The sequence below is a fragment of the Molothrus ater genome, chromosome 19 (genome assembly GCF_012460135.2).
Source record: "Molothrus ater isolate BHLD 08-10-18 breed brown headed cowbird chromosome 19, BPBGC_Mater_1.1, whole genome shotgun sequence".
Taxonomy (NCBI): domain Eukaryota; kingdom Metazoa; phylum Chordata; class Aves; order Passeriformes; family Icteridae; genus Molothrus; species Molothrus ater.
In genome coordinates this window covers 4752191-4820231 of record NC_050496.2, presented here as the reverse complement: position 1 = coordinate 4820231, position 68041 = coordinate 4752191, and the positions used below count along the sequence as shown (strand labels likewise).

The following is a 68041-nucleotide window of genomic DNA, read 5'->3' as shown; positions in this document are numbered from 1 at the left end:
AGGCTGAGGCAAGAGCTTTAAGAGCCTTTCTAAACTTCAGACAATGCTGTATCTCATTTCTGTAGGCACCTACTTAATCCCCATCTCAACTCCTGGGGGCTTCTGGCTTTCAGGCACAATAATAATTTATTCATAGGTAATGACTGAAGTGAGGTGTTTTATCAAATATGAGCTTTCTATTTGCTGTGGTACAAGCCATATTCCATATGCCAAGGCTGAGGATTTTACCTGAGGTGTTCTAAATCAAATCCTTTTACAGCCCACTCAAGTTTCTTTTTACTCATCTCCTTTGTTAAGGAGATGTACACAGGGCCTCTCTTTACAGCACCCAGAGAACAGACTCGATGGCTTGACAGACAGACAGAGTCTGTAATCCCAATGCTGAATCCAGAGCAGAGAAGTGCTTACCTCCAAAATCTCACCTAAATGTCCTAAAACTACATTTTAAACACAGAGGTACCTCAGCAATGAGAAGGTCTGAAGATGTGTTAATACCCAGTGCAGTGATCCCTCCTTGGGGACTCACCTGGTCTCTTGATGGGCTTTTTGGTGGGGGTGTCCTTCCTTTTGTTCTGAATGGCAGGGGAATATGGCACCCCTGAGGAAGAGCTGTTCTTACGGAAATGGTCCTTCAGGCCCTTGATGGAGCGGTCGAGCTGCACAGAGCGGATCTGGAAGTAAACTGTCATGAAATCTGAGGAGACAAGGTAAAAATGAGATTATAAGCACACAGGGAACACTATATGGTAAAGCAGACACTTTGTGCCCCTGCGGGGAGTTACAAGCATTGGTGTGGGACCCCAAGTCAGCATCCTTCCCTCGCAGAGCATCCCCTATTTCCTTCAAAAACTTAATTCTCCCTTCCCCTGCAATCCTCATTCCAGCCCTCCCACCACACACAACATTAATTCCACCACTATCAAGTGATGGAACTGACAGGAGATATTTGTGCAAGGCATTGTCAATTCAAGTGCTCTGTTTCCAGCATGAGAGACTTCACACACTTTTCAGGATTCAGGGCACTCAGGAATTTAATAAGATGATTGTCATTTGAAAGCAGAATGCAAACTGACTAATAAAATATTCTCTGTATGCATGAGTTGCCTTTGATCATGGAAAAATTCTTAAGAAGCTTTTAAGGATGTTCATCACACTTGGTAGGCACAGTAATCCCCCCCTCAGGAGTGAATCAGTGAGGTGGGGGGTGATTCTTGGAGCTGCATGAATGTGAAAGTTCACATTTCCTGTACAAGTCTACAAAGTCACTCAATCCTGAAGGAGAAGTTAATAAAAGGACTATAAAGCTCTAGGCAGTTCTTGATGCTGCAGAACAGGAAAGGGGACATGTACAGACTGAAGAAAGTCTGTGCTGCTTTCCGTCTTGCCCTTGGTAATGTTTCATACAAAGAGTTCTGGTCATAAATATTTCCCAAATGGGAATAAATGCCCAATGTCTTGCACATTTATAAAACGTGAGCACTGGATAGCTGCAGCTTCATCTCAAGGCATTACAGGTGCAAGTGCAGTGGATTTTTGCTACAGGACAGACTTTGCATTAACATAATTTGTGCTTTGTTTACACAGCTCATTCTGTTCAACCCACAAACCATCACTTCAGTCTCACTACAAAAAAAAAAAGCAGGATCTTCAGGTGCTGGAAAGACTCAAGTACTCAGCTGAAAGGTGCCACTAAGGCATCACTCATCCTGCCAGTGCTGCCAGGTGGCCACAGGGACCAAGGGGCAGCAGCACCCACCTTGGTTCCTGCCGTTCTCCACCAGCCAACCCGAGATGCGAATGGTGTCGTGCAGGACGCTCTCCGGGAGGTGCTCCAGGGACATCTCCTCCTGCGTGTCCATCTCCTCATCCCCACTGATCAGGTCCAGGATCAGGATGGGTGGCACTGGCTTGGTGTGTCGTGTCATCAAGCTGCGGAATTCCGACTCCAGGGATTCCTTGCCCCTCTCAAAGAGGGATTTCTGGCACAAAACAGCAGGACAGAAGCAACAGGACTTCTGTAATCAGTCGCTCAGGAGTATTTTTGCATGAGAACGTCCTTCCTAACCACTGCCAAGTACTGCAGGCTTCAAACTCCAACCACACCTGTACCTCAGAGACTTTTAAAGTGATTTAAATTTAAGAAATGCTTGGGAGTTGTTCAAGTGGGATTTAAACAGATCACCCATTCTGCTCTAGCAGCTGAAGGACTGACAAGAGCTGCTCAGGAGGAGTTTCAATCAACTCCTCCTCCACAGGTGCAAGAGCTGCTTTCAGAGTCCTCCTGGCACAACAGAGAGAGAGCAAAATGCCAGGAGGAGAAATTCTGCCCAGAAGCCAAAGCAATCATTCCTTCCCCAGGCAGCAAACCCACAGCCTCTCCCAGCAGGGGACAAGCAGCAGGGCTGTGTGTGCCCCCTCTCATCCACAGCTTCCAGGTCCATCACCCACCACACGGTTCAGCTCCGGGCTGTCGGGGTTGTTGTCCTGGAAGTACTCCACTGCCTTCTGGATTTTGTCCATGCAATTCAAGTATTCCTCCAACCTCCCCGTGGGGCTAAAAATAAAACCAGAAATGAAAAGTAGTGTCCCAAGAAGCAAACAAACACAATAACAAGAAAGCACCAAACCAGACTCAGGATAGCAATAACAAGGGAAATCTCAATTCCCTTTTCTTCAGCTAGGAGGAGATCATGGAATTCCCTTCTGCCTGCACTCAGTGCCACAGCAGGATACCCAACCCACAAAGCAAATGCAGAAGTACTGATGATGGAGCAGCACACAACTCTCAGCCTTGCTTTCCTCTCCCAGACAGGCCCTGATGGGAAGGCAGAGGGAACTGCACATCCCATCTCAGACAAGAGTTATCCAACACCCTCCCAGACCAGGAGGCTCCAGAACAGCTCTGGTACATCCTGGATGCAGTGACAACCTCAATGGGCAGGGAAAACCTTTGGGAAAAGGGCAGAGGAAAACAGAGAAGCCACCAGTGTTCATGGAGATTGCAATGGGAGCATCTCTGCAAGACCTGGAAGAGATCCCAATGCAGAGTCGGAGCTGTCTTTGCCTGTGGAAATGGCTGAATGTCAAGTCAGGGTGGACTGGGGATGAGGGAAGAGTGTGGGAAGGGTACCAAGCATACCAAGGGTGTGTGGAGTCAGCTCCCCCACCTCTATCTCAAAAATCCAACAGGATGAAGCTCCCAGCAGGATTTATCTGCTCAACTCACCCCTCCTTGATGATCTTCTCTGTGTCCTTGGCCACATGGTAGTAACTGATGACGTGATCCAAGCAGGACAGGGTCTTCTCCACGTTCTCCTGCAGGCGCTGCAGGTTCTCTGTCTGCTTGTGGACAGGGATGATGGAGTTCTCCAGCTTCATCAAACGGCTCTCAAAGGAGGAGAGGATTGAAACCTACACACCCAGAGAGAAACCAACAGCTGAGGACTTCCTTCCTATGGAGAGGGTAGGACTTGGAGCAGGGAAGTCATGGATCTTCAGAGCCTAGCTTTTATTTTTGGGCTCTGCTATGGATTTGCCATGGCTCCTTAGCAGCTGTTTCCATCCCTCTATGTCCTGACTTTTATTAACAATCACAAAAAAGATCACCTGCCATAGAGGGATGGGCCAATCCCAAATGAAATGATTGCAAAGAGTGAAGATAATGTTCCAAGACAGCAAAAAAGACAAGCAAAATTCTATTCACCAACAGAAAATAGATCCACAGGAACTGCCTGGAGGTGCCCCATGTAAAAAGAGCAGCAAAAGCACAAACCAGCAGCCCCTTTGCTCCACACTGAGACCCAAATAGGAGCTGCACAAGGACCAGTCAAGTGAGAACCTTCTTTTCTATCAGACATTTGGGTTTTAAAGAGGATTGTGATAGTGCTTCTGACAGCTGGGAAACCACAGCAAACTCGTAAAAGACTGCCTCAGAGTCACCTTTTCCAGGCCAAAAGGTAATTCCTAGGAGATTCACTCCTATGTCTTGTTTTCCACACTTCTCTGGTGGTGCCTCTATGACTTTTTTAAAGCACTGAGACCAAGACTGGACAGAGTATATAAGCTGAGGGCTTATGAGCCATTACAACACAATGATTACTTTTTTACCTTTACACAGAACACTTGCAAAATAAAACTCCAAACAAAACTTGAATTATGAAGCAACAATATGATGCTGTTGCACAAACTAATCTGAGGTCTCATAATACCTTTTCCCTAAGAGAGAGGACTGACTGTAGCAGAGATGATGCCAACAGCTCAGCTGAGCCCTCAGCAGACCAGGAGAGAAGCTCAGTATTGAAGCATTTCTCAGGTTTCCCCTTTGCCCAGTCACTGAAACCAAAGTGGTTCATTGCTCCACATCCCTCAGATGGGCACAATGACAGCCCTGAAAACTAATAAACCTAAAAATCTAAGAAAAAGTAAAGCCAAGCCCAACATCAGGACCTCCCTACCATGTTCTTGGTGAGCTGGTCACTCTTCTCGAGGCTCTCTTTGATAAAGGACAGAGTTTCTTCTTCCTGTGAGCAAGATGGAAGAAAAAGACTCTTAAATTCTGAACACTAAGGTTTACGTCACTAAACAGTACACATAGGTTTTGACCAATCTTGTAAACTCTGCTGCAAGCCATGTTTGGTCTGATGCTGATTCTGTGGCCACACTTTAACATTGTCACCTCTTAACAGAAATCCGGGCAAGTAACCCAATGTGGGGACACATCCTGTAATGAGTCAGGGGGTTTATGAATTCATTGTTTACCTTCAATGCCATGAGCATCAGCACAAAATAAAATTAACACCTTTCCCACTGAGCACAACGACTCAGCACACATTTCCCTGCCACAGCACAACACAGGTATTGCACTGGCACCTCCCAAATCCACCGGGAACTCAAGAGTCCGATGCAAAGCAGCCACCGAGGGCTGGTTTTAAGGCATTAAAGCCCACAGATGGGGGGAACAGCAGCCCCCATGGGCTGGCTTTGAGTGCCCAAAGGCCCCAGGCAGAGGGGGAACTGCAGCCTGTCAGGGGTCAGGGCTGCTCTCACAGGCTGCACCTGCCGGGAGAGCCCCCGGATCCTCCCAAGAACGGAGAGGGGAACCCAGGCCCAAAGCGGGGGGCAGAGATGGCCCGACCCTGCAAACCAGGCCTCGGAGGAGCACCTGGGGGTAGTCCCAAGCCACGAGGGGGATGACGAGAGCCTTGAGGGGTCCCGGGACGCCCCAGGCCCGGTGAGGAGCTCCAGACACAGCCCCGTCTGCCCGGCAACGCCAGGGGGCTGCGGGCCCGGGCCCAGCCCCAGGCCCCGGCAGCGCCCGCAGAGTGTCCCGGGCCCAGTCCCACCTGCTTGAGCTTGTCCTCGATCTCCCTCCTGCGGGCCGACACCTCCTCGCTCGGGATCATCGCGCCGAGCCGCTCCGCCGCTCGCTCCCACCGCGCCCGGCCGGTCACTGCCGCGCCGCCATGATGGGCGCGGCGGGGCGCACCGGGCATGCGCAGAGCGCGCCGCCGCCATCTTGAGAGTGGCGCCGTTCAAGAAGGGCCCGAAGGTGGCAGGGGTTACAGCGCATGCGCAGTGCGCTGTCAGCGGCCATGTTGGGAGTGGCGGGAGGGCTGCGCCGCCATCTTGGGAGTGGCGCGATGGGTGACAGAACCACGGGATCAATTATTTAGGATTCCGAAATCATCGAGTCCAGCCCGTGCCCCAACACCCCCTTGGCAAGCAGACCATGGCACCGAGTGCCACGTCCAGTCCTAAACATCTCCAGGGCCAGTGACTCCACCACCTCCCTGGGCAGCCCGTTCCACTGTCTAATCACAATTTTTGTGAGGAAATTCCTCTTCATCTCCAACCTGAAGCTCCTCTGGCACAGATTGAAACTACGTCCTCTCGTCCTGAGCGTGGCACTGTTGCGTAAAATTTTTTTAAGAGAGAATGTTCTTTGATGTTTGATCTTTGTGTACTTTCAAGGCTAATCAACAATAAAGGAGATTTAATCCGTGAAACACGTAACAGCCAACAAGTTCTAAGTGATGTCCAGCTGTTAGAAAAACAAATTACATATTGGTAGAATTGCCTTGTTAAGGTTTAGGGTTTGACATTTTAAAATTATCTCAGGGGTAGGTTAACAAAGCTTGGGAAGAAGGATGTAGCACTGATAGAGGGCATAAAGAATGCAGAATTTACAGACCATGAGGACATTTGGCAGAACCCCTCAGATAAGGAAGGAACTTATAAAACCAACTCAGCAACTGGGCTGAATCAGCTCTGAGTAACTGTAATTCCAGCAGGGGCAATTCAAGAAACCCACCAACCCAAAAGAAGAAAAAGACTGAGCACGTGGACTAATTAGCATGGCTAGTGAGAGAATAATTCCCCAATAGAAGATAGAATAATAATTAATAAGAGAACTATGTAACTTGTAGCAAATTAACACAAATTCCTTTGTTTTCTAAAATGTATAAACAGTAAAAGATTTGGATAGTTGTCATGGCTTGATTTGTGGAATCCCAGTGAGCACCCAGAGTTGTGCAGCTCTGGAATAAATAATCAATGTCTCTCTTGAGTGTGTCATAATTGGCTTACTGCACTGGGGGTAACAAATCTGAATTTGTGCACAACAGATGTGGAGAAGGAGTCCAGGACTTTGAGCTCAGGGAAGTGAAATTATAAAAAGTGAGTTTGAATTATGTCAGCCCAACCACGTCCTTCATAATTTCTAGGGAGAAAGGTTATCCCATGGGGGAGCTGCTCCCTCACACAGCACAGGGAGATGGCCAAGGATGTCACACAATCTGTGTCCTCCTAAACCACCCCAAGCCCAGAGCAGGGAGTGGTTCTGCAGTCCCTGCAGGTTCTCCAGGCACAGTTCCTGCTGTCCTGCTCCTCTCCAAGGCTCCTGCCACCGTCAGGGACTGGGGTGTGCCCATCCATCTTCCCCCTGTCAAACCTCCCCAGGCTCAAGAGAAAAGCTCTTTTTTTATTCAACAATGGATTTCACAACCCACCCTGTCCTGCTGCCCCTGGATGTGCCCAAGCTCTGGCTCTGTTTTTATCCTGTGTTTTGTGGGGATACCTGATAAAGGGGATTTGAGGGTATAAGAGTGAAGATCCCTGTCCAGGCTCAGCACCCAGCACCCTTTGTGCTTCCCCACACTGGGCTGGTGTGATTGGCAAAGATCTCTCTCCCAGAACAGCAGATCCACATCTTTCTTTACAGCATTCCATGCTCTTTTTGCCAGCACTCACCCCTTCATTCAAAGCGCAGCCAGAGCCAGAGGGAACCTCCCTTGAGGAGCAGTTGTGTGTGTTCTGCCCAGTAATGTTGTTATTTCCTGAAAACCCACCAAAAAGGCTCCCTCACCCTTTATGGAGTGACAGTACCTCAGAGCAAAGCGGAATAGATGCACCCACCTCACATGCCAGCTGTGTGGGGTGATAAGGAGTGAATAAATATACAGAAATAAATGCACAGCATTGTGTAAAAACTGCTGGACCCTGTGCAGCACCACATCCAAGAGGAAGCAACAGAAAGGTAAAAAAAAAAAAAAAAAAGAATGTCTGGTCAAACGGAAAGAGTCCAAAGAGTCCAAGGGGTTGTTTTAGATAAAAGGAAAAATAAAGGGTAGAAATGCAGCAGTTTGTGCTGATCCCTCAGGTTTTAGCTTTTATATTTTCCAGATTCTATTCTGCTTTAATGTGTAAGTCTAGACTTCATATTAGGGGATGGTGAGCTCTCTTCACAGAGCAGGGAGACAAAACAATTCCTTCTCCAGCTGGGGACCAAGGACAGACCCAAATCTCAGGCCCAAGAGCATGAACAATGTGGGCTAAAGAGAGAAAACAAGAATGACTTCATGGGCTAAAGCTGTAATTGGACCAAAACAAGATTAATGCAGCCAGGAGCCTCAGAGAGGGCTTTGCATTTGATGTGGGAGAGGAGAGAGACCAGAGTTCGGAGAAGTCAAGATTAACTCCAATATGCAAATCGAGCAGAACTGATAAAAGTGAGAGATCCCCTAACCAGTCAGGCATTTTGTGACCATTTTGGTTCATCTTGGGTGCAGCCCTGGCTGGGCTCTGGTGCTGACTAAGGTGGATCTTAATAAATCCCTATTTATCCTTTAGCTCTGTCCAGCCTCTGTTCTAGGCCAGTTTCACAAGGCATCAGAGCGTGTTCTGAAGAAGGCAAAGCACACGGGTGTGTCGGTGCTGCCGATCCCGCAGGTCGGGCTGGCTGTTCCCCAGCAGGATGCGGAGCGGCGGCTCCAGGACAATGCCGGGACCATCCCGGCACAATCGCGCTCGGTTCCCGCTCGGTTCCCGCTCGGTTCCCGCTCGGTTCCCGCCGGCGCGGTGCCCCGCGGTTCCGCGCTGCGTGCCCGGGACACGGCCCCGGCCGGGCAGGAATGCTGAGTCACCTCCTGCTTCCCCCGCAAAGCCGCTGCTCTCCCGCCGGAGAAGGGATTTGCATTATCAGCACGGGCACAGAAGGTGGGAAATGCAGCCAGCTTTGTAGAAAATACGAAAGACTTCACTATTACAGATTTCCCCAAAGAGCAGCTATTCATAAAGAAATTGAGAGCCACAAAAAGCTATTTTTTTTTCTTGTAAAGAAGTCTCCATAACATTAACAAGAAGGACATCTCTGCCTAAGTGAACTAAAAATACTATTTTAGAAGCGATAAACTGACTAAAATTTTAAGTTTTATTCATTTGCATTATCAGTAAAAAAATAGATATATATACTTCTATTGTATAGAAGTATATATATCTATTTATATATACTTCTATATAGATTGTATCTATCTATAGCTATTATCTATATCTATTGTAGAGAGAGGTACTCTAAAAGTTTTGCTCTAATTCTTATTACTCTTTCTTTTAGTTACTATTAATAAATTTTTCTTTATACTCTTTTAAAGTTTTAAACCTGCTTTACCTTTCTCCGAATCCCACCTCACAACAGAAAATTAGTACATTGGTGATTAACCAACACTAAACCCACCACACTCAATGCTACATTACCCCAAAAAATCTCAAAATTAACAAAACCTCAAATTAGCAAACCAAAATCACTACAGTGCCTAACTAAGGGTCGCATTCTCAGTGCAGTGGTAATGAGAGAGTTAATGAGTCCCTTTTAGTGCATTCGCTACACAAAACTGGTTCCAGTGCTCCGAATTCCAGGATCCCGGCTGGGATCGGAGCCCGGCGCCCCCGGGGTGTGGAGGCTGCGGGGTTCGAGCAACGGCCCCGCTCTGTTGTTCAGCAACGCGAGCTTGCACCACCACAGGCATGAGGAAGTGGCACCTGCTGGCGGGGACGTGACAGTCCTTCTGTCCGAGGACAAGGTGTTCAGGGCGTTGGCCACCCAAAATGCCACTGGAAAGAAAAGGGAGCCTGATTAGCAGGGGGGGAAACTGAGGCAGAGAGGGGTTTTGCTTTGCCTGCTCAGGGTTTGGCAGTGAATTGCTGGATAGACCCAGATGTCCCCCACATTCCTGTTTCTACTGCTTGCCTTTGTGGTGGCAAAGGTCATTGCACAAAAGTGTGATCTTGACAAGATTTGGAGAAATTCAATTAACAGCAGCTCTTAAAGCAGGGACTTCCTGTCCCCTGCATTGTGCCTTGGTACTGCTCATCCCAGGAACAGTTCCTGCATTAAAATATAGTGCCATTTTATAAATAATAAACTATTTTATTGCAAAAAAAAATTAATTATGCCTGCTCTTGCTTCCAGCTGGCAGGGTTAATCCTGCTCCTGCAAGAGAGGACAGTGAGGAGGGGATGCTGGGGATGCAACAGGGCAGCAGCATTCCCAAGCCACAGGAGCTGCCTGAGGATGCAGTGAGGGCAAAACAAGATTAATGCAGCCAGGAGCCTCAGAGAGGGCTTTGCATTTGATGTGGGAGAGGAGAGAGATCAGAGTATGGAGGAGTCAGGATTAACATAAATTTACAAACCTTCCATTCTGGGCTGCAGGGCTGTCCTGGACTGTGCTCCCCATGGTGGGACCCAGCAGTGCCCAGGCTGCAGGAACACTTGGGAACACAGTCACTGGTGTTCCCTCCTCCCCAGACACAGCCTGTTCTGTCTCCCCTCAGGTCAGCTGAACACAAAAAGTGATCAATCTTCAGCCAAATTCATCTTCAGACATAAAACCAATATCTCTGAGCTTCCTGACAAGCCCCCAGGTGTCCCTTCCAGGAGGGGTTATAAGCAGGGAGCCCCTGAGGGAGGGAGTGAGTGTGCACAGGCAGGGTATGGGGTGTGCACAGGCAGGGTATGGGATGGGCACAGGCAGGCTATGGGATGGGCACAGGCAGGGTATGGGGTGTGCACAGGCAGGCTATGGGGTGTGCACAGGCAGGCTATGGGATGAGCACAGGCAGGCTATGGGATGGGCACAGGCAGACTATGGGATGGGCACAGGCAGGCTATGGGATGGGCACAGGCAGGCTATGGGATGGGCACAGGCAGGGTATGGGGTGTGCACAGGCAGGGTATGGGATGGGCACAGGCAGGCTATGGGATGGGCACAGGCAGGGTATGGGATGGGCACAGGCAGGGTATGGGTATGGGATGGGCACAGGCAGACTATGGGATGGGCACAGGCAGGCTATGGGATGGGCACAGGCAGGCTATGGGATGGGCACAGGCAGGCTATGGGATGGGCACAGGCAGGCTATGGGATGGGCACAGGCAGGGTATGGGATGGGCACAGGCAGGGTATGGGGTGTGCACCCAGGCACATTCCCTTGGCTGTTACATGCCCATGAACTTGAAGGGATGAGACGGGAACCAAATCCAGCACAGGACTTTGCCTCCCTGGTAACGCCTGAGCCCTTCTGACTTTGCTTTGATCCTGACCTGGGTCCAGAGCTCTGCAATGTGCCACAGGGATATGCACTGCCATGTGCCACAGGGATGTGCACTGCCATGTGCCACAGGGATGTGCACTGCTCCTGGAAAACCAGGTCCACTTGAGCTTCAGCAGCTTCCCAGGTATTTCTGTGTGGCCCTGAGCAGGGCCATGCCAGTGCTGCTGCTCCAGGGAAGGATGTGGCACAGCTAGAATTGCCCTGAAACAGAGCCTGGCAGGGAAATCCCTCAAGAGCCCTCCCTGCTCCCTGCAGAAAGAGCTCAAGGCAATCAGCCCCTCCAGAAGCCCCTCAAGCTTTCAACTATCACAGACCCAAGCTGTGCTCTCCTTCCCTCTGGCTTTATTTGCAGAGGGAATTAAGGTCCTGCTGGGAAAACCTCCCCTGTGCTCTGATAACTGCCTGCAGAGCCAGCTCTAAATGGCTTTTTGTAAATGAAAGCCCAGGATTAACGAGGTTCCCCTCGTCACTGTTTACTTAGTGCTCTGCCAGAGTGAGGGGAGCAGCATAGAGACCCCCTGCTCTGGGCAAGCTCCTCGGGCCACCAAGGACCTGGCACATACTGGGGACTAGCAAGGTGCCACCCAGCACCTGGCAGGGCCTCCCTGGAGCAGGAGGTTCCCAGAGGGGTTTGGGATGGTGGGATGTGTGTGCACGTAGCAGGAGCCTTGGTCTGGGCACAGGGCATCTCCAGGGCACTGTGTTTTGTGAGCTGGGGGCCAGCCTGAGGGATGATGCTCATTTTCTTCCTATGCCACGTTGCTGGGGAAGGAAGGGGGGTGTTTGCCATGCGGGTTGGTGCTGGGCACACATCCCCCACGTGACAGGAACGGGGAGGCTGTGCTGGGCTGCAGCTGGCCCCATCCCCTCGGCAGAAATCCACTCAGGGATGGCAAAGAGCTGCCACTGAGGCCGTGGGGTCTGCTGAGGGGTGCAGGTCCAATGAGCCCCGTGCAGAGGGGACTCTTCAGTCATCCCTGCCTGCCTGAAGCAGGACAAGGGGGTCCTGCCTCTGTCTGCTGCACTCCCAGGGACTGGAGCCACCACAGCCGCCCTGCACAGCTCCGACCTTTGGATGTTTGCACATTCCTGCCTGTTAATGTGTCTCGTAACCAAAAGCTGCCAGGATGGAGCATTACTCCCCCCAGCACTTGCCAGGCTGCTCCCTCCCATTCCCCAGCTGAGAATTGGCACTGACCCCATAGTGGGAGGGAGCATGGGCTCCCCAGAGGAGCAAAACCTGATGCCTCTGGTAGGAGTGAAGACACCAGTGAGCCCCAAATGCTCCTAAGGCTCCTGGGGCAGGCAGCAATCACCTCTCCCAGCCAGGCATGGGGAAAAGGAGCAACATTTCAGAGCAGAGCCGTGCTTCCCTCGGCTGCCAGGCTGGCACAGTGCCCACCAGCACAGTGCCAGGCCAAATTCTTTGCAATTTCTGGGTCAACACCCGCCTCTCGTAATGCCCTGAGCCCTCCTGCTGCCTGTGCCAGCCTCCAGCCCAGTGGTCCCTGTGCACAGGACAGGAGCATCCCAAAGGATCCAATCCTGACTGCTGCTCATCCTGGCTGGCCCCATCTGTAAGCCCTGAATATTTGTCCCTCATTGCTCTGAATTGGGCCATTCCCCAAACACTTGGCTCTGCCCACAGCAGCACCCACAGGAGAGCTGTGTCCAGGCAGTGCACAGCCTGCAGCCTGCCCCTGTTTCCACCCTTTTTGAGGGGTGTAAGACCCATCCCAAGGAGTCAGGCACCAAAGGAGTGTGTTTGCTTTGGATTTCTAAAGCCATTTTCTCACTGTCATGATGGCAGTGAAAAAACCCCCACAATCTCAAGACATGGGACGGTCCTAACACTCCAAACCTGGAAATAAATCACCTGGAAAACAGCCTTTGTAAAGAAATCCCCGTGGCCCCGGTGCTTGTTTGCAAACCGGCCAAGTTTCGACCTTGGCATGACGTGGCTCCCCAAAGGAGGAGGCGATGCTGGCACGGCTCCAGCAGCTCAGCCCCTCCACTGGGGGCTGGCTGTGTCCCCCCATGCCCACAGGGACCCCTCTGCACGGCATCAGCCGGGCTGGAGGAGCAGGAGCCCTGCAGGGCTGCAGCCCCCTATCCGGGCATGCATCAGGGGGGCGGTGGGGCTGAGGATGAGGAGGAGGAGGAAGGGGCAGCCGAGTGCGTCCGTGTGCCGGCTCTTACGCAGCGGCTGTTGCATTGTGGCCGGCGGCACTCCCCCCCTCCCCTGTGCGGGGCAAGCCCTGGCCTGCCGGGACATTGTGCCAGCCGGGAACAGCCACTGGCAACGGGCACTGACCCGTCCCGGGGCTCCCTGGGGGCACAGAGGGACATGGGCACCCGAGGGGATTCTGCTGGATGTGCTCCTCCTGCCAGAGGGTGCAGAGCCCCACACACCGCACAAGGGCAGGGCTGAAATAGCTGCAGACCTTCCGAGACAATCAGGTTCTGAGCCGCATCAGCCCTGCCTCAGTTTCCCCATCAGGGCACTGCGAGCGATCCGGGCTGTGTGAGTGCTGCAGGTGCAAGGTCACTGCTGGAAGAGCAGGGCAGGGGCTTTGCCCCCTCTCTGTTCTCAAAGCCAGCTCACCCAGCACCCTGCAGCCCCCACAGAGGTGCTCACATCCAGCCTGATCCCTCCCAGCCATGGGGCTCAGCACAGCCTGTCTGCAATTTGCTGGGGCACCTCCAGCCCATCAGGTATAAAACACTACAGAAATCAGCATCACAGAGCAAGGAGTCCCTGAGCTGTCCCCAAGCCCTGCCGTGTGTAGTGCCAGGCTGCCCCAATGCCATCCCCATCCCATCCCCACCAGGGAGCTGCTGTCCCAAGTAGATCTCCCTGTCCGAGTGTGGTTCCCAAGGGGTTTCCCATCCATGTGAAGTCCCGGGTGCATGTTTGGGAACATGGTTTTTCCCAAACTTTGGAGGTTCATTCATTGCTATGCAAGGCGAGTCCATTCCCTACCCTCCTCCATCCTGTTCCCCCTTCTCCCCCCTCACCACTCACACCATCCCAGCCCAGGATGTTAAAATGGGCTGAATTTTTTCACGATGAGAGGGGAAAAAATTTTTAGAAATCTGAGGATGAAGAGAGAACCCATGAGCTGTGACCTCCTCCAAATTCAAGGCACCAAATCCACACAAGGAAAACAAAAGGCAGCGAGATTAGCATTTCCAAACAGAGCAGAGATGGCCCCAATCTTTGAGCTGTTTATTCTAGGGTTGATTTTCAATATTTAGGATGATTAGCAAGTGAAAGCCGGCTGTTGCCAGAATGGCTCCATGCCAGCCCCACACTCAATGGAGGGAAAAGAAAGACACGGCAAGAAAGGGAGAGAAAAGAAGGGCTTATGTGTATATTTTTTCTCCCTCTGTGAACGGGAGATTGGTTTGAGGTGTCAATGTTTGCCCATCAGGGATGGATGATGGATGAGGGGACGGCTGGAGAAATAGCAGAAATAAATAATAAAGGAATCATTGCCATGTGCTTAATAACCAGCTGGGGAAGGACCTCACTAGGACAGCGAGCCGAGCTTGCAGAGAGTTTTTGGAGCTGGGTTCTTCCCAGACCCCCTTTGCTGGCTGCTGGTGGATGCCCCAAAATGCAGCCAGCTCTGGAGTGCTCTGGTTCATTGCTTGCAGCAGGGGGACACTCCCAGCACGGGGTCCCCTGTTGGGGAAGATGAAACAGGAAAGCCTTATAAATATGATTGCCTGACAAAAGATTTTGAGAATATAGAAACTATAAGCAAGATTGAAATGAAAGCAAGCTTTGAGATCCCTCAGTTACTGAACAACAGGAAAACAATGGTGTGGCCAGCTGAAGGTAATCCCCTTTTGATGGAACAACACCCTCTGCTTGCAGACAGCTCCAAGGCTCAGAGCAGACCCTGCTGCTTGGCAGAAGGGGCCCAAAGAGGAGTTTTTAGGGTTTAAAATATAACACAGTATGGTAATGTGGTGATTCTTATAGGCTGTATGTAAATGCTATAGCATTTGTATATTGTACTAGATTGGTTAGTGAGAATTAGAATATTCAACACAGAAGAAGATTTATTGTATTGTAAGGAGAGCCTCACTCTCTTATCCTTTTACTCTCTTACCCTCTAAGAACTCTCTTACCCTCTCATCCTCTCTCCCCCTCTCTTCTCTCGGGCCTGCTCTGAGCTGTGGCTGGCAGCTCCCAGCAGGGCCCTGCACCCAGGCCCTTTGCAATAAACCCCAAGTTCCAGACCTGGCTGCAGAGATCTCTCGTCTCCATCCATCCCCACCATCCTACCCCCGATGCTCCGACAGTCCCAGCCCATCCCCGCCCCTGTGCCGGGCGAATCGCGGGGCTGGAGCAGCCCCAGCCCCGGCTCAGCCCCGCTGCCACCGGCAAGCCCGGGCAGGTCCCGGCTGCCGGGTCCCGACCTCGCTGCTGGCACCGAGCACAGCCGCGCTTTGTGCCCCGCGCCCCTGCGAGGCGATGCCACCACCCGGAGCACCCCCGGCTCCTGCACCTCCTGGCTGCCGCTCGGAAAAACACCACCCCCTCCGAGCTATCTCACCCAAAGAAAGGAAAATTCACGTCCAAGTCGGTTTGGTTGCTTTCAGCTGCTGAACAAAACGGGGTTGTTTCAGGCCTCGCCTGGTGCCTCCTTTATATTCACCCTTTCTCACTTTAAACCCCTCGGCTGGCTCTGGCAGGCTGGAATATTTTTTCCTGGCAAGGTTGTTTTTTTAAGTCCCTTGGCAGGGTGGGGATACTGGAGGCTTCTCTTTTGCAGGGGGTTTGAAAACAGTACTACGTGTTTGTGCCTGGCAAAACAAACTGAAGAAGTGGTCTGAGGGGCAGGGAAGTGCCAGCTTTTTACATCTCTGAAGTGCCACCAGTTCTGGGGGGGGAAGAAGGGAGCAGCTCTTCCAACAAGGAGCTGAGAGGAGCAGAAGCCAGGACAAGGAATTCCTTAATGCCTTCTGGTATTCATGGCCCCCAATACCCCAAAGCTGAAAGGAAAGCCCAGATCTGCCTCTAAATTCTGCCCACCCCCAGACACATCAAAGCTGCTCCCCAGGGATAGCCCCACCTTTTCCCAAGGTCAGCATCCTGCCTTCCCAGCACAAACCACACACAGACCAAGGCAAGGGTCTGTCCTGAGCCCAGGCCTTATTTTGGGTTGAGATTGGGAGCAGCTGTAGCAGCTCTGGGACTGCCTGCTGCTGGGGTGCCTGGTGCTGAGGGATCCAGCAGATCCCTGGGGAGCTGAGAGGGTGTTCCTCATGTGCTCCCCAGGAGAAGGGGGCTGTGTCCTCAGGGCAAGAGGGTTGGGACATGCAGGAGTGGGTGCCCCAAAGCTGGAGCAGCCCCAGACAGGCTCTGGAGGGGGATCTCTGTGCAGCTCCTCTCCCCACCCTGCACCCAAAAGGGCTCTGAAGCCACTTGGGCATCCTGGAGCATCTACAGGGCCAGGTGGAGACACAGCACAAGCAGAGGGACCTGCCAGCCCCAGGAGCTCCCTGCAGGGCCAGGGAAGGTTATTCCCAGGGTTGGAGCAGCTCCCAGGGCTCAGGACACCAGGCACAGCCAACCTTGTGTCACACAGGTGGTGTGTAAGCATTGTCTCACTGAGGTTGGTTTGTGCCTCAGTTTCCCCACAGGGAATTTGCACAGTTGTGCAAGTTGGTGAGAGCTCCTGTGTGCTGGGGCTGGGTTTACAAACAGGGCTGGGCTGGGGAAAGGAAACAAGGAGGCAAAAGGGGTTTTTTCTTCTCCATTTTTTTCTTTATTATTATTTTTTTTAAATTTGTAAATAACTTTGCATGAAAAAAAGTTAAATTGCACAAGTATCTCTGTAGTTCTCCAACATAATCCCCAAAGCAGGAAAACAGAAGAAAAACAGCAAGTAAAAAGAAACACTGTCAATACAAACAACTACACAGACCCCAAAGCCCCTCCTAAGTGCTTTTGCAACCAAAACAGAATCTAAATACAATCTTCAATTTCTTTTGCCAAGTCTAAGACACACCACTAAAATTCCAGTTTCTACTTGCTCCTACCTAAAGGCTGCTCTACCTCTCACAGCCTACAGCAAAGCAGAGTCAAAGAATCTGGTTCTTGAGAGCTTCAAGTCAAGTTTCAGCAGTGTTTGGCTCTGCTCCCAAAGTATTTCCAAGTTACCTTGCACCGACCCCACCACGCTCTCGCTGCACACCAAGCCAAAGGGCCCAAAGCTCCTCTTTGTGTGGATCCCAAGGTCTCCCCTGGCTGGATGGGACTTCATTCCCACTGCTGTCCCCTGTTGCATGCAGAGTCTTTGGCCTGAGCTCCTGGATGGAGCCTGGATGTGGATTTCTCTCCTCCTCAGCCCCAGCTGGGAGCGTTCAGTGGCTCCATCACCATCAGCTGAGGACCAGCCATGGGGTTATTCTTGCACTCAGAGCCTGATGGAAGAGCTGGAGAAGTGAAGAGCAACAGTCTTGGACCAAAAAAGCAGAGAGGGGCTATGTCAGTGGGTGAGAGAGAGGGTCCATGGTGCTCCAGACCCTTTGGCAACTGCAGCAGGGGTTTTGGGTACAGAAAATACAAAAACTGGTTTTGGGAGCATCCCCGTCCCTGCTGCTCCTCTCCTGCCAGGGCCAGTTCCTGGATTCTTCACAAAACCTGGTGGTGCAGGAGTCCTCCCTTGTGTGGTCTTGTTTTACAGAACAGTGAACACAAAACCTTTAAACAGTGAAAATATAAAACAACTCTCAAACTGCATTTCCAGTCTTCCCCTCCCCCCTTAAGAAATTCTAGTGCTAAAAAATATAGATTTCTTTGAATATATAATATATAATAGATTATATAAAAACATCTAAAGAGGCACACTTGCTGAGTTTATAAACCTTTTCTTCTTCCCTAGGCACAAATCAGCTGGGATGTTGAACTTGGAGAATCCAGAAGGGACCTGTATTTTCTTACCAGCTAATTATCACACTGTACCTACCAACTGCACTGAGACAGAAAAAGGAAAGACAGAGAAACAAAGAGGTGTGGAAATTGCACTTTAGTCTATCAAATCCTAAGCCACCAGGAATCTCGTGTCTTAGATGGGATTTCACAGGTAATTTTAGCCCTGATGGAAAAGAACCCATCATAATTCACATTTCTTTTTTTTAAAGTAAAATGTAAAAAAATAAGTAGTGTTGACTTTCTTCTCTTGAGAAAACTAGAGACTTCTGAGGTGTCCTTTGGAGACACAGCAGGCAGTTCCTGGGGTGGTAGGTTCTTCTCCCTGGTGTTTCTGGGAATAACCTTACAATGAAGCTGGTAAAAGTCACCTCTAGGTGGGCATCTCTAGGAAATCTTGTCCCTTGTAAGTCCCAGCTCGGGGAGAGCATCCTACAAAAGCCTTACAAGAGGCGTGCCAGGCTGCTCAGGTTGATGACATCTGCCAGCAAAGAGGCATCGATGTCTTCAAACACCTGGTCGATGTTGACACAGTTGGAGAGGTAATCATTTGTCCCTTCATCCCAGGGATGCTCCAAGAAAGTGGTGGCCATGAGGGTTTCATTAAAGTCCAGGCTGTACTGGTTGGATTCAGTGACAACTTGCTCCTGCCCCTGGGGACACTCCACGTGCTGCCCTTGTCCTGTCCAGTCCAGGTCACACGTGACAGGGTTGACGGAAGGTGGGAGCTCCATATCCACCAGAGTGGAGAAGTCTCCATTGAGGTTGGTGTTAAAGACAGTTTCCCAGTCAAAGACACCTTTCAGGGAGCCCAGCTCAGTCTGCTCCTCCTGGGTCATCAGGGCTGAGCTGGGCAGCCGGGCCGCCTTGGCCGTGGGCAGGGGCGAGGGCTGCTTGCGCTTCTGCCCCGCGTTGGTACCCACGGGGCTCCAGCTCTGGCTGCTGGTGCTTTCCTCAAACTCTTTGAGCAGCTGCTGCGATGCCACGTTGGCCTCCAGGAGGTTGTTGGAGCTGCAGGAGGAGGAGGCTGGGCTGCCAACGTGCCGTACCTCTGTCTGGACTCTCCCAGAGAAGGCCGGGTGGATCTGCACCGGGGACATCCTCCGCTTCTTGTAGGTCCCGTACTTGAGCCGGTTGGCATAGTAGGGGTCCAGCTTCCAAAACCCACCTTTCCCCGGCTCGTCTTTCTGTCGAGGCACCTTGATGAAGGACTTGTTCAAGGACAGGTTGTGCCTGATGGAGTTCTGCAGCCAAAAGAGAAAGAAACCAAGGCTGAATGCTTGTCTGCTGTGGGACCTACCTGTGTGGGGAGGCTGGTGGAGGTTGTCAGCAAGGACCTTTGAGAAAACAAAGCAGAACTGACAACATCCAGGCATCCAAGGCTATATGCCCAGCAGGAAGTCCCTCAAACTCCTGAGTTTTCCCCCCTGAGTCTCCAGCAGTTTTCCTGTCTCCTGTCTCATCCAGCCAAAGGCAGCAGGAGCCAAGGGGTTCAAGCTAGGACATGCCACCCGATGGAAGATTTTGGGCAGCTCTCCTTGGCTGGAAATTGGGGCCATAGGGCCTTGAATCATGCAGAGCACTGGGAGAAACTGGCTTGAATTGCTCTAGGCATGGAGCTAGGCTGGAGGAGGTTGGAGCCTCCTTTGTGCCAGGGAGGAGGAGGTGGATCTCTACACACATGTGGCCATGGCCCCTTTACAAGGGGCAACACATGGCAGCACTGTGGGGGGATGGCAATCAGGGCCCTGCTGGCATCCCCCAGTTCAACTGTGCCTATTGTTAGTGTTGAGAGGAAAATATGTGGACAAAACATAGGCACCATGCCTTCCCCCAGCCAGGCTGGCACAAATCAGACGGGAGAACACGGAGAGACACGTGGGTTGTTCCACCCTGCATGTCCCCAGAGGTGCCTCCTGGCCCAGGGAAACTCAGTGTGAAATCACTGCATCTTCATCAGCCACTGCTCAAATAAGCTGAGGGAAAAAAAAGGAGGGTGGGAGGGGAAGAAAAGGAGGAGTTTCTGCTCCCGTCGAGCTGTTCTGAAACCCTGAATGTGCCTGGAGTGATGTGAATAATCAGAAAGGAAACTCAGTTATTGGGCAAATAACCCAGCGTTGGACTCCACAAAGCCAGGACTGTACTAAGAGATTGGATATGGTAGAGGTGGTTTTTTTTTTTTTAATGTTGCCTGGATATCTTTATGCTTATTCATCCATAATCCGTAGTGCCGAATAGGAAAAACAAGGCTCAATTGCTTAGAGCTGTTGAAAAACATGCACACACACACTCACACACACACAACAAAACCCTCCTCTGGGCTGAAGCTCCTTGGGTTTGTTGGCTCCTCTCCAAAGCACTCAGCTCCCACAGGAATATATCCATCTCCCCCCCAGACTATGGGTGGCATGACCTTTCCAGGCTGTCTTCACGTACGGGAATCGGGATAGGGGATGAGAACACAGCCTTGACAAGAAAGAAAAGGAAAAAAAAAGAAAGGAAAGGGGGAAAAAAAGTGAAAAGAAACAAAAGATTTTTTTTTAAAAAGGGAAGGGAAAAAAAAAGAGAAGAAAAAAGAAGCAAGAACACAGATATTCCCCCACACAATCCAGGCTGTGGTAACTCCAATTTTACTGTGTAATGAAATTTTACAAGGTTCAGAGACTTGAAAGCTGAATTCTCTGCTGCCCATCTCTCCTCCCCATCCCAAACTTTGCTCAGCCCAGGCTGAATTATTACTCAGCCAGTCAACATATTTATCATTCCTGCCTGCAACGGTCCAGGGTACCCCCTGCATCTCTGCGGAGAGGGATTGAAAACCTTCTTTCTTTTTTTAATGAACACATTTAATTAAAAACGTTGTGAATGCCCAGCCATGAAGTGTGCAGGAAAAAGTCAACTCGTTGGCACCCAGCTCCTGCTTCCAAATCACTTTCATAGGAGTGTGAGAGGGGGACCAAGATGGCCCTGGAGGGGGACCAGGAAAGATTCCCTTCCCCATGATGGCCTTCAAAAGCCACTGGAGACCCACCTGCCTGGAGAGAAGGTGGGCAATGCCTGGGCTTTGCAGTGGGGTTCTCCAGCTCTGCTTGGATGGGCACTGCCATCAGGATTAGTGACACACTGTGGATTTGGGATGGGAATAACCCCAGAGGATGGATGAGCCCCCAGGGCCCTCCAGCCCTGCCTTATCCTCGAAAACCTCATGTGCCAGAGGTCTCCTCATGTGACAGAGGAGGGCAGTGAGCCAAGGTGGCTGGGAAAAGCCCCTGGGCTTCAGGCTGTCCCCAAAGCTTGTGAGCCTGGGGGCTGTCCCCTCCCCACTGGGGACATGCTCGTGCTAGCTGAGGACAGCAGCCCAAATTAACCCCTCCTGGGCTTCCCTCTGCAGCTCTCACCAGCTCATCCCAGTGATGGAGTCTCCTTGGCCTGTCCCTGGGGCCAGGAGCTCAGTACTCTGCCCTGCTTAGAAAGCAGCAGCATTTCAGCATATCCCAGTGGGACACTGTCCAACAAGTGGCATCTCCATCCCTCCCCCATGCCTGGTGTTCAGCACCCAGGGACACTCGACCTGGCACCTTCTCCACGTGTGCTCAGCCCTGAGGGACCCAGGGCCCCATGAGAGCTCCAGGAATGGAGGGACTGAGAGGCTTTTGCCATGAAGCCAAGAGGAGTCTGAGATGCCAGGAGCCCAACAAGTACCTCCCTGCTCCCAAAACGGTCCCTGGGCTCTCCCCCAGCATGGCTCCTCCCTCTGCCACCCCTGTGGCCGTGGCATTTGTGCCCAGCCAAGTTCTTTCCCATTCCAGCCCTTCCCACTGGTGGCTGGTGTCACTCTTTTCCCAGTGGGATCCAGCAGCCCTGCAGGATCTTGTCTTGCAGGGTGGAGCTGTGGAAAGCCCAGCTCAGCCCTGCAGGGAGAGTGGCCAAGGCTCCACATCCCCTACCTGCCAGGTGGGATCAGCGTGTCGGAAGTAGCAGAAGTTGTCAGTAATCCACTTGTAGATGGCAGAGAGGGTGATTTTGGGTTTATTGCTGGCTTCCATGGCCATGCAGATGAGGGTGGCGTACGAGTAGGGTGGCTTGACGTGAGGGTTGGTCTTGTAGTCGATGTCCCCTGCCAGATGAGGGGGCACAGCCGGGTCGTGGTGCGTGCTGGAGGAGGTGGAGGAGGAGACGGGCGTGCAGGGGGTGTGGCGTGTGCCCTTGCAGGCCGGGTCAGCGGCCAGGGGCGAGCACGGCGACTCGAAATCAGCCAGGCTGAACAGACTCTCGCTCATGGTGTAACAGTCCTGCGGGTCTGAGCCGGAGTATAACTGAGGCAGGCCAGTCTGGGCCACTGTGAAGTCCCTCAGCCACATGAGGTCTGGCAGGCTGTCATCCAGGTCTTCCTCCACGCACTTCAATTTGCCCTTGGCTTTCAGTGCTTGGCCTGGCCACGCCATGCCTCCCTCGGTGCTTCCCAGGCTGCACGTGAACGGGAGGAAGGGATGGGGCAGGTCCTGCAATAACAACAGGGACAGGGGTGAGGTTCCCCAAGGTGCAGTCTCTCTCTGACAGCCAGGCAGGGTCAGCCCTGGGTGCTCCTGGAGCTGCTGGGTGAGACCCACCCCTGGTGTGCTGTGCAGGTGACCTGCAATGCCTGCCCTGAGGGGCTTTAGCACCCTTGAACCTCGGGGAAATTCCCTCAAACTCCTCCACCTCTGTGTCACCCACTGAGCCTGAGGGGCTTTAGCAGCCTTAAACCTCGGGGAAATTCCCTCAAACTCCTACACCTCAGTGTCACCCACCGACCTGCTGCCCAGCAAGCTCTTGGCTGAAAAAGAATTTTTAAAAACCCAACAGAAAGCCCCTCAAACAACCAAAACCCAGCCCTGCCAGGCCACAAAGTGAGGTTATTTCTTGGGAACACACATCTCTGGATACATGGCACTCACAGGACTGACTCTCAGCATTCCCCACCAGGACAAAATACTTTAAAGTTTCCCCCCCCTCGCAGCCAGCCTCTCTCAGTTTGATTCTAATTCTGCTTTTACTTCCCGTGGTACCCAGAAACAACTCAGGGGTGGGTTGGGGGAACTGGTGGGGTCCCACCCTGAGCACACCCTGAGTAAGAGCGAGCCGGCAGCTTCAAACTCTGGGGAGTCCTGTGTCGAGGATGTCAATTTTAACCCGAAATCCCGAGTGTTTGGGCCAGGAGGGAGCGCCGGGAGGGCGCACACCCAGAGCCGCTCCCCCGCGCACACCCCCCGCCCCGAACGGCGGCTCCGGCCGCGCTGCCCCTCCCGCCCCCCTCCCGCCGCATCCCCTTACCCCGTCCCGGTGTCGGTGTCGCCCCCCGACAGGCAAAGTTCACGACACAGTAAGAAGCTTCTGGAAAAACGGGAGACGAGAGGGGAAAAAACCACCAAAAAAATACCAAAAAAAAAAGAAAAAGAAAAAAGGAGGGGGAAGTAAGAAAAGAAAAAGGGAAAGAGAGGCCCGGTGGGTGCCGGGGTCGCCCGTGCCGGCCGCTGCGGGGTGCCCGGGCCGGGCCGTGCCCGCCGAGCCGCCGTGAGCCGCGGCCGCCCCGGCGCGGGGTTAAGTAGCGGCTCCGGGAGGCTTCGCGCGTTGCCATGGCGACGCCACGCCCCGTAAACATCCTCCGGACACGCCATTGGCCAGCGCGTTGCCATGGGGACAGGGGCGGGACCCAGGGATGCCGCGGGACGCCGCAGCCCGGGCCGGAGAGATGGGGAGGCTCTGGGGGGACTCTGGGGTGACCTTATCGGGCTTTTCCGCTCCTGAAGGGAGCCGTGACAAGGCTGGAGAGAGCCCGAAGGGACTGGGAGGCTCTGGGGGGACTCTGGGGTGACCTGATCGCTGCTGTTCCGCTCCTGAAGGGAGCCGTGACAAGGCTGGAGAGAGCCCCGAGAGATGGGGAGGCTCTGGGATGACCTTATGGCGGCTTTCCCGCACCTGAAGGGAGCTCTGAGAAGGCTGGAGAGGGCTGAGCCCATCCCGGGAGATGGGAAGGCTCTGGGCTGACCTTATCGCGGCTTTTCCGCACCTGAAGGGAGCCGTGACAAAGCTGGAGAGAGCCCAGAGAGACTGAGAGGCTCTGGGGTGACCTTATCGTGGCTTTTCTGCACCTGAAGGGAGCCATGAGGAGGCTGGAGACGGACTTTGGGCATGTGATAGGAAAAAGGGTGACCCAAACCGGCGTCAAAGCGAAAGAGAGTAGGTTTAGGTTGGATTATAGGACAAAATTCTTGTGAATGTGGTGGAACAGGTTGCTCAGAGAAGCTGTGGATGGAATAGTTCAAGGCCAGGTTGGATGGAGCTTGGAGCAGCCTGGGATAGTGGAAGGTGTCCTTGCCTGTGGTGTGGGGGGGTTGGAGCAGGATGATCTTTGATGTCTGTTCCAACCCAAACCGTTTGTGATTCTATACAATCTGTGTCCTGCCCCTCCAGGGGCATCCCCAGCCCTTTTCCTGCTACCTGTGCCCTCATCCTCCTTCTTGCTCCTGATGCACCCACAGTGGTGAGGGCAAAGCAGAAGAGGGGCTGGCAGACTCCAAAAATAAAGGATGGAGTCTGCCTTCATTTAATTTAAAAAATTACAGCCACAGGCTTCTCTAAGAAATCCCTGCCCTGTAACTGCTGTTCTGATAGCTTTAACAGAGCCAGGGAAGGATCTCTTTGAAGGAGCTGAGCATCTGCAAGCCATTCCCCTCAGCTTGTTCAGTCATGGGTTGGACTCGATTATCTCAGAGGCCTTTTCCAACCACATTGATTCTGATTTTGACTCTGATTCAGCTGCAAGTTGCTTCCCCCCACCATCATCAGCTCCTTCTACTAAGCCCAAATTGCAACCCCCCTTACAGCCCTCTCACCTTCAAGAATTCAGCTCCCAGCACACATTTTCTTCCCCACCACTGGAGGATTTCTCTTGCATGAGCTCCCAGCTCTTTGTTGCTCCTCTTCTCCCCCAGGAAAAGCTCCCTCTGGGTGTCCTCATCCATCCCAGCAGTGACAGGGCCACCCACACCACACAGCAGGAAGATGCCTCTACCCCAGGCCAGACTCTTCCTGCAGAGGTTTAGTTTGCATTTGCCCTTTCTCCATCCTGGCAGGACTTAGGATAGTTGGGAATGCAGGTTGGGAAGTGTTTTAGGACATTTGGATCAGCTGGGCTGTTTTGGAGGAGGTAGTGGGTGACAGGTGAGTGGGTGCTCTCAGCCCAAAAGGGTTTTTACTCACCAAATCCCCCAAACCCCGACTGCCCTCACCCTGACCCCACAAAATGACTCTAGACATTTTGTCGACGTAAGATACCCTTTATTAAACATACTCTTAAAATCCAAAACATGCTCAAAGCAAAATCATAAGCAGCAATCTGGTTTCCTTCCTTAAATCCCTGACACGTGGGTCACTGGAACGAGGGGCTGTCACCTTCCACCCCGCGCTGCGCTGGCAGCTCCTGCCTGCCCCTCATCCCGCCTGGGTGGCCGAGGACGGCGCTGATGTCACTCGTGCCCAAATCCCGTCTCTCCTGTGCCACCCAGAGGATGGATTCCTTGCTCACAGCCAGGCAGCAGCGCTGCTCGGCCGCAGCCTCCTCCCGGCTCCTCTCCATGGCTCTGAGCGAGGGCAGCGCCTGCCCGCAGCCACCCGGTGCGTTTGTCTGGCTCCAGCAGCGCTGGGGACACCGCTCAGAGGAGACAGAAAACTCTCACGGTCTCTCCCAAGTCCTCCTTGCTCTGCTGGCAGCCACAAGCACAGCTGCAGCCTGTGCCAGGGTGCCAGGCCAGCTGTCCTTGTCCCCTTTGGAACCACGAGGAAGGTTGGGCTTTGGTAGATGAGGTGCCCCTGGAGCACCAGCCCGATTTTCTCTCCCCTGCCCATGCTGGAGCCTTAGGGAAGAGGTGGCTGCCGTGGTTTTCTCAGCTCAGCATGCCAGTGAACCTCCAAAGCTGCTCCTGTGTGCTGCCGTGGCTCCTTAGGGCTGGGTCACCCAGCATGTCCCCAAACGGGGCACAGGGCTTGTCCCCACCACTTGAGCCCTCCCTGCTCTTGCAGCTCCCACCTGGCATGCCACAGGATGGCGTTTTGGAGATGTCACCCCCTGACATCAAACACCCAGCCCTGGGTTCCCAGGGAGGAATTTGGGACCTGTTGAGCTTAGAGGAGACACAGCCAGCCCAGGGGAGAGAGCAGTGGGATGGCTGGTCCTGGCAGGACCCACATAGAGAAAGGCAGAGAAAACACCCCCAGCCCCCCAAAGGGCTCCATCCCTCTCTAGGAGCCACAGTCATCATCAGCACAATTTTTCTGCCATGGGGGTGGCACTGGGAACCTGCTTCCACCCTCCAGGGACCCTGCTGTCAGTGCAGGAGCATCTCTGTGCTAAGGTGGCTCTGAAATGCAGCTGTGTGAAAGAGGAGGAGGTGGCCTTTGCTGCCACAGCCATGTGACAAAACCAGGTGGGGAAAAGGGAGGCTCAGCTTCCCACCCTGGGCTGCCCCAAACAGCTCCAGAGCCTGCTGGATTGGGATGCAGGGTCTGATGCTGCTCCAAGTGATTTCTGACTGTGCCTGATGCTCTCTGGAGCGGAGCCTGGCCTCTGCCAGTGGCCCCACCAGGCCCCAAGGTCTGTGGCTTTATCCCTCCTGCTTTACTATCCCTGTGTGTCTGCCCTTGGAGCAAAATCCACTTATGCTGCCAGCCTAGTGCTGGCCAGAGGGATGGGGATGGAGATGGGGGCAGCCCCTACACCCTCATCCACCCCTTGCTACAAAGTGTTATGGGGAGGGCAGGACGGGGGGCATGGGGTGACACTTTTGGCACTTGTTCCAGAGAGAGGGCGCAGCCCAGAGCCCTGAGCTCACAGCAGGGTGGAAGACAGAGGATAAATTGTCAGTGCCCCAGGGGCTGGTGACTGGGCTGGGGGTGGTACCAGGCCTCCTGCCCACCCCTGCCACCTGCTCCGTGCCTCGGGGCCAGGCCCAGGAGCCCAGGTGCTGCTCAGGAGAGCAGAGGGAGGGGCAGCTATGGGGGCAGAGTTACTGCCAGTGCATGAATGGGGACATCCCATGGCATGGGGACAGCCCATGGCAGGGCAGGGGCATGGGGCAGCAAACCTGGTGGGGGGGGGTGACCCCCCATGAAAGTCAGCAGCTCATGCACCAAGGATGCCAATCCCAACACTCATCCTAGAGCCCACAGCCCTGAACAGTGTCCTCCCATTGTCCCCCACCCACCCACATCCCAGAACCCCTTGGTGAGGTGTCCCTGTCCCATCTGCTCCACACTTTGGAGGAGAGGAGGCTGGGGCTGTAAGATGATGGGGGGGGGCAGGAGGGGACCCCAGCCCGTCCCCATTGGAGCTGGAGAATGGGAAGGTGCCAGTGGGAGGCTCCAAAGTAACATGGCTTTCAGCCCCCACACAAAAGTCGAGGTTACCGTCTTTTCTTTTGAAAATCAGTCCTGGTACAGCCGAGGGGTGGCGGCGACGATGCCCAGGGTGCCCAGACACCAGGGTCCCTCTGGGTGGGCAGGGGGCTCCGTGCCCCCCCGAGGCTGAGCCCTCACACGGGCAGGGCGGGCTGCTGCCTGCTCCGGGGGGCCCGGGGGGCAGCGGGGCCAGGTCTGCTGCAGCCCCACGTTGTTGTTGGCTGCCTCTGGGCCTGGGGGGAGAAAATGGGGGTTAGGGGCTCCCAAAGCCCACGGGTGCACTGAGCTCGTTTTTCCACGGGGGGTGTGATTTATTCTCCCAAAGCGACACCCATCTCCCCAGCCCCCCGTGGGGTTCTGGCTGCAGTGACGACTGGGGGTGCCTGCACTTACCTCTCCAGGCTGGGGAGCCCCTAAAAACCCCAATTTCTCAGGAATGCTGAGGGCCAAACGGGAAGCACAGTGGCTGGGTTTAAATTACCTAAATGAAGGGGGCCACCCATGCCCGGTGAGAGGCCCCATGCGGGTGGGGCTGCAGGTCAGGCACCAAGGGATGTCCCCTGGCCTGGGCAGTGAGGGGGCCACCAGCAATGGTGACAACGCAGTGCCAACCCCCGGGGGGACGGGGCACGGGGCAGATGCAGCTCTGGGGTCTCATGGTCTCACCTATTCCTCAATGTTAATGGGGCAGGAGTCCGGCACGGCGGCTGCGTGGCAGGAGAGACCAGAAGGCACAAGGTGAAGGCGGGAGCGGCGGGGACAGGGGAGGGGACACGGGGACATGCACACGAGCAGCACAGGGGGTGACAGCGGGGCCTGGGGGGGTCTCATCCCCTGTGAACGGCTCTGGGAGGGGGCAGGGAGCTGCCACCAGGCACGGGGTGAGGGTCCCCATGCTGGAGCCCCCCGGGGTTTGGTGCCAAGGGGAACCGAGGGGTGACAGGGGTGACATGCTTGTGGTGCGGGGGCAGCTGGGTCCCCCATGCCTCCTCTCCAGCTGCAGGCTGCTGGGGCAGGGGGCTGGCAGAGCTCGGCCCGTGGCTTGTGTCCCACCACCAAACCCATCAGAGGCTGCGTGGTGCCCTTAGGAAGGGGGTGCACCCCTAAGGCAGCTTGGCTGCACCCTCCAGCGAGGTTAAACCCTGTGCCCAGGGCAGCTCTGAGCTGGAAGGACTGCGTGAGGCCATGCCAAGGCCAAGGGCTGAGGCTTTCTCAGAGGGGGAGCAACAAAATCCTGCTGCCTGCTGATTTATGGGAGGTGACAGCTGCCATTTCGAGTGGCTTTTCATGGCGAGCTCAGGCTGGAGAGCGAGGCATCTTAAGTCTGCAGATCCCGGAGGGAATGGATAATTAAACAGGACCACACGTACATGCACACGGAAATCCCATTAAGGGCTCGATATGGCCTGAGTCACTGCAGTGCGCCAGTGCAGGGACCCAGCTGTGCTCTGTGCGCCCTTGAGTGGGTGCTGAGGAGCAGGGCTGGGCCAGCAGGACATGGTCTGGCCCTGGAGCAGGGTATCAGCCCTGTGCCCACCCACCCCCTCCCCCTTGTGCTGCTGGAGGGGTCTCCCCTGCTGCCAGCAGCTGGCAGAGCTGCCCTGGGCAGATCAAAATCCATCCAAATCCATCCTGGTGAAACCCAAATCCATCCTGCTGAAACCCAGCTCCCAAATCCATCCTGGTGAAACCCAACCGGCTGGCCCAGCCCACTGCTCACAGCTCACAGCATCTGTGGCTTTAAACTAGCAGGAGCTCTCAGGGGGTTTCAGGTTTTCTACAGCAGCTCCCCAGCTCCCCCACCTCGGTGCCAGCCTTTCTGGCAGATGTCTTTCCCCAGTTTCTCTTTCCAAAGCTGTTTTTCCACCTGCCCCCAGCAGAGGCTGCAGCCAGGGGATGCTCTGAACCCTGGGGACAGCCCCTGCAACCCATGCTCCACAGGATCCACATAAGGACATAGATCTGTAGGTTTTAGTTAAACCTCATGTTCAAAAATCCCTGGGATGAGAACTTTTGCCTCCTCACAAAGCTCTTTCCCACCAGATTGAAATCTGCAGAGATTTCAAAAGAAGCTTTGAGGAACCACGTCCTGCACCTTCATCCATTACAGAGAGGACAAAAACATCATTATCGAATGCCACCAGCTTGGAGATTGTCCAAGAGACTTGATGGACTTGGAGATGTAGACTCTGAACACCACAGATCTCAAGGGCCAGGATGCAGCTGCCTTCCCTACAATCACTGAGTGGGGCTGTCATAAACTGGGTACAAGCCCTGAGAGATTTTATGAATGATACAGCCAAAACAAAACCACAAAACATGGAACACCCCCAGTCTGTCTCACCACGAGCCTAAAGGACTGTAAATTTAAAGACACAATACTGATCTTAACTCCTTGTGATATAGAAGCTGACTGTACTCTAGAGGGCTTAAGGGTGCCCAGCATACCCTCCACAACTGCTCCAAAAACTTCTCCAAGACTTATAAAATCAACTCTGAACATTTCAAGGTCAAGCTGGTTGAGCAACAACAAATATTGTTTAATCCTAGTCCTTAAAGAGATGCAGACCAATGTTCCTGCTATCCAACCAAAACATTCATCTTTTACAGGTACCTCCTCTGCTGGGTGGTTTTCCTGGCTAAACCAGAGGCTGTTACCCCACACATCTAACTGATATATTGGGAACTGGAATAGGAGTGTTGAACAATATCAGTCTTGAAACTCTGACTGATCAATTGGGTGCAACCATCAATTATTTGAACACTACAGATCAACCCTTAAGGTCTTCCTTATCTGCTCTTGGAAACACACAGTAATCAGCTTCAAATATCAAAAGTATCCAAATGCTAATGACCAGCTTGGCTGATGGTCTGGAAATTGCTCAAAGCAGTGTCTTCAGCACCCAGCTGTATTCCAGCTCAGTTGTGGTTACACTCCTGCAGTTCTGGGATAATCACTGAATGGGAAAAGGGACTTTTATTCATTGAAATTTGAAAAGGCATTTAAATTCTGGTGGTCTTCAATGAAATTTTCTTATGTCCCCATCACTAGTAAGGTCACAGTGTTTGCCTTAGCAACACAGAGTGTTTCTGTATGTACCAAGCACCAAATCGTGGTGGTGGGAATGGGATTAGATCCATTGGAGCTCTGAGCATGGGCTTTTAACAATCACACACATGCATGGCAAACCACTGATGTAGATTGTTGTGTGGTGAGAGAATGACAGGGGTTTATATGTGAAAGTAATATTCTGATAGCCTAAACAGTGGGTTTGGACACAGAACTGTGTCTATCATTTCGAAATGTCTCCTGATAATGACCCTGAATCCATCGCAGTGTCCATAGGATAAGGGGTGTGTGTCAAAGAACCCCTTGTGACAATTTAACAGTGGGTGACACAAAGATACAGCTTTGTAACCACTTGAATCCATGTATTTGTACGTGCACATATAGAGCAGAGTGTGACTTCAGCTACTCCTACCAAAAACTGCACCAAAATGTACGTTAGATGTGTTATATGACATTTTGTCTAAAACCCCTGCTGGAATGGATTGTTAAAAATTGGTTGCAAACTGCTGGAACATCCTGATCTACACAAACTGGTACAACAGCTCAAAAAGGAAAGTCAGAAAACAATGATCACTGTCCATTATTATGTGGAAAAAATGCCTTGTATCCTACAGTGAAGGAAAAGGGATGGAGAACACCATGTCTGCCATTCCCAGGGACCACGGAGAGCCCCAAAGCCCCCACTCTGCACCTCCTCTCCCTCTGCTTTTCCCCACATGTGCCAAGGCTGGATCACCCCTCTCATGCAGCACAGCTGGTGCTGAGGGCTGCAGCTGCTGGACACATGGACAGGTGTGGTGGCCAAAGGATGGAGAGGGCATCCTTGGCTGGGCTCAGCCCAGGGACCAGCTCCTGCATGCCAGCCCAGTGCACACCTCACAGCAGAGCAAGAATTTGACCCTGTGCTGGAGCCATCTGGGCTGCAAAGCTCCCCCTTCCTCATCCTCCCCCCAGCACAACCAAGAGGGATGCAGTCAAGGATGGCTTTGGCTGCTGCCACAGCCAGGGGATGCTTTGCCAGGCCCTCCAGCAAAGCAGAGGTGCTGCTGGGACACCCCCAGCTCCCTCCCCAGCCCCCCCAGGCCAGCAGGACTCAGCCAGTGCTGACAGAGGGTGATGGAGAGGACACAGGGCTTGTGTGTTCCTCCCCAAGAGCCTCAGCCATGTTTCTCCAGCACAGAAACCACCAGGAACAGGCAAGGCAGCAGGAGAGGAGGCTTTCCCAAAGGAGCAGAGGAAAAGAAAGGATTTCTCCTCCCTCCAGTGGGTTTCACCCACCCTCTTGGCTCTCCAGCACCTGCTGCAGGTCTGGGACCTGCCACAAAGTCAGCTGAAGGGGCAAGGCACAGGCAGAGCTGCTTTCAGCTTGTCCACAAATGTATTGACTGAGACCCCATGGAGGGTGTTGTTTTGGCTTTTTGGCTCGTTTCCCCACACACAGGCTGAGGAAGAAGAGCCTGCAGGGCTGGGCAGGGTCCCCAGCCCACTGCCCCCTTCCACACAGGGGCCAGGGGTGTTCAATACATTTGTCACCTTTGGGCAACTCTGGGCAGGGAAGGGGCACAAGCGTGGGTGGAGGAAACCGTGTTGGCACAGAGCGAACATGAACTTTCACACAGACGGAGGAGCCTGGGGGGAAGGAAGAAAAGAAAGGGATGGAGAGAGGCTGGGAGGAAATAAAAGTGGAAGGAGGGTGGGGGAGAAAGCATGAAGAAATGGGAAAGATGGATGAATGCTGGGGCTCTGTAGAAAGATGACCTGGTGGACACACCCCATCTCCCTGAACTTGGGAGGCTGCACAGCTGGACTGCCTGTGGATCACACCCCGACACAAAATACTGCTGTGCCCACCACAAGCCTGTACCAGGCTACAGCTGTGCCACACAACACCTTCCTAAGGAGAACTGGTGCCTCCTGGGGTGCCAGCAGCCCCCTGGCCAAGGGACAGAGAATCCCAGCAAAGCAAGTCTGCAGCTGCCGGGGGACATCCCAGTCTGGACAGGCCACCCTGACCCATGGGTGGTGACATGGCTGGTGCTCAGCCCCACAGAGGGATGGCTGGAGGGGTGCAGTGAGGACAACCTGGCAGGAATGGTGGGAATGATGGTGATGGGAGAGGAGGGATGGATGCAAAGGGCTGGGGGGATGCAGGGAAGAGTGGAACTGTCCCCCCCACCCCAAGTTCATGTTCAGCAGACGGCCACTCACCAGGTAAGCAGGCCTCAGAGCACAGTTTATTGTCCAGCGCTCTCACGTGTGCGATGCCCATGTCATTGTTATTGTCACAGCTCAGACCGAGGAAAGCGCCTGTCCTCGGGCCTGGAAGGGAGTTAAGGCAGTTACCGCCGCGGCCGCCTTTGGCACTGGGGGTGGGACTGCTGGGGCTTTTCCTCTCCCCTCCCCAGCCTCTTTCAAAACAAAAAAATGACACAGGAACGATGCACCGGGGTGGGAGCGGGTGAAGAGTGGACAATAAGGCCTGGGCACGGCCCCGGCTGCTCCTCTCCTCGCAGCAGCCGCATCGGAACAGCAACAATGTGGGCATGAGCATGAACCTGCCCAGGGTTCAGCCAGACCTTCCCTCTGGCACAGCCAGGCTGTGGTGGCACCCATCACCTCCTGCAGGAGCCTCTCCAGCACCAGCGGTGCAGTGAGAGCTGCGTGGATGCCAGCAAGAGGCAGTAGCTGGATGCGTGGGGCAAAAGAAGCCATAGCCAAGCTTTTGCAGGGGCATGGAGGCTTTTGGGGATGAGGGAGGGAACTCTGCTTCTTAGCATCGCTTCTACAAGAGATCAGCCTCCAGGGTCTTACCTGCATCCATCAGATGCAGGTGACTGAACCTCAGGAGGGATGTTCCCAAATGTGCCAGCAGCCCTGCTGAGAACAGGTGCAGGACTGTGTCCTAAGGAGAGAGGCCATCCTGCTCCCAGAGCTGTTGGGATGCCCATGGATGTCCACCACAGCCTCTGGTTCTCCTATGTGTTATACTTGAGTCTCCCCATCAGCACGAGCCTCTCTGCAGGTCAGAGGCCATGATTTGGGGATGGGTGTTCCATGGGTGTTCCTGCTTTCCAGCTTGGCTGAGCATCCAGGGTGGACGGGGAAATAGTTTTGTTGTATTTTTGTTAAAAAGAGACTTGGAAATGTGGGAGGGGGCACACTGTTGGCCTCCCTGTTGCCCAAAAGCAATCCAGGGCAGTTGGTGGCCAATGGCATGGAGGTGACCACCTCTTTCCCTCTCTCCTTGGCTGCCTGAGCTCAAGGGAGAAGGTGAGAGGAGCCCTCAATGTGCATGTGTTGATTTGCAAAAGCACATTGAAGACAGGCCAAAGAAAGTGAGGAAAGCATCCCAGAGGGAACAGCTCTGCAGCCCCTTCCTATGGGAATCAGCCCAGACACTGATTTCTACAGGGAGAGTCTCAGAGATCTGAGAAAAGACCTTGGTGAGGGAAAAAAACCACACAGAGAAGCCTCTTTCCCATTTGGCTCCTTGGAAAAACCAATGGGTCCTGCTCCATGGAAGAACCAGCCACGGCCTGCTCATGTCCCACACTGAGCCCTCTGGTCCCCATGGCTGCCTGGCTCCCCCACCCACTGGTGCTCAGCCCCCGTGGGTGTCCCCGATGTTCCTCTGACTCCAGGGTCCCCCAGGGCTCTCCCTGATGTCAGTGGGGGAGCTGGGGACAGCACAGCACCTCCCACTCACGGTGACAGTGAGCTGAAAGTGAGGGGACAACCACGACCCAGGGCCTTTTACCGTCTTCCTGTGTGGGAGAGGCGTCCTCGTCCTCCAGCACATCGTTGCCCTGTGGCACAGCGAGAGGCAGCGAGTGTTAGCCCAGGGCTGTGCCAGGGGCTGCTCCCAGGTCCCTCTGGGGGAACATCCCTGGCCCTGGTGGGACACAGCCCCACTGCCCCATCCATCCCCAGGGCAGCCCACAGGGACATGGATGCGTGGGCAGCACATTGCCCAGCCCAGCCCTGGGGGAACGTGGTGCCACTGCCCAGCTTCCCCCTTCATGGGCACAGCTGGGATCCCCCCAGAGTGCAGGGTGACACCACAGCTCCCAGTATGGGCACAGCTGGGATCCCCCCACAGCTCCCAGTATGGGCACAGCTGGGATCCCCCACGCTGCCAGGTGACACCACAGCTCCCAACTCTGGGCACCACTGGGATCCCCCCACAGTGCCAGGTGACACCACAGCTCCCAGTCCCCTGGGGGATGGTTCTGGTTACCTCAGCATCGCGCTCCTCGGCAGAGATGCTGACAAAATTCAGATCTGGGGACTCCACAGGTGTTGACTGTAGGAGAAGATGGGAAAGATGGAAGGAAAAGAAAAATAAAATCTGATGCCAGTGGTTTTGGAGGAGGAGTTAGATCCCATGGGGGAGCTCTCCAAGCTGGGCTCCACCAACAGCCCCCAGTCCCCACCTCTCCATCAGAGGCTGTGGCGCTCGCGGCCGCGGGTGAGGGGAGCATGTCCCCCTCCTCTTCCTCCTCCTCCTCCTCTTCCTCCTCCGTGCCAGGGGCGATGTAGGAGCCAGACATGGAGGACACGGTGTCGGTGCTGAGCTGGGAGTGCTGGCTCTGGGAGGAGGCCATGGACATGACGGACTGAGCCAGGCTGCTGCTCACGGGCTCTGGGGGAGAGCAGGGGCTGAGGGGGCCGCTGGACCCCCCCACCCACGGGTGGGAGTCATGGCACAGCACCCACTAATGGAACAGGGGCTAATGAGGAGGAGTGGGGTGCAGAGGAAGGACTGGCTGCACACCACGGAGATGTGATGAGTGCAAAGCTGCCAGCAGCAGGTCCCTAGGGCTCACAGCACCCTGGTTTTGGGTCTACAGGGTGACAAAACAGGCATGATCAGTGTCCCTGTGATTCCCATCTCCAGGTGTACAGGTGACAAAGCAGAGGTGACACCCTGGGGCTCCATCCAATGTCCATGGCAGGGTAAGAAGGGCCATGCCACCCCTCTTTGCATCCCCCCACAGTGTGACAGTCCTGAGATCACCATGCCACTCTCCTGCCCTGCCAGCACCTATGAGCCCCTCCCTGCTGTACCTTCTGGGGACGAGATGGTGGAGGACAGGGGTGTCCCAGTGCACGAGGACTGGTCGATGGCTCCTGATGATGACAGGGTGAGGTTTTCACTCTCTGGGGTTGCACCACATTCCTGGAAGAGGAGCCCATGGGAAGGATGGGATGGGGGATATTCAGCATGGATGGCCCATCTCCTCCAGGCATTCTCATGGATGGAGGAAGAGCCAGGAGGGGCAACTCCAGCCAGTCCCTCTGATCCCAAGCCTCCCCCTAGCCTGCTGCCCCCCCAGTGCCTCAACTCCTTACCAGCAGCAAGGAGTTACACTGATTTTGGACAGTGCTCACCTCCTCATGCCGGGCCGGGGATCTCCTCCTGGCCACCCTCAGCTCTGACTCAGTGCACGACTTCTCATCCTCCTCTTCAGGCAGGATGGAGGAGTTCTGTGAGATGGACCTGGCCAGAGGGGCAAAGCAGAAGGTTTCACCCCTGCCCCCATCCCCCAGACCCCCTGAGCCCCCCCAGCCTCCCATACCCACCCCAGGACTCACTTGGAGATGCTTTTCTTCAGCTTGAGCCCCACGGGGCCGCAGTCGGGCAGGCGCTCGAGGGGTGCCAGGGCCCTCAGGGGGGGCAGGGGGCCCTCGCTGCCGTAGGAGGGCAGGGTCCCCACGCCAGGGGGGTCCCCCAGGGCTCGCAGGGGCAGCGCGGCCGGCGACGGCGTCAGGGGCCCATTGAGGGCCTCCAGCAGGGAAACCACCTCGTAACCCGGCGGGATGTGCTCCGAGGACTGCGGGGAGCATTGTCAGGACATACGTTAGGAAAAATCCTTTTGACAGGGTTTTTTCTCCTGAGAAGCTGAGAGGCCTCAGAAACGAAATGTAAACAGTAATTATCTCCTGCTGTGGAATGCAACAGGTGCATCTTTGATTGCTCTCATGTGGTTGTTTTTAATTAATGGCCAATCCCAGTCCAGGTGTTTTGGACTCTCTGGTCTGTCACAAGATTTTATTATCATTCCATTCTTTTTCTTTGCTAGCCTTCTGATGAATTCCTTTCTTCTATCCTTTTAGTATAGTTTTAATATATCATTTTCTTTTAATATAATATATATATCATAAAGTAATAAATAAGCCTTCTGAAACATGGAGTCAAGATCCTCATCTCTTCCCTCATCCTGGGACCCCTGCGAACACCACCAGCTTTGGTGACCCCAAGTGAGGAACATTCCCACAGAGGATCATGGGGTGAGGATGTGAGAATCCTTCCTGGGCCATTTTGCTGATCCCCTCATTCCCAGTGGGATCAAAATGCCCCAGGAAGAAGCTCAAACCTAGAGAATGGACACTCAGCCAAAAAGCTTTTTCCTCTTTCTTTTTTTTTTTTTTTTTTTTTTTGTTTTTTGTTTTTTGTAATATCAACCCTGCATTTTTGCAAGATGAATTTGCAATAAATAAATAATCAAACCCTCTTCTTCAGAGACACACGGATGCCCAAACCTCCCCACGCTGGTGGGAGAGGCCAGGGTCCCACCTTCAGCCTGGCACTGACCGAGTGCTCCTCGGAGTCCGAGGTCTGCGCGGCGATGATGGGGTTGAAGCTGGTGGGCGAGAGTGGGCCCAGCTTTTTCCTCATGGCTCGGATTTGAAGCAAGGCTCGGAAAGCTGGGGCAGCAGGGGAAAAAGGGAGGGGTGAAAACCAGGCATTGAAAGGAGACCTGTCAAAAAATGACACCCCATTTCCCAAGGGGGGCATCCAGTGGGGCTAAAGGAACTGCAGGGCTCGAGGGCGGGAGATGCTGGTCCATTGCTAGGGCACTGGTTGGGCAGCACCTCCAGTGCTGTGTCCAGTTCTGGGCCCTCACTTTAGGAAGGACACTGAGACACTTGAGCACGTCCAGAGGAGGCAACGAGGCTGGTGAGGGGCTTGGAACACAAACCCTGTGAGGAACCCCTGAGGGAGCTGGGGGTGCTCAGCCTGGAGCAAAGGAGACTCAGGGCTGCCCCCATCACTCTCACAGCTCCTGAAAGGTGCCTGTGCTCAGCTGGGGCTGGGCTCTTTCTCCAGCAGCACTGACAGAACCAGAGCACACAGCCTCAAGCTGCACCAAGGGAAATACAGGTTGGATATTAGGACAAAGTTTTTCACAGAAAGGGTGATAAAGTTCTGGAATGGCTGCCCGGGGAGGTGGTGGAATCACCATCCCTGGGTGTGTTTAACAAAGCCTGGATGTGGCACTGGGTGCCAGGGTTTAGTTGAGCTGTTGGGGCTGGGTTGGACTCAGTGATCTTGAAGGTCTCTTCCAACCCAGTGATTCTCTGAATTCTGTGAAAAATGACACCCTGTTTCCCAAGAGGGGCATCCCTAGTGGGGCTACAGGGACTGCAGAGCTCAGAGCTCAAGGAGGGGAGATGCCAGCCCATTCCTAGAGTTGCCAGCCCGTTCCCAGAGATCCCAGCCCGTTCCTAAAGATGCCAGCCCGTTCCTAGAGACACCAGCCCATTTTTAGAGACACCAGCCCTTTCGTAGAGATCCCAGCCCGTTCCCAGAGCTGCCAGTCCATTTCCCTAGATCCCAGCCTGTTTCCCTAGATCCCACCCCACTCCCCTAGATCCCAGCCCGTTTCCCCAGATCCCAGCCCATTCCCCAGAACCCAGCCCGTTTCCCCAGATTCCAGCCCGTTTCCCCAGATCCCAGCCCATTCCCCAGATCCCAGCCCATTTCCCCGGATCCCAGCCCGTTCCCCTGGATCCCAGTCCGTTCCCCCGGATCCCAGCCCGTTCCCCAGATCCCAGCCCATTTCCCCGGATCCCAGCCCATTCCCCAGATTCCAGCCCATTCCCCGGATCCCAGCCCGTTTCCCCAGATTCCAGCCCATTCCCCTGGATTCCAGCCCGTTTCCCCAGATTCCAGCCCATTCCCCAGATTCCAGCCCATTCCCCGGATCCCAGCCCGTTTCCCCGGATCCCAGCCCATTCCCCAGATCCCAGCCCGTTCCCCCGGATCCCAGCCCGTTCCCCCGGATCCCAGCCCGTTCCCCTGGATCCCAGCCCGTTCCCCCGGATCCCAGCCCGTTCCCCCGGATCCCAGCCCGTTCCCCCGGATCCCAGCCCGTTTCCCCGGATCCCAGCCCATTCCCCAGATTCCAGCCCATTCCCCGGATCCCAGCCCGTTCCCCCGGATCGCAGCCCGTTCCCCCGGATCCCAGCCCGTTCCCCCGGATCGCAGCCCGTTCCCCCGGATCCCAGCCCATTCCCCGGATCCCAGCCCGTTCCCCCGGATCGCAGCCCGTTCCCCCGGATCCCAGCCCGTTCCCCCGGATCGCAGCCCGTTCCCCCGGATCCCAGCCCATTCCCCGGATCCCAGCCCGTTCCCCCGGATCGCAGCCCGTTCCCCCGGATCGCAGCCCGTTTCCCCAGATTCCAGCCCATTCCCCTGGATTCCAGCCCGTTCCCCAGATCCTAGCCCGTTCCCCGGATCGCAGCCCGTTTCCCCGGATCCCAGCCCGTTCCCCCGGATCGCAGCCCGTTCCCAGCCCTCTCCCCGCCTCACGCAGCCGGCAGATGGGGCAGTTGTTGGCCTGGTAGCGCAGGGTGTCGGCGCAGGTGTTGCACAGGCAGAGGTGGCGGCAGGGCAGGATCAGCGTGTCCCGCACGTCCGACAGGCACACCACGCACTCGGCGCTGTTATCGCTCACCTCGTCCTCGGCCACCTGCCCAGGGCACAGAGGGACCTGCTCGGCCTCGGGGGTCCCCAGCCCGTGCTCTAAAACACTGGCTGGGTGCTCAGAGAGAGCTCTGCCTGTGTCCATGGGCTGCCTGCTCTGGAAATGACCCCCTGGGATCTCATTCCTCTCCTCCAGGAGGCTGGGAGATGAGGCCAAAGGAAACAGAAACCCACATTTTCACCCCAATTTTTACATATTAGAGCAGAGCATAATGTTGCCCTGTTCTTCTAAGTTCTTCTAAGCCTTCTGATGTTTACATTCTTGTAATGAACCTTCTCACACACTTTATATAAATAATTATTGTTTTACATTCTTTTCTAGAAGAGGAGTAATTTGCTGGACTGTTGGTTTGTCCAGTGTCATTGGAGAGGTGGCACTTTCATCCTCCAATCCTCCACTGTCACTTTTAAAAGTCTATAAATGTTGAAGTCAGAAAATAAACTTCCCTTCTTTTTACCTTGGAGTTTCCAGCCTGTGTGTCATTTTATTTCATGTCCTCTAACAGCATAAGGCACATCCCATACTTTAAGCCCCATGCTCCCCATCCATCCCACGCCTTGAACCCCATGCTCCCCATCTAAGCCATCTCCCTTCCCCCAAGGAACCACTAAGGATGGGGGAAAAGCTCAGTCCTTCAATGCCAACACAAAATGTCCCCAGCCAGCACCAGCTCTGTGCTGTGCTGCAAACTCTTGCCCTGAGCACGTTTCAGTGGCCAGGCCTATGCTAGGGGAGGGGAAGAAGGGATGAGGGAAGGCCCTGGGGTGCAGGCAGGGGGTGCAGGCACACACCTTGGAGTCCTGCGTGTTGTACTTGTTCTCAATGCCGTAGATCTCCTGCAGGAGGTAGCTCACACCATCCACCTGCAATCCCATGGGCAAGGGGTGAGCAGCACAGACACCTTGGGCTCCCAAACCCCTGCTTGGGCCAGTCCTCCTCCCACCAGCATCCAGGGGCTCTCTTTGCATTGATAACCTTGAAATTGCAATCCCTGGGAGGCAGGGGAGTGCAATTTCAAGGTTATCAATGCAAAAGGCTGGGAGAGCCTTGGGGCTTTTGGGGCTCCCCAAAACCCCTCAGTGCCTCCCCTGCAGGGTTGGCAGGGACACCTGCACCTCAGGGACACCTCAGCACTCACCACTTGCTTCTGCTTGAGGGGCTTCACGCAGAAGGTGCCATCACTGTGCTGGAGGGAGGAAAGAGCACATGGGTGAGCACTCCTGGGCTGCTGTGCTGGAGCACCCACCCACCCTGTGGCTGTCACTGCTCCCTCCCTGCTCCCAACAAGCCCATTTTGCAGGAATTCTGGCTTTTCCTGACAGCCCAGCACCAGGTAGCTGTGGCAGGTCACACACACTGCAAAGCTTGTTGGAGGAAGGAAGATGGAGTTGAGCCCAAATGCCTTAGAAGTGGGTGCTTAAAATGAGGGAACAGTCCCAGGATTTGAGGAGCAGCCCAAAATATCCCAGCCCAGCAGCACCATCCCGATTCCCAGGGATTCTCCAGGCTCTTGTACCTGGTGGGTGATGGAGGCAGGGGGAGGGGGATGGCCCCAGCTTGGCACTTACCTTCTCAAAGGTGGCCAGCAGCACGTGGCAGTGCCCACTGTGCTCTGCAAGACACAAAGGAGCACTCAGGGCCTGGGGATGTGCAGGGGGACAGGCAGAGCCACAGCAGCAGTGAGGAAAAGCAGGAGGCTCTGCCCAGCTGGCATCACAATGCCAGCAAACCAGGAAAAGCCATCCCAGCAAGGAATGCCCTCCTCACCCTCTCCTTCATCCACCACTGCCTGCACCACCATGGGATAAACCTCGCGGTCCAGGTCGAAGCCCAGCTGGAGAGAGACAGGGGAGGCTCGGTGAGATGGAGAAGAGCTGAGCCTTCCTCCCACCTCCATCTGCACGGGATGAAGTCAGGACCCACCTCCTCCTCGCTCCACTCGGACGGGTCGATGGTGTGGGAGGGCACACAGAACTGCTGGCACACCCCCCGCTTGTAGTGCACCGTCTCTGACTGCAGGCTGTTGTCCCTGGGGGTGTAGCTGTGCCATGGAGACAGGACAGGGTCAGGGCACCTCGGGTGTCCCCACACCCCTCCTGCTCTCCCCAGAGCACAGAGATGCCAGGAAAATGGGAGAGGGAGGGTGTCTGTCACTCCTCCCCTCCCAGATGCCTCTTGGGGCTGAGGTGAGAACTCTAAAATGAGCTAAAATAATCCACAGGGTAAAATAAACACAGCACAGGAGGGGACAGGGACAACTCCACAGCCAGCCTGGAGGGGTTTGGGAGGGAGAATTATTTCCCCATGCCTCCATTATGATCTGAAGGTAAAAAGAGGGGGCAGGATGTGACAGGGAGGGAGGTGGCAGAGCATGGCAAGGATGTGGTGGTGGCACCTGGGGGAAACAAGGAGCCCCCTCCAATCTCAGCACCACCTCAGCTGTTTCCTGTCCTGAAGAGGAAAGATGCTCAGGGGGAGGCTCCATGTCCATCAGGCAGGGACACACACCAGGCTTGGGGGGACACAGGCCAGGCTGGGGAGGTGACACAGGCCTGTTTGGGGTCCCTCACCTCGCCACCCCGTTGTGGAATTCCTCAGTGGCCTGGTAGTAGATGGTTATGGCCACACGGGCGTCCGTGTCGAAGGTGAACTCCACGTTGTAGTGCACCTTGGCTTTGCTCACTTCTTCCCCCGGGGTCTTCACCTCCTCCGAGCACCTGGGGAGCACAGAGGGTCCAGGAGTTGGGCTTTGGGGTGCTCCAGGACTAATCCCCTCGGCACCAAAAGGGGCTGCTGCCCTCCATCAGGGGACACTGAGGCACAACAAGAGCGCCGGGCACGCCCAAGGTCGCGCCTGCAGGCTGGGAAGCGCCGCAGACAGATTTGAGCCCTAATCCCGCATCCCCCGGCCCTGCCGCAATCCCCAGCCTCCCTCCAGCAAAGCCTTTGGAAGGTGGGGGAGGAAGAAGAAGCAAAGCACTTCAAAGGCAGCGCTAAAATCCTTTAATCCTGCGGCACTGCCTGTACTGGCATGCGGGAATGAGAGGGGAAGGGCAGGAGCTCATCCTCTATCGTGCGGGAATGAGAGCAGGGGAAGGGCAGGGGCTCATCCTCCATCCTGAATGAGAGCAGCCCCGGGACAGGAGGGGAAGGCAGAGGCTCATCCTCCATCCTGCTGGAATGAGAGCAGCCCCGGGACAGGAGGGGAAGGACAGAGGCTCATCCTCCATCCTGCTGGAATGAGAGCGGCCCCGGGACAAGAGGGGAAGGACAGAGGCTCATCCTCCATCCCGCTGGAATGAGAGCAGCCCCGGGACAGGAGGGGAAGGCAGAGGCTCATCCTCCATCCCGCTGGAATGAGAGCAGCCCCGGGACAGGAGGGGAAGGACAGAGGCTCATCCTCCATCCCGCTGGAATGAGAGCAGCCCCGTGCCCGCATCGCTGGGAGCGCCCAGCAGGACCCTCCCTGCCCGCGGGGACTCACTTGACGAGGCGCAGGGTGTCCTTGCGGATGTTGATTAAACTCCTGAGGGTCTTCACGGGTTCCTGAGGAGGTGGAGCAGCATAAGGGAACTAGGACGAGAGAGACACCGCTGAAGGCAGAGCACACGGGGGCACTGCCGTGGCTCTGGGCCCCTCAGTGACCCCAACGCCCTACAGAGGGAATTGGGGTGGCCTGGGCATCCTGATGGGTGCTGAGCACCTGGAACCCCTGCTGGCACTTGGGTACCAGGCAGCACAATGACAGGGACATCCCTTCACAAACAGCCCAGGACAGCAGGGACAGTTTCACTGGGGAGGGGACACAGAGGGGCTGCTCCTTGTCCCTTTGGCTGGAGGCTGAAGGGGATGGGGGGCACAGGGCAGCAGCTGCTGATGGATTTTTATGCTGCTGGATGAGGCTGGGCAGAGCTGAGGCTCCCTCCCTGCCCACCAGCCAAGAAAAAAACAGGCACAAGTGTCCCTGTTTCCTCCCTGTGGTGGATGGGATTTTGGGTGGTGGAATCCTGCCAGCCCCGTGCCCAGAGCAGAGAGCCAGCAAAGTGTCTGGGCAGGAGCAGGCAGGTGGCAGCATCCCTCCTCCAAGGTGACATTGTCCTTCCCAGTCCTTTCTGTGCACTTGACAGGGGCTACAGGGCTCCTGGGGAGAGGGGACACAGGGGCACCATGGGGACACCCTCTCTGTGGCACTGCAGTCACCCAGAGGAGACTGAGGGCAGTGGGGAAGGGGTGCAGGAGCCACCTCCCCCTCTCCATCTCCATCTCCCAGGTAGGTTTAGCTGCAGGAGGGATCAGCCCTGACTAAGGCCCAGCTTGCTGGCAAGCTGCCACCATGTGCCAAAGGACAGCCAGAGGCAGGAGGGTGTCAGGTACCATCAGGGATGGCAGATGGTCCAAGAGTCTCAACTGCTGCCTTTGGAGAGGGAATAGTGTCCCACTGTCCCTCACCAGGGCACCCACTGCACCTCAGTACCGAGGGGACAAGGGCAGGTGGCCCTTGGGGATGCCCTGCAGGAGCTCAGCTGCCCATTTCCCATGTCCCATGTCCCATGTTCCTGGTGCTCTCACATGGGACCGCCATCATCACCTAAGCTGTCCCCAAAGCCATCACCACCTTTCCTGTCCCCAAAGCCATCCCCACCTTTCCTGTGCCCAAAGCCCTGCAGAGCAGGGATGGCACTGGGGGACCCGTGCTGGCTCAGAGGGACAGGCTGGGACAGGCAGCTGCAGAGTCCCCCAGTGCAGGCACAGCTCTGTCCCATCCCTGCTCCACCATCCCACAGCTCTGATCCCACAGGTGCCACTGAAGGCAGACTAAAGCCTGGGCTGGGCACAGCATGGCTGATGGCATCAGAGGCTTTGGACATGAATTGCCAGCACTGTGGAACTGCCTCCCACTGCTCTCACCCTCTGCAGGAGGGGAAAAGGGCAGCAGAGTCATTAAACTGCTGTTAACGAACTTTTGTATGAGTCACTAAACGTGCACCTGCAGAACTGAGCACCTGCAGAGTCACCCATTGCAGCTGGAGGGGAGAGAGTGGGAACATGCTCCAGGCTGAAGCTGAGCCTGTCATGACAGGTTGTGCCATGTCGTGATACATCCCCTGCTATTCAAACTAATGCAGTCACCCAAAATTGCTCGTTTGCACCACTCAAACCATACCCAAACCAGCCCATGGGTGCACCCCCCCTCCTGCTGCAGCAGCCAGGGGTGGGTGACAGAGGAGGGAAGGGGGGTGACAGGGGCTGTGGGGCTGGGCAGGATGGGGAAGTGCCACAGGCAAATTGTGCTCTGCAGAAACCACTTCGGGCTCTTTCACTCCCACGTGTGAAAAGCACTTTTTGGGGGTGGTTGGATTTCTTTTTAAATTGAATTTTACAAGCCAGATTTTGCATGTCAGAAAGGGACTCTTCAGAGGACGTTTTGCATCTCCTCACTTTCAATCAAGCTGAAACACAACAGAAAAAACTGGGTAACGGTTGTGGTGCAGTTAAGAATGTCATCCACGTGCCTATAGCAACATTTGGTGCAGACCAGCTTTTGCTGAAGTGAAATAAAAACCACCCTCAAAAGTCTGTCTTGGGGTTTTTCTACAAACAAACCCCAGCAGCTTTGCGTGGGCAGGGAAACCCAGTGGCACATTTCAACAGTTCCTGGCTTCCCCTGTGCTCCCTGAGTGCCTCCAGCAGCTGCTCTGCTCCTCAGCCCCTGCATGGTGGCAGCTACTTAAACCTGCAACGCCCTTCCCAGCCCCTTGGGAACCTGTTCCCAGCTGGAAAATCCAGATTATCATGTACCCATGGAGGGGAGAGCCTGCACAGCCTCTGGCTGCCCTGCACATCCCTGTGGCAGCAGCGCTGTTCATAGCTCAGACAAACTGCTCTGCTCACAGAGCACTTGGGACACAATTCTTCCAAGATCATCTGGTCCTTGATCCCCAAGGAACCCAAAACTGATCCTCCACCAAAAAGTAGTGGCCATCTTTAATGTTTCCAGCCCCACCAGGGCTCTCCCAGAAGGTCAGAAAGCAAAAATATCACAAAGAAGCATCCGGCTAGCACTTGGAGGCAGCATCAGAGAGACCCAAGTGTTGCCTGGACACAGGCTGGGACCAGAACCAACACAGATCCCCCAGCTCCTCCCTGAGCCCCCAAAATTGGCCTGAGTCAAAGTGCAGCCCCAGAACTGCCCCTGCTCCCCAGGAAAATGGGATCTTGGATCTTGGTCACAGCTCTGCAGCCCAGAGCCATCGGTAATTAAACCGGAGCAGGACAATTTAGCTCGTGATGCTGGATTAATTCTCTCTGCTGTTTCCAAGCTGTTCCTTTGCCTTCCCTGCTGCTCTGCTGACATGGGAACTGCTCACTGGGCAGTTTAGAGCCTTTTACTGTAATCAAGAGGATTTCTCAACACTCGCTGCTGGAAGAGACCCTGAGTGCTGACGTCTCATTTTCAGGGAAGCGCAGAGGAGGGAGGGAAAGGCTCTGCCTTTGGCCCCCACTGTTCCTGGGCTTTGTGGGTGCTCCTGACCATGGCTCTGCCTGGATCCCTGCTCTGGCACAGCCCAGGGCTGGACACTTCCCTGCTGAAGGACCACAAGATGCTGCCAAAGCACTACCAAAGCCAGTTCCAAGGAGGAAACAGGAACTTTACTGGCAGCAGGCAATGCTTGAGAGCTGGGCCAAAGCACCAGGCAAGTTTATCTCAACTTAACAGAAAAGCTTTGGTGACTTTTAAGTCCTCGCCCTGAATCTTTTGAATATTTAACCCCCCAAACTCCTCCAGTCAGTGCTGATGAGTTGTCCCACTGCTGAGAGGCACCTGGATGAGGGGGGACATCACTCCCAGCCTGAGCTCCTGCTCTCATTTCCTCCCTTTCCAAAGGCAGCAAGCACAAAAGCCATCTCCAGGAGCCTGGAGTGTAGGGACCCCCTCCAGCCAGGTTCCCTTGTGCCCTGAGACCAGCTGGAGCTGGCAGCACCCAGCAGTGCAAAACCCATCCACGCCCCTCCCAGCCCCAACCTACCCCCAGTCTTTTCACTATTTATTTTATTTATTTATTTATTTATTTATTTATTTATTTATTTATTTATTTATTTATTTATTTATTTTATTTTATTTCTTCCCATTCCTTGTTAGAGCTTGGGGAGTAATTTCAGCTGCTCCTGTCCAAGCTGCTCTACTCCCCTGAACCACACCAGGGCCTCTGTGTTGTGTGCCCTCCTGTCTGGGATATGGCTCCTGGATGAGATGGGGAAGGCAAGAGAAAACTCAGCTCTTGGAGAGGGAATGAGAAAGAAGTTGGATTAAATCAGCCCAATTCCCCTTCACCACCAGTCCTGGATAGGAGACAGGCTGCAGCAGTGTGAAAAATGCATATTTTATGATTGGCTTTTTGCAAATATTAAAATGAATATTATATGTGTTGTGTTAGAAAGTAATGCTGTATTAATTCTCTTAAGTACTGTGTTAAATATAGTTTTAGGTTATAAAGAATGTTAAAATAGAAACGATGCTATGTAGGATACTTTTTTTAAAGAAAGGACTCACAGTGAGATAGCAGCCACAAGACATCTAAATCTTTCAGAGAAAAAAAATTTATTGCTCCATTATCAGGAGAAACGAACTTCTTCCTGCCTTGAAGGCGCTGTTAGGATTCAGAGGAAGAAGTTGATGATGACCAGACAGAATCCTGTGTTTGAATGGAATTTATACATCATGTGTGAAGTGTATGAATATGCAACAGGCTGAAGTTTTTAAGGGTTAATCCTTTGTTAATGTGGGTCCTTTTTTCGGGCTCGTGCTGCCCAGAAAAAGGTACCTGGACATCTGTAACTCTTTGTATTTATTGTCTCATATTGTCCTAATTCAATTTGTCCAAATTATTATTACTCTAATTGTATTACTATTTTTATAACCATTTTATTACTATTAAACTTTTAAAATTTTAAAAACAAGTGATTGGCGTTTTTCACAAGCAGGAACCCAGCCCTTGTATGAGCCATCCGAGAATCCACTCCAGGTGGGCTTGGCAGGCTCTGCCCATGGAGGGGACACCCAGCAGTGTGTCCTGCACATCCCCTGTCACACTCAGCCTGTCCCACCCCTCCCCTGTCACACTCAGCCTGTCCCACCCCCCATGTCACACTCAGCCTGTCCCACCCATCCCCTGTCACACTCAGCCTGTCCCACCCCCCGTCACACACAGCCTGTCCTGCACATCCCCTGTCACACTCAGCCTGTCCCACCCATCCCCTGTCACACTCAGCCTGTCCCACCCCCCCGTCACACACAGCCTGTCCTGCACATCCCCTGTCACACTCAGCCTGTCCCACCCGCCCTGTCACACTCAGCCTGTCCCACCCATCCCCTGTCACACTCAGCCTGTCCTGCACATCCCCTGTCACACTCAGCCTGTCCTGCACACCCCCCATGTCACACTCAGCCTGTCCCACCCATCCCCGTCACACTCAGCCTGTCCCACCCATCCCCTGTCACACTCAGCCTGTCCCACCCCTCCCCTGTCACACTCAGCCTGTCCCGGGTCGGACTGGGCCGTGCCGGTGCCCGGTTCCCCCCGGTACCCACCACCACGGGCCGGTTGCCCAGGAAGTTGAGGTCGCTGTTCTCGCCGAACAGGTACCCCTCGGGGTGCGTGGAGTCGAACTTCTCCCCGCCCATGATGAAGTGGTTGGCGAAGTAACTCCCTGAAACGAGAGCACAGCGAGCGCCTAAGCCGAGGGGAGCGGCACCAAGCCACCGGATCGATGGCTCGGAGGTGACTTTGTGCCCAGGGTCACCTTGCTGGGAGCCTTTGTGGTTGAGCTCACACACTGAGGCTGCCGAGGACCACGGTCCCTGCCTGCCCTCCCCTCCTCCGGCATCCCACCCGCTCCAGCGCCACGCTCCGAGCCGGGATGGGGAGAGGCGCAGGGCTCCAGCCCTCGGGGCTGCTCCATCCCTGGGATTTAACAGCGCCTGCTCCCCTTTCCCAGTCTGGGAAACCCCTGCGAGCCCCAGCACGGCCTGAGCCACCCAAGGTCACCCTGACCTTCAGCCATCCCCGCCCTGGCAGGAGTGGATGGATCCTGGTGAGGAGGGAGAGGAGATGGCCCCTGGGGCAGCAGAGCAGCGCTAATCCTGGCCATAAACAGCAGCTCATGCCCCGAAGGGGGCAGGAGAGGCAGGGGCACAGCCTGACCTGCAGAGAGCCCCGGAGGAGCCGGGCTGGCTCCCACATCCTGGGGATGCTGCCGGGAAGGGCAGCCCGGAGCCAGATACAGTCCAGGGCTGCTCCTGCCCTGATGGCACAGACCTCGTGTGCCACCCAGGGCAGTGTGTCCCCAGCCAGACACTGCCCAGGCTGGCTGCAGCTGACACCAGGAGCGTGGGCAGAGCACAACTGACCCGAGTTCTGTCAGTTCTCAGCCTGCAGCCTTCCCTAGGAAGGGCTCACCTTTGCCAGGCAGGATTTTGGGGTCCTGTAGACCCTCCAGGAGGCCAGCACCTGCCCTGCAGAGTGCTCCACGTTGCCCTGGGTTCTTTCTTCCAGAGTTCCTTCTTCCCTCACAGAGCCAAAACACCGGAATGTCCCAGCCCCGAGCTGGGAGCAGCCCCCAGGTCAGGCACTTCTCCACTCCAGGGGAGTTTCCTCCCAGCCCAGCCAGGAGACAACTGGTGCCTGCTCCTTGTCTGTGAGAGCTGGGCTGTGTGGGGAAAGCATGTTGTGGCACAGAAACTGGCCAGGCAGGAGGGCTGGGACTTGAGGTGGCAAAAAAGGGAAAGGGAAAGGTGGACAGGGATGGGGCAGCAGCAAGGGGTGAGCAGAGGCACCAGGAGTCAGTCAGATATGGACAGTGTCCTGCATCCTGGCAGGGATGCCACAGGGGCAGGGTTTAGCTTATAAAAACCCCAAACCCATCAGCACAGATCCATCTGCACCCCCGTGGGGGACACCCCAAAACCAAACATTTGGGGACCACAGATAAAGGAGCTTAAACCTGGGCTGCAGCTCTGCAATCAGCTTCCAACAGAGGCAGGGCCTGTCCAGGGCTGGATCAGGTTTTAATCCTGCACTGAAACCCAAAAGGGAGCCCCAAGCCCAAGGGCAGGAGTAGGGGGGATGTAACTCTGGGCCAGGAGGGAGGAGTGGGGTCACACAGCTCTGCCCCAGCCCCGTGGCACAGCCATGCCTGGATGCAGCCAGCCCCTGAGCAAACGTCGACCATCAATTATTGATGCCTGCTGCTTTCAGGTCCCATTTTCCATCTACATAATTTATAGGCAGCTCGCCTGGAAGGACTCGGCCAGGTGGAAAAAAAAAGCCTCAAGAGCAAAGTGCCTTCAGAGCTGCCTGCAACAGCACAACCAGGGGAGAACGGGGCCATCCAGAGCTCTTCCTGACACTGACTTGGAGCAAGAGCAGGAGATGGCAAAAAAATTACATTTAAACATGGAGAAAAGCCACCCCAGCAGTGAGGAAAAGCTGGAAAATAGAGCACAGGCTCTCTGATTTGCCCAGCCAGGGTTTAGTGTGTGCTGGGGGCTCCCACAGGATGGGCAGAGCAGGTGAGGACCACGCTGCCATCACCCAGTCTCCCTGCCAGGGGTTGGGAGCATCCCTGGCTGCTGCAGGCTCCCAGCACATCCCCCAGAGGCTACAACTCCCTCTTGAGAGCAGAGGCAGAACCAGCCCTGTGCTCCCTCCCAGGAAGGGTCCTCCTTGCTGCTAAACAAGAGGCTTGAGTGGTGCCAGGCTTTTCCAGGGAAGCAGCAGCACAGGAAAGCCCAGGGCATGGGCAGGAGCCTGTCAGTGACTCCCTGGACATGGCTGGGGGGCAGGGAAGCACCTTCCCAGCCACAGCCACCTTATCATGGGCTGACTGTAAATCCAACGCCCACTCCCAGGGAAGGAGAGCCTGTCAAGGACAGCCACATCTCAGGAAGGGCTGCACAGAGCAGCTGCTGGAAAGGAGGAATAAACCCCAATTGCCTCAGGCTCCTGGCAAAAAAAATGTCTGTGTGTCCTGCACATCTGCTGGCACCAGCACACACCTGGCAGCAGCTGTCAGCTCCTTTTCCCCATGAGTGGCAGCGATGCCACCTTGTCCAGCTGACAGAGAAGGGTGAGGACCCTCGTGTGTGACAGGTCCTGCACTGTGCCCCAGTCACCACTGCCCTGCTGGGCTCTGGTACTGCAGCCTTTGTCTCTCCAAAGCTGCTAAACCAGAAAAGCTCATTCCCAGCTCATCCACACACCCCTGGTGAGGGAAGCACAGGTTTGCACAGCCTGCAGCCAGCCCAGACAGTGGCATGGCTTGGTGCTGGCACAGGGACACCCTGCGGCCACGGGTGCCAGCACAGGGTGCTGGGATGGGCTGGGTAAAGGCTCTGGGTGCTTCTGCCCCTGGGCAGCCCATTATTTAATTCTGTGCTCTAAAGCAGGCAGCCAGAGCCAGCAGCAGCCAGAGCTGAGGACAAACCCTGCCATGGCACTGCTGTGTCAGCCCTCGGCTGCCACGGCTCTGCCACCCCCTGGGCTTGTGCCCCACGACTGGGGGGCACTGCTGCAGGAATCCTTGTGCTCCTGCCCTGCTCACAGCCCCATGTGCCCCAGGGGAGTTCGGTGCCAGCCTCAGCTGGGGACAGGGGCTGAAAGCTGGGGACTTGCCCCAAAAGCCAGGCCAGTAGCCAGGCAGTGAGCTCCATCTACAGCCCCCACTGGCTCTGCCTCCCAGAGGCAGCCACGGAAGTAAATCTCAGCCTTTGTTTCAAAAATTATGGTTTAACCCCAAAATTATGGTTTAACTAATCCTGTTGACACTGTCTGGAGGGGATGGGACCCCCAGGATGCGGAGATGCTAAACAGGGACCAGACACAGCTGTGCTATTCCCACAGGCTGCACTGGCCATCCTGAGAGAGCCCAACAGCCAAAGCCACATCCACAGAGAGAGGAAAATGCCCCAAGGTCCCTTGAGATTCCCCTCCAGGACCACATTTCCAAGCCAGTGGCTGTTTCCAGGTGGCTTTTGAGGTGAGGGAAGCGCTGCTGCCACAGCAGAATCAGCTCCTCTGCCCGGCACATCCTCCCTCAGCTGCCGGCAGCGCTGGAGGCAAATCCCATCGGATTAAAGGCAAACCAGCCATAATCTCCCAGGGTCACCAGCCTGCCCTTGTCCCTGTGCAGATGGCTGTGTCACTGGGCACGTCCTGCCCTTCTCCCAGGGACCCTGGGCAGCAGCAGGACATCCCCCCCAGAGCCAGCAGTGGGACCAGGCCAGCTGAGCACAGCCAGGAGCCCCAGGCTCCCCCTGAAAGCTGGAGGTGAGCATCAGCCTGGTGACCTCTGCAGCTGAGATGAGCTTGCAAGTGCTCAGCTGGGTGCACTTGCACCCTCCACCCTTTCGTATCCAGATATTTCAAGATCCCCTTAATAAGACAGGGTCCCAAGGGAAAAACTTGTAATGCACAGAGACACCGACCCTACAAAGAGCAATCCCGTGGATGGGCTGGTCCAGCCTCACCTGGCATCAAAGTGACAGAGGCCTTGAAACCACGTAAAAAGGGGAGCTGGGGGAGCCCTGCAGGAGGCCAGGCTGTCAAGGATCAGCCATCTCCAGCCAGCTGTGCAACCTATTTTAGATTAAAATTAAAAAAAAAAAAAAGGCAAGCACAGCTTTGCAGGACAAGCACAGGGTTTGTGTTGGCTGTAATTCTTGCTAAGGAGGTCTTTAGTTGTAATTAGTGAATAATTTGCCACAGCACTAACGATCTGAGCGTTTACCTTATCCTATTAACTACCAAAATAGTTACCTATTAGTAATATTCAGTGCTGCAAGGATCCTGTGCAGTCTCCTCGCACGCACACACGGTGCTCCGGGGCATCACCCACCGGGGCCGGTATTTTTGCGGCTCTGAAGCGCTGCTCACCCGAGGGCTGGACCCCATCACCCCTCCCTCCCCCTCGGACATCCGCTCAGCCCGGCCCTTGCAGGGAAAAGTGAGGCACGGAGGGGAGGAACGGATTTTCCAAGGTCACGCACAAGGTTTGAGCCAGGGCCGGATTGGGGAGCGGGAGATGAATCACAGCGAGCCTCGAGGAGCGGAGAGGAGCCGGGAAGGCTCCCCAGGGCAGGGGCTGGGGTGCTACGATGGGGCAGAGCCCTGGGAAGGAGGGATCCCCTCCAATCCCTCCCACCCCAGCCTCCCTCATCCTCCCGGGAATTTAAACCCAGGATTTTCCCGAGCAGCCAGCACCGGAGTAACCGGCTATAAAAAGCAACTCCGGAGCCCGGTGCCGCAGACCACGGCTACAGAAATAATCATGACAATAATGTCATTAAGTCGCGTCAACTCAGCCAAGTTTGGGAAGCGGGGTGTACGGGCAGAGGGGCTCCTGGAGAGGGGGGACCCCCATCCCTCCGCGCCGAACTCACGCAGGGTGCCCGCACCAGACCCAGATTTTCAGGGTGCCCCCCCCCGTGCGTCAGGGTTTGTTTTGGGGTGCGCAGGGTCACCCCGCCCGGAGCAAGGTCGTGCCCGGTGCCTGCCCGACTCGCTCCCCTCTTTCCCTCCCCACCGGCGGCACCGGGACCCGAGACACCCCGGGGGCTCACCGGATTTCGGGGGGTATCTGTAGACGGAATTAGCGGGGATATCCACTTCCTCCACCCCTGCGTTCTGCCGGCTGGTCAGAGCCCCCATGGCCGGGCCGGGCTCAGCGGCCGGGGGGCGCCGGGGACTCCTCCCGCCCGGGACCGGGACGGGGGCCGGGAGCGGGGCTGGCGGCGGCCCCCGCCCGCAGCATCCTCCGCTCGCTCCGCTCTGCGCCGCGCCCGGCGCCGCCTCCGCGGCACCGCGGGGCTGCGACACTCGGGGCGGGGCCGCCATCGGCCGGCACGCCCCGGCCCGCCCGGCCCGGCCCGGCTCGGCGGCGAGCTGAGGGGACGCGATGCCGCCGGGATCGCCGTGCCCAGTGTCTCCCGCCCACCCAGCGGCGTCCCCGTCAGGTGCCACTTACCTGTCCCCCCGCGGTGGCACACGCGTGCCCACAGTGCCACCCGCCTGCCATCCCCCGTGTCACGCAGTCGCCTCCAGTAGCGCTCAGTGGCCTCCTCGCCATCATCCGGCACCCTCAGGCACCCCGCAGCGACTTCTGTCCACCACGGCCCGCCCTCCTCCCATCCTCGCCCCCAGCCCCCCAGCTGGGTGGCACCGAGCAGCAACCCCAGCTCAGGGACCCCCGGGGCAAACTGGCCATGGTCCCCTGGCCCTGTACCCCCTTGCTGCTGGCGTGGCCCCTGGGAGGAGGAGAAATCCCCGCTTTTCCCGACAGGGAAGGATTTTGTGCAGTTGTTGGCACAGGGACTGATCCCCTCCAGCAGCGTTTTAGGGGCTCACAGCCCTGGGGGGGGGGTGGCGGGTTAGAGCCCCCCCAGGGCACATCTCCATCCCCATCCTGCCCTCCCAGCTCCGCTCCACACCCGGAGCATTTCTGGAAGCACGGAGCTGCCTGTCCGCTCCAGTGCACCCCGACAGATTCCCCTGTTCCCCCAGACTTAAATTACTGGGAAGCACTGGCCACCCCCTCATTTCCCACTTAGAGCCAGAGAGGAAGGATGGACCCTCTGACCGCTCACTTAAACCCGCCGGTGATTAATTAGTCCGGCAGCGCCAGTTAGTGGAGCATCACATGATTTTGATTTGAGTTGATAACACGAGTGCTATAAATATCCAACGGGAGATGTGCAGGGAGGTGGATCAGCTGCCCTGATGGCCTCGGCTGCTCAGTGGTGACGAGCAAGGGCCGTCCCTGGGGCTCCCCCCTTTATCCCTTCCCTGCAGAGGGACACATGGACCCCCCCTCCAGCTGCTTCCTACCCACACAGCCCCAGAGGCAGCTGAGAAAGGCCAAATCACAGAACAGCCTGGGGTGGCTTTGTACCCTGTTTTCAGCCTGTCACTGTCACACCGGGACCCACATTCCCAGCAGTGACACCATGGCCATGCTGCTGGATGTCACACCTGGGCTGGGTGCCAGCGGGAGCACCGGCTGAAGAAGAGGATTTTAAGACTCCATGGTCTTAAAGGTCTTTTCCGACCCAAATGGCTCTCAGAGGAACTGAGGGCAGCATCCACACCTGGAGCCTGCTCCAGCTCTGGGTGCTGGCGCCCAGCTGGGAGCCCCAAGACCCCAGGAACAGATCCCTGCTCACCCCAGCACACATTTTTGGGGATCCTGCTCTACTCATGGATAATTTAAAGCTCTAGCACAGCTCAGCATTGCTGAGCTGCCAGCCCCACTCCCCTGTCTCGCTCCAGCCAGCGCCGACAGCGGGAAACTGGGAGAGGGAGCCAGCACATTTCATTAGCGGCACCGAGCACACTGCCGGGCTTTAGTGCAGATAATAATTCAAAGTTCTCCCCGTGCAGATCCATAACCCGACACTCGTTACACGCAGAGCTGCTGCCTGCATGCACGGCTCGTGGTTTTTTTTCCCAGATTACTGCAGCAGAGGATTTTGTAGGACAGTGCCGCAGTGGAGCGCGGGAGCGTGGCAGGAGCCGGGATACGGCAGCTTCGAGGGCAGGGTCCCTCCCAGTTCTGCCCGGCTGCACCTCCCAGCACACGTAAAGCCAGGAGAAACCCCAGCAGGGCTGGCCCGGAGGTGGAACCCAGAGAAAATGCAACGTTTGAACCCAAAATGCACGTGCTGCTGGGCTGTGGGATGTGTGTGTGACACAGAGAGGGTCCTGCCTCCTTGTGCTGAGAGGGAAACTGAGTCACGGTAGAGCACAGCAGCTGCACAGGGTGTGCAGCCCACCCACAGCAGAAAAGGTTTGTCTTTACAGCCAGTCCACTCCCAGTTGCCCCAGCAGGAGCTGGGGAAGCAGCAGCTCCTCTCCTCCTGGGCTGGCTCTGCTCTGTGCAGTGGGGAGGGGGTGACCCTTCCTTGGTGCCTGCCCAGGGCTCCACAGCTCCTGCCTGGGGAGGTGCTGGGGGCTCCCCGGTCTGCAGGGGTGACCCTCAGGGTCCCAGGGCAGCACATCTGGAAGAGCATCTCAGCATGGAGAGGTGACAGTGAATCCTACCCCAAAAAGGAGTCATTTTGAAGAACTCAGTCCTGTTGATTTCTCCAAGCGTCACCAGCACTACTCTGTCACAGCTTTGGCTGCCAAGGGCCCATGAGCTGCATTCCCAGGGGTTTCCCAGGCAGGCCCTACCCCAGGCCAGCTGCTCCCAGCTCGAAGCCGTGCTGTGCCCGTGGGTGGCTTTGGCAAGCAGGAGGTTCTGAGAGCTCACCAGGGCTGCCTGCAGAGCCAGGTGGGTCTGGGATCCCTGCATCTGCAATTGCTCCTCTTGCCCCTCCACCTGCCTCCAGGCTGGTTTTGCTCCAAGAAGACAAAGCTACCAAAATCTTACTGGGCAAGCAGGACCCTCCGCACCCATCGCTGAACCCCAGTGGAGGGAACCCCCTGAATATCCCAGGAGGATTTCAGCCTGGGCATTGCTGGACTTCACTTTCATGGGACCAGCAGGACTCTGCAGAAGCCCCCCAGAGGCTCTCACTGCTGGGGGCAATCAGCTGCCGATGCAGCTTGGAGTTTCCACTGCTCTGCCTCCTCATTCCCTCTCCCCTGGCCAGCTGCTCACCACCACCATATCCAAACCTCCAGTGGCTCATCCCAGATCAACTTATTTTCACACCATGCAATTGCAAAGTCCTTTCTTTATTTGTTTGGGGTTTATATGACAATTTTCCTTTTTTAATCAAAACACTTCAAGGCACAAATTGCTCAAGTCCCACTCAGATCACCCAAACCTGGTATGGGGAGAGCACACAAGGGGAGAGCTCATCCTTGCAGGCTGAGGCTGGAGCTCAGAGCCATCAGGATTTTAACCTTTAACAAAAAATCCCAATCCCCCCGTTCCCCCAAAGTGGGAGCTGCCCTGAGCCCCACAGCCTTTACATGGGAGGGGCATGGGGATGAAGAGGATGGGTCCCTGCCCCTGGCATCAGGTTAAGGTCCCATGGCCAGGGGAAACTGCTCCCAGAGGGGAGAGCCAAGGCAGGGGGTTAAGGGGGGATCCCCGGAGGGGGCAACAGGGTCCCCAGGAAGGAGGAGACGAGTGCTAGGAGAGCTTTGCTGAAGGAAGAGAGGAGCCCTGCTAAGGGAACGAGGGGTGAGCCTGGCTGGGGGAGCAAAGGCAGGGGGTTAAGGTGCAGCCCCTGCAGGAGTGGCCCTCCCAACAGGGCTATCCAGGGACGGGTGGAACCCCTCCCTCGCTGTGACCCCCCAACAGTGAACCCCCTCTGCATGGCCCCTCTCAATGAACCTCCCAAACAGAACCGCCATCAATAACCCCTAAACAGCTCCTCCCAAAGAACTGACCCCCCCAAATAACCCCTAAACAGCTCCTCCCAAAGAACTGACCCCCCTCAATAACCCCTAAACAGCTCCTCCCAAAGAACTGACCCCCTCCTCAATAACCCCCCAAACATCTCCCCTCAATGAACACCCCCCAAACTGAGCCCCCTCAATAACCCCCTAAGAGCTCCCCTCAATGAACTCCCCCCAAACTGAGCCCCCCAAAACGAACCCCCTAAGCAGCTCCTCCCAATGAGCACCCCCCAAACCGAGCCCCCTTCAATAACCCCTAAGCAGCTCCTCCCAATAAACTGACCCCCTCAATAACCCCCTAAGCAGCTCCTCCCAATGAACTGACCCCCCCAATAACCCCTAAGCAGCTCCTCTCAATGAATGCCCCCCAAACTGAGCCCCCCTCTATAAGCCCCAAACACCTCCCCTCAATGAGCGCCCCCAACCCGAGCCCCTCCTCAATGAACGTCCTCAATGAACGTGACGTCACCAACGCCTCACGATAAAACCCCCGCACAGCCAATCAGCGCCCGTTCTCGCTTTCTCCCTCCCGCCTGGTCCCGCCTGCGCCATCCCCGGCCAATCGCGGCGCCGCCTGCAGCCAAAACACAGGCGGTGGCCAATGGGGAGGCGCCGGGGCAGCTGGAAGGTTCGAAGCCGGTGGTGGGCGGGGCGCGGGGCGCGGCGGCGGCCAATCGCGGCGCGGGGGCGGGGCCGGCGGCGCCCCCCCCCGGTCCCCCCGGTGGAGCGCGGCGGGCGCGGCGGGCGCGGGGCGCTCCGGGCGGTGCGGGCCGGGCCGGGCCGGGGCCGCCCCGCCATGTCCGTCAACATGGAGGAGCTGCGGCACCAGGTGATGATCAACCAGTTCGTGCTGGCAGCGGGCTGCGCCGCCGACCAGGCCAAGCAGCTGCTGCAGGCGGCACACTGGCAGTTTGAGGTACGGGCCGGGCCGCCGGCGGTACGGATCGGGATAACCCAAGCGAGAACCGGGACGCCCCAGGTCCCGATCCGCCGCCCGCCTGGCCGCAGAGCCGCGGGGCGGAAGGCGGTGGGGGTGGCTGCAGGCCTGTGCGGCCCCGGCCCCCCGACACGCGTGGCCGGTTCTGGGGGGGGGTCCTGCCCGCCCCCCCGGCACCCATGGCGGGGCGGGGGGCGCCTCGGCCCCGGGCTCCGCCGGGTCTATTTATACCCGGGCCGAAACCCGAGCTGCGGCCCAGCGGGCCGGCCCCTCCCTCGCGCTCCGGGCTGGGGATGGGGGCGCCGCGGGGACAGAGGCGGGGGTGTAAACACCGGGTCGGGGGTGTAAACACGGGGTTTGGGGTGTAAACACGGATTCTGGGGTGTCCCCTGGCCTGGGGAGCCCCCGAGCGAGCAGGGGACACGGTCTCCGGTGGGGCGGGTGAAGGGCAGCCCCTCGGCCTGGCGGGGTTGGGCACCCCCGGGGCGGTCCCGGGCGGTGGGAGCGGGCGGGGGGCTGCGGGGCGAGCTTTGGGGGGCCCGTGTTGTCCCTCCCCCTTTGTCTCGGGTGGGCTGGAGCTGACAGCTTGTCCCCACAGACAGCCCTCAGCGCCTTCTTCCAGGAGACCAACATTCCCAGCAGCCACCACCCCCCCCAGATGGTAAGTGGGACCCCTCCCTCACCCCTGCACCCCCATCCCCTCCCCAACGCCCCCAGCCCCCAAAACACCTTTAGACCCTTCCCAGCACCAACCAGCCCCCCATACCCCCCACCCCTACCAGCACCACCCTCCCCACGCCCCCCCAGAGGAGCCCCCCATGCCGAGGCCCCCGAGGGGGTGCAGCCCCCAGCCCCGGAGCTGTCAGCTCCTGCCAGCCATATTGCTGGGCGCCCGCAGGAACACGCAGCCGGAGAATGTAAACACGAGCTAAAATGTCTGCCAGGAAATAGTTTGTCTCGGCGAGCATCGCGCTGCAACTTGGGCTCCCCGGGCACGTCTGGACCCCCCTTTCCCCCCACGCCGCTTGACCTTGGCCGAGGGCACATCCCCTTGGCCGGAGGGAGGAAGTTGTTCCCCTCCGGGTGTTTTGTTTTGTGTTTCTCGGGGGGTTTTCTTTCTTGTTTTCCCTCTCCCCCCCCACCCCTCCCCCGCCATCCTCCAGTGTTGAGGGAACTGAGCGATGCCGCGGGTCGGGGTTAAGGCGAATTTTCCCCCTTTTCTCGTTCCATCGTTCCCCCATCTTGTTCCATGCCAGCCGGCCCGGCATTGCCGGCAGCCAGCGCTCGGTTTCCCTCGGAGAAAGTCGCTTTGTCAGCCAGGTCCCAGTAAAAGCCCTTTTATTGCAGTTCCTCCCCAGCCCGCACGTTTCCGTGCTGCCCCGGGCACCTTGCGGGGTCTCCCGGTGGAAAAGCCGCGGTCCCGGAGGGAGAGGGGCCAGGGGAGCAGATCCAGGCCCTGCTGTTCTCACCCCAAAGCCTCATCGGGGCAGTCCCTGCAAAGCAGGGCTGGTGAGCCCCATCCCCACACAGGGACCCCCCCCACCCAAAACAGGCACCCATTCCCCCCAGAACGGAGCCACTCGGCTCTCCCCCTCCCCAGCAATGTTTTCATAACACCGTGTGCTCCACGTGGTGTCAAAATACCTTTTACCTTCTCTCCAGACCCTCCTGTTTTGGGGAATTTATTTGGTGTTTCCCTCCCCCTCCCCAGCACCCTGATTTGTGCAGTTTGAAATGCCCCACATGGCTCAAGGCAGCCGTGAGATGAGGACTTTGGTGCTGGCAGTTTCTATTTCTTTTTCAAGCGTCAGGGAACAAAGCTGTGAGTGTGGCTGTGGTTTGATGGGCAGGGGTTTGTCCCATCATCCCCACCCCGAGCGGGGCTCCCCACACTCCCCAAGCCCCCACAGATTCCAGGCTGTGGGGCCAGGACTTGTCAGAGCTGTTTGGGGTGTCAGTGACCGACCCTCTGACAGCTCTCGTCAAGATGTGTTGGAGGAGGAAGGCAATAATTACATGGAAATTCTTATTTTTTAATTAATATTTCAAATTAATCTGGCAAACATCACCCCAGAAGCTCAGAGCTGTGTCCAGCATCATTCTAGGGCTGGCTGTTGTGGTGGTGGAGTTTTTCAAAACAGAGCAAATTTAAGGTTTTGGGGGTTTGTTGATTTGTTGGGGCTTTTTTTCCAACAAATATCTTTTCAAATACTGCCACATGTATAGGCTAATTTAAAAAGCAAAGGCTGGGTTAGCACCCCTTGAAGCGGAGCTCTGAAATGAGTTCTGTGGAGGAATATCCCCAGTTAACTATGAACCTGTTCAGTGCCAGCCAGGCTGTGACTGCAATTTTGGGGTGCCCCAGCTCCACAGGCTGATGAGAGCCAGCTGCTGCTTCCCTCAGGCTGGAATTGCTCCCCAACTTCGGTGATCTGGGCCCCCCAGCAAGGGTCTGCTCCTCTGATCCCAGCATCGCTCAGGGTGCCTGGGATGGGGATGAGGAGGAATCTCTAAGAGGGATTTAGGTGTTGGCCTGTGCTGGGGAGCAGCAGGGGCTGCTGAGCACCAGCCAGGGGCAAATCCTGGGATAAGCCCCAGGAAGGGGGAGATGAAGCAGCTATTCCCCACCAGAAACATCTCAGTCCCCCATTGCTAATGCAGCAGACACTAACCAAGCCCCTTAACTGTGCTTGAAGTCCCCACAAACATCTGTCAGGAGCTGTGGCTCCAGGAGGGCAGCGGAGATTTGGGATGGATGTAACCAGAGGGGTGAAGTCTCCCTGTGCATGGACCCGTGCCCAGAGGCCCTTCCCTGTGTGTGCAGCCTGATGGGAGTTTGATTCACACCCCTGTCCCCCTTTTAGCCCCTCCCCAGTGCTCAGTTCAGCCCGTTCTCTGCTGGTTTGGGGTCCCTGTGCCAGCCCCTGAGCAGGGCTGGGTCCTCCCTGGTGGATTTTTCCTCTGCTGGAAAAAGGGACGGATCCATCACTGTCGGGGTGCTAAATTTAGCTGGGTACCAAGAAGGCAGGGCCTGTACCAGGAACTGGGGGGGCCCTGCTTGCCTTTTGCTCTCTGCCATAATGGGGTGTGAAGGGGAGCGGGGTGAGGAACCTGGGGGAAAGGGGGTCCTGTGGGGTCAGGTGGGACCCCAGCACCCTCCCTACCCTCCGTACTGGACCCCTTTGTGCCAGCCCTGTTTGTGCTGCTCCCCAAACCCTCCTCATCTGGGGTGGTCCAAATGTCCTTCCCAGACTGGCTGGAGTCTCTCCCCAGGCACCCCACATCTTTGGGGAGCCATGCAGACCCCTGGGTGTGGATGTGAAAGGGGGTCCTGTGGGGCCAGGTGGCACCCCAGCACCCTCCCTACCCTCCATACTGTGCCAGCCCTGTTTGTGCTGCTCCCCAAACCCACCTCATCTGTGGGCTTTGAGCATCTGGGATGGTCCAAATGTCCTTCCTAGACTGGCTGGAGCCTCTCCCCAGGCACCCAACACCACGCAGACCCCTGGGTGTAGATGTGGAGGGGCGCCAGGTGCGGGATACAGGCAGGATCCCCAGCCATGGGTCTGGCTGTCATGGGTGGGTTGGGACCCCCAAAAACCCCCCTGGATGGGTTGGGACCCCCAAAAACCCCTGTGGGTGAGCTGACAGCCCCGTTGTCCTGTGCCCTGCAGATGTGCACCCCCAGCAACACGCCGGCCACGCCGCCCAACTTCCCGGACGCGCTGGCCATGTTCTCCAAGCTGCGCACCTCGGAGAGCCTGCAGAGCAGCAACAGCCCCATCACCTCCATGGCCTGCTCCCCCCCGGGCAGCTTCAGCCCCTTCTGGGCCTCCTCGCCCCCCAGCCACCAGCCCTCCTGGCTGCCCCCGTCCTCGCCCACCGCCCACGGCCTCCACCACCACCTGCACCACCCGCAGCCCTCCTGGCCACCCACCCCCCCGGCCCCTGCCCCCCCACAGAAAGCCGTGGCCACCATGGATGGGCAGAGATAAGGCTGGGGCTGCCGGGGGGCTGGGGGGGTCGGGGGGGCCGGGCCGGGGCGTTGGGGGCAGGGGCTCGCCGAGAAACGCACTGGAATAATTTTCTAGGTTTTATTATTATTTTTAGGGGGGGGAGCACATGCTGCCAGGGGGGGCACTGACCTGTGAGAGCCTCTGGCTGCTCTCTACTCCCCTCCCCTTTTTTTAAAAAAAATATATAACTATAATATATAAATATATCTAATGTATATAGATCCAGAGAGAAGGAGCAGCAGCGTGGAGGCAGCTGCTGGGTGTCTGGGGGTTTTCTCTGTGGCTCTATCCCCCCCCAGCATCTCTACATCAGGGCAGGAGAGGGGAAGGGAGGATGGGAATAACAAAAACAAATGGATGGAGGTGGCTGTTGGCACCCTAGATCGTAGCCACACGGACATGTGTGACATGGAGCCATGGACTCCCTCCCCAGCTCTGGCTTCCCTGGGCACTTGTTGCAGTGCCCAGAGCAACAGCAGCTCTCTGGCTCTCGAAATTCAGCCCGGCTTCTTGCACAGACCCCCCCTGGACCTGCCCCCAACCCCATCCTCGCTCCCTCAGCACCCCCAGGGCCTGGGGGTTTATCAAAGTGATGTCCCCCTGTCCCTGTGACCGCCCTACGTGGTGCTTCCCCAGGCAGGGGGGAGCTGGGGGTTTTTTAGTTTTCAAATCAATGTTGCTTAAAAAAAAAACAGACAGAAAAACAAACCAAAAAAAAAAAAAAAGATAAAAAAGACCCAGCAAAAAACAGGTTGAAGGTTTTTTATTAATTTAAAAAATAATAAAAATTAAAAAAAAAATCACTTTTTTAACACCAGCTGTCCCTGCCTTTTCTCTGTGCTGGCAGGGTGTCCCTGGCAGGGCATGCTGTCCCCAAAGGGGGGGATCAGGGGGAAGGGGAGACCCAGGGCCGTGGGGGTGCTGTGCCAGCACAGTGAGGAGCCCCCATGTGCCAGGGGGTGCAGCTGCCACCCCTGTCTGTCCCTCACAAAATCCCATAGCTTGCAAAAGCCCCCCAGCAACCTGGGCCCCCCAACCCCATCACCCAGCCAGGGATGAGCCCCCCCAGGCCTCAGCACTGTGGGGACACTTGGGGAGGAGATCTGAGTGTCCTCTGAGTGTCCCCCTCTGCAGAAGGGTCACCAGGCCCGTGGCCACTGCATTCACACACCAAACAGGTGGGGTAAAACCCCAAAAATGGGAGCACAGCGGCTCTGGAAATGTCAGGAATGACAGGGAGGCTCAAGGCACAGCCCAAAGCTTTCTGCAGGGATGGGGAGGTGCCCAGGATGGCACAAACTCCAAGGAGAAAAGGCAAAAAAATCCGTCTGGGGCTCCTTACCTGCTCCAAAGATCACCCAGGGCTGGGGGTGTGTTCAGGGGGTGCAGGGGGGTGGGGGTGTTCACAGGGTGCACCTGGATCCTGGGGCAGCAAAAGGGGCAGGAGGATGATGAGCACCAAAGAGCAGACCCCAGCTGGGCCATGTCCTGCAAATGCAATCGGTCCCAAAGGTGTTTTCAGGCCCCCCAAGCCCAGCCAGGAGTGCAGGATGGTTTTGTTGGCTCTGCTGTGGTGCCCAGGGGTTTGCTCAGAGTGTTCCCAGTTTTCCTACAGGAGGTGGCACTGGGGAGATCCCAGATCCAGCTGTGTCCACCTCAGTACCCCCAGAGCAGGTTTTGAGCACCTGGTTTTCCCCTGAAAAGCCAAACCCAGCAGGGAAAACAACAGGGAGCTGACAGGGATGGAGGCTGTCCCTGTGGGGGGAAAGGTTTGGGGACATCCACCAGGAGGGCAGGGCAGCCCCCAGGGGGGATGCTCCCCATAAGCTCTGGGCTCCCCCGAGGTTCCAGTGGGGTTCCCCTCGGAGTTTCTCACCCTCCCACTCACCCCAGAGGTGCCACCGCCTTTGTGTCCCCCAGGAAGTGTCACTGCCTGTGTGTGGAGGGGACATCCCCACCCCCTGTGCACGCAGCCCTGTGTCCCCAGCTGTGACACCCCTCGGTGCCCCCGGGGGCTCCAGGGTCGGGGTTTCCCTGCCCGGTATCTCAGCACACACCGGGCAGGATGGCACAGGGGGCTGGGAGAAGCAGCCCCAAGCCTTGGGGTGGCACCAGAGGAAGGAGGGGACGTGTCCCTCTGCTGCTGGTTGGAGGTGGGAGCAGAGGGGTTTGTGCCTTGGGTCAGTGGCAGCGCTTTGAGGGAGGAGGCGCGGCAGAGGGGGTTTCTTCACTCGGAGGAGAGGAAGGCAGCTCAGCCATGCTCGTCCCAGCGGCTTGGGCTGGGATTTGCTTTTGGCATCAAACTGTTCTGCTGCTGCCCTTCCCGCTGAGGTCCCCATTTCCCCCTTCTCCAGCAGCAAATGAGCTCCTCCTCCTGCTGCTGTCCCCCTTTTGGGGGTCCCCTGACAGGGCACAAGTGGGGCCCAAGTCGGGCCAGGGTTTGCACGACACCAGGGGGCTGACACAGAGCCTGGGTTTCACAGGACAGAGGATGCTGCAGGACAGAGGATGCTGCCAACCCCTCCTTGTGCACGAGGGGCAGATCCTGCTGCACTCGGGAGGCACAGGCTGTTGGTTACCCTTTATTTCTGCAGGCTGGCGTTGCTTGCTCATTCCGGGAGAATCCGGCCCCGGTACACGACTCCATCCTTGCCCATCAGTTCGTACGTGCCGGGCTGGGAAGGAGGGGATGGGCTGGCTCTGCCACACTGGGCTGCATTCAGTATCCCCAAGCCAGTCTCCCCACCCAGCTCCTCCCGGGGAAACTGAGGCACAGATGCTCCCCCAGGCGCTCAGCATCACTCTCCCAGCCTCGGTGTCCCGTGTGTGTCCCCTCCTTCCCCATCCCTACCAGGTTGGGGTCCGGAAGGAGGGGCTCCATGCGCTGCACGGGGCTGACGCTGGTGTGTTTGCCCCCGGAGTACATCGGTGATCGGCGGGAATAGCCCTCGGCTGCCTCGTCCCTGTGGGACAGGGCACAGGGGCCTCAGTGCCCGGCGCCCTGGCACCCTGTGCTTCAACCTGCCGTGCCAGGGAGGGGTGCAGGGGGTGCTCCCCCTCCTCCAGCTGCTCCAGCTGGTGCCTGGGGCCGTTCCTCCACAGGTGAAGGACCTTGCACTTGCCTTTGTTGAACTTTGAAATGTTCCTCCCCAGCCAGTTGAGCCCTGCCCACCCAGCCGTGCAGGGTCTGCCCTTTCCCCACAGCCCCAAGAGCTGCCCACGGCGTGACAGGTCCTGGAGCCCTTTGCAGGGGACACCAGGAGGCAGGAGCAGGGCCTGTCCCAGCTCCAGGGCTTGGTTTTGGGAACTCCTTTCACAGGAGGCACCAAGCCCCCACCAAGCCTGAGCTGAGGCTGACACCAGGCACAACTCATCCCATGTGGCTTCAGGGCCTGACAGGACAGCACAGGGGGCTGCAAAACCCCTCTGACCTGGGGCAAGCCCAGCTGGGCCTCTGCAGCTCCTCTCTGCTTGGGCACCTCCAGCCCCTTCCACCCACCCAGGGAAGGGCTCTGCTTGCTGGGCCAGGGCTCCCCAGGGGCCAGGGAGGGTCCCCATGTCCCTACCTCTGCTCCTGCCTGCGGAGGCGGGGCAGGCGCATGGAGAGCCCGGGGGATGCCGGCGGCGTGGACGGGAGGAACCCAGAGCGTCTGGGAGGGTGACAGGGGACACAGGTGGGTGACAGGGGCCACACGAGCCAGCCCTGACACTGCAGGGCACGGCCAGCACCCATCTGCCCCTGTCCCAGCCCCGATGCACCGGTGCTGGTGCCACTCACTGTGCAGACATCTTCACCAGCGGGTCACAAGGTGCGTACTCAGAAGAGGGAACCCTCAGAGCATCCTAGAGCAGGGAGAGAAGGGCTGGGCCAGGCACTGCAGGGAGTTCCAGCATTTTCAGGGGAATCATGGGGTGCTGAGCCTGAATTCTCCACCACCACCACAGCACAGTCCAACCCACTGGCTGGTTGCAAAATAAAGAGGGTGTGAAGGGGGAAATGGGCGATTTGTGGAGTCCCACCTGGGACAAAGCTCCAGCTCATATTGGACAATGGTGAATCCATAGAGGGAAGCTCCCAAAACCCACTGCTATGGGAATGGCTCCCAGGGGCAACCCAGTCCCATGGAACTGGGGCAGGTGGCAAGGTCAAAGGAGGGGCTTCCTGTACCCCCTGTGGGGGTGGGATGCTCCCAGCCTGGGACACGCTCACCTCAGTCCCACTGGTGCCTCCAAAACAGGGTGGCTGCTCATGGCTGCCCAGGCCCCACAGGGATGGATGGGAGGTGGAGGGCTCAGACTCCCACAGCTGCCATCCCAACCAGCCCTCACACCCTTGTCCTCTCTTGGTCAGCACCCAGAACCCCCCGTGCCCTGCCAGGAGGGCGGGTCATAACCTGGCTCTGGCACTGCGTGTCCCAGCCCTGCCAGGGGACAAGCCACTGTCCCCCACACTTGTCACTAAAGCCTTTGCACCTACAGGCCAGCTTCAGCTGGGTATGCCTCCATCCTGATGCCGCCTTCTCCACGAGCCTCCTTGGGTGTTGGGAGCCTACTGCCAGTGGGAGGAAACCCTCATCAGCATCCCCATGGTTCCATCAGTGGATAAATGGATCCCAGACCAGGGACCATATGGGCCCAGCCCGAGGGAACAGGGCCAGAGCTGTCCCCAAAGCCATTGCTGTCCCTGTGGCACTTGCCTGCTGGTCCCAGCCACGCTCTCAGCTGGCACCCAGAGGTCCTGGGATCCTGGGTGGCCTCGGACTGACTGCACCCTCTGGGCTGGGACATGGCTGCCAGGGGCCCTTGGATGCGTTTCTGAGGTGGTGCCATCTGAACTCTTTGTCTGAGCACGGGGAGGAGCCTGAGCAAGCAGAGCAGTGTTTCAGCCCCAGCTCTTGTCCCCAGAACTCCACCCCTTTCCCTCAAGGAAGCCCCTGTGCCGCTGAGAGCTTGGTCTTAAACCAGACCTTGGTCTAAGGGCAGCAAGATGGGGGTGCAGACCCCAAAGGAGGGGGAACACCCACGGGGTTGGGAAGAGCCTTTACCTCGGAGATGCCCATCTTGGTCTCTTCTTCCTTGATCTCTCCTGTGCTGGTCATCTCAGGGGGACTGTCCAGGGAGCTGGGAAGAGCCTCTACCTCAGAGATGTCTATCTCCATCTCTTCCTTCTTGATCTGTTCCATGTCCTTCTGGTCCATGTCATCCTGTCCCATGTCATCCTGTCCCATGTCAGTCCCTCCTCTGTCACTCCATCTCACACTCTTCCCCACGCCCCTCTGTCCCATGTCACTCTGTCCTGCATCGCTCCGTTGCACACTTCGCCTCATGTCCTTCTGTCCCATGTCCTTCTGTCCCATGTCATCCTGTCCCACGTCCATCCGTCCTCTGCTGCTCCATTGCAGCCCCCTTCCCATGTCCTTCTGTTCCGTGTCACTCTGCCCTGTGTCCCCCCATTGCACATTTCGCCTCATGTCCTTCTGTGCCACGCCCCTCCGTGCCATGGCAGCCCGTGCCCTGCTCTGTGCCGTGTCACTCTGTGCCGTGTCACTTTCCCCAATGGAGAGCACGTCACTGCTGGCAGCCTCGTCCTTCTCTTTGCCCTCTGTCTTGCCACTGGGGCTGGCAGGCTGGCTCTCCCCACGCTTCGGTGTCTTGGGCCTTTCCACGAGGGGAACTGGAAGGAGAAACCAGAGGGAGCTGCCCAGGGTGAGGGGAGGCAGGGGGAGCATGGCTGGGGGCCAGGCCAGCAGTCTGCAGCCCCCCTGTGCCCTCCCCCCCTCTGGCTCCCCCCCAGCTGTGCCCAGAGGTACTTTCATTGCCGATGACAATCAGCTCTAGGTCATCCTCCGAGTCCGGGAGCTGCTGGCCAGACTTCTTGTCTCGGGAGCTGGGTCCGCCCAGCAGCATTTCCTTCATGGCAGACTGGGAAGGACAGGATGGGCTGGCTACCACACTGGGCTGCCTTCAGGATCCCCAAGCCAGCCTCCCAACCCAGCTCTTCCTGGGGAAACTGAGGCACAGATCCTCCTGGATGCTCAGCATCAGCCTCCCAGCCTTGGTTCCCTTTCAGTGTCTCCTCTTGGAGACATCAAAGAAATCATTGCCTTCTCCACTTCAAGCCAACTAGGACTAATAATAGTTACAATTGGACTAAACCTCCCCAAACTAGCCTTCCTTCACATCTCAACCCATGCATTCTTCAAACCCACGCTCTTCCTATGCTCAGGCTCCATCACTCACAGCCTAAATGGTGAACGAGATATCCGAATAGACTCCAAACACCCCAGCAGCCTCAGCCTTTCCCCAGGAGAGAGCTGCCCCAGTCCCCAGAGCATCTTTGTGGCCCTCCACAGGACCCGCTCCAGGAGCTCCGTGTCTCCCATCCTGAGGAGCCCAGAACTGGACACTGCTCCAGGGGAGGCCTGGCCAGGGCTGAGCAGAGGGGCAGCATCACACCCTGACCTGCTGGAAATGCTCTCCTAACGCACCCTGGGACCAGTGCCCTCCTCGTGCCCAGTGCTGCTCATGGACAGCTCCTTGGCCACCAGGAGCCCCAGCTCCTTCCCCACAGAGCT

At 56.4% G+C, this 68041-nt stretch overlaps 4 protein-coding genes across 10 annotated transcripts in view; 1 reads left to right on the top strand and 3 right to left on the bottom strand.

Moving 5' to 3' along the window:
• The window catches only part of EXOC7 (exocyst complex component 7), a 20713-nt gene extending 15226 nt beyond the window's left edge, over positions 1–5487 (bottom strand). For all 4 annotated transcript variants that reach the window (XM_036394586.2, XM_036394588.2, XM_036394587.2 and 1 more), the window contains exons 1-6: positions 5343–5487; positions 4455–4520; positions 3227–3411; positions 2449–2554; positions 1757–1979; positions 527–694 (exon numbers count right to left, since the gene is read on the bottom strand). In XM_036394586.2, coding sequence (XP_036250479.2) covers positions 527–694; positions 1757–1979; positions 2449–2554; positions 3227–3411; positions 4455–4520; positions 5343–5402 — 808 coding nt within the window. In that variant the 5' untranslated portion in view covers positions 5403–5487. The remainder of the gene's footprint in view (positions 1–526; positions 695–1756; positions 1980–2448; positions 2555–3226; positions 3412–4454; positions 4521–5342) is intronic.
• An 11162-nt stretch (positions 5488–16649) lies between these two features.
• FOXJ1 (forkhead box J1) lies at positions 16650–23355 on the bottom strand. Its single transcript, XM_036394877.2, has 3 exons — positions 23146–23355; positions 21780–22334; positions 16650–19076 (listed from the first exon to the last, which is right to left on the bottom strand). The coding sequence occupies exons 2-3, from the start codon at positions 22275–22277 to the stop codon at positions 18276–18278; spliced, it is 1299 nt and encodes a 432-aa protein (XP_036250770.1). The 5' UTR covers positions 22278–22334; positions 23146–23355; the 3' UTR covers positions 16650–18275.
• A 1774-nt stretch (positions 23356–25129) lies between these two features.
• On the bottom strand, positions 25130–52930 carry RNF157 (ring finger protein 157). 4 transcript variants are annotated; one of them, XM_036394558.2, is made up of 21 exons: positions 52727–52928; positions 47699–47817; positions 42593–42681; positions 41679–41825; positions 41032–41149; positions 40876–40942; positions 40677–40720; positions 40247–40294; positions 39900–39971; positions 38934–39093; positions 36933–37045; positions 35933–36171; positions 35729–35837; positions 35405–35516; positions 34771–34979; positions 34575–34640; positions 34095–34143; positions 32546–32656; positions 31871–31966; positions 27934–27974; positions 27394–27500 (listed from the first exon to the last, which is right to left on the bottom strand). In XM_036394558.2, exons 1-20 carry the CDS (start codon positions 52812–52814, stop codon positions 27934–27936), a joined length of 2097 nt encoding a protein of 698 aa, XP_036250451.1. In that variant the 5' UTR covers positions 52815–52928; the 3' UTR covers positions 27394–27500. The 4 variants fall into 4 exon arrangements, with proteins under 4 accessions (XP_036250449.1, XP_036250451.1, XP_036250452.1 ...); XM_036394559.2 differs by lacking the exon at positions 31871–31966 and having other exon boundaries at positions 52727–52926; XM_036394556.2 differs by lacking the exons at positions 27934–27974; positions 31871–31966 and having other exon boundaries at positions 25130–27500; positions 52727–52927.
• Positions 52931–57243: 4313 nt separating this feature from the next.
• On the top strand, positions 57244–62280 carry UBALD2 (UBA like domain containing 2). Its single transcript, XM_036394788.2, has 3 exons — positions 57244–57429; positions 58049–58111; positions 61125–62280. Exons 1-3 carry the CDS (start codon positions 57310–57312, stop codon positions 61443–61445), a joined length of 504 nt encoding a protein of 167 aa, XP_036250681.1. The 5' UTR covers positions 57244–57309; the 3' UTR covers positions 61446–62280.
• The last annotated feature ends 5761 nt before the right edge of the window (positions 62281–68041 follow it).

Excerpts from the sequence above, each read along its gene's own strand:
- FOXJ1 (XM_036394877.2), bottom strand. The coding sequence starts at position 22,277 with ATGGCGTGGCCAGGCCAAGCACTGAAAGCCAAGGGCAAATTGAAGTGC. Across the intron at positions 19,077-21,779 it reads ACGCTGATCCCACCTGGCAG|AACTCCATCAGGCACAACCT; the intron begins GTAGGGGATGTG and ends TTTTGGCTGCAG.
- RNF157 (XM_054516878.1), bottom strand. The coding sequence starts at position 52,814 with ATGGGGGCTCTGACCAGCCGGCAGAACGCAGGGGTGGAGGAAGTGGAT. Across the intron at positions 42,655-47,698 it reads TGGGCAACCGGCCCGTGGTG|GAACCCGTGAAGACCCTCAG; the intron begins GTGGGTACCGGG and ends CCACCTCCTCAG. Across the intron at positions 39,972-40,246 it reads CCCTCAAGCAGAAGCAAGTG|GTGGATGGTGTGAGCTACCT; the intron begins GTGAGTGCTGAG and ends ATGGGATTGCAG.
- UBALD2 (XM_036394788.2), top strand. The coding sequence starts at position 57,310 with ATGTCCGTCAACATGGAGGAGCTGCGGCACCAGGTGATGATCAACCAG. Across the intron at positions 57,430-58,048 it reads CGGCACACTGGCAGTTTGAG|ACAGCCCTCAGCGCCTTCTT; the intron begins GTACGGGCCGGG and ends TTGTCCCCACAG. Across the intron at positions 58,112-61,124 it reads GCCACCACCCCCCCCAGATG|ATGTGCACCCCCAGCAACAC; the intron begins GTAAGTGGGACC and ends TGTGCCCTGCAG.